Source organism: Saccostrea echinata, unplaced genomic scaffold (genome assembly GCF_033153115.1).
Source record: "Saccostrea echinata isolate AGI-Se365-2 ecotype Australia unplaced genomic scaffold, CSIRO_AGI_Sech_v1 ptg000065l, whole genome shotgun sequence".
Taxonomy (NCBI): Eukaryota; Metazoa; Mollusca; class Bivalvia; order Ostreida; family Ostreidae; genus Saccostrea; species Saccostrea echinata.
The window spans coordinates 2,071,639-2,143,727 of NW_026889814.1; the positions used below are offsets into that span (position 1 = coordinate 2,071,639).

General features: G+C 32.6%; 1 protein-coding gene across 1 annotated transcript; it reads right to left on the reverse strand.

The window, feature by feature from the left end:
• Positions 1–7,856: 7,856 nt before the first annotated feature.
• LOC133176066 (von Willebrand factor D and EGF domain-containing protein-like) lies at positions 7,857–34,172 on the reverse strand. Its single transcript, XM_061311238.1, has 13 exons — positions 34,057–34,172; positions 33,867–33,930; positions 33,600–33,785; positions 19,703–19,941; positions 14,943–15,096; positions 14,708–14,866; positions 13,121–13,289; positions 11,224–11,414; positions 10,779–11,015; positions 10,505–10,619; positions 8,395–8,505; positions 8,141–8,251; positions 7,857–7,981 (listed from the first exon to the last, which is right to left on the reverse strand). Exons 1-13 carry the CDS (start codon positions 34,170–34,172, stop codon positions 7,857–7,859), a joined length of 1,977 nt encoding a protein of 658 aa, XP_061167222.1.
• Between the last annotated feature and the right edge of the window lie 37,917 nt (positions 34,173–72,089).

Genomic DNA, 72,089 nt, shown 5'->3' on the forward strand with positions numbered 1-72,089 from the left:
TATAACTTTTTCTGGAACTTATTATATTGGGGATACGGACTATACAGGGCTACGGACACCAATTATTCTTCTATAACTTCGTTTGGTGTTAGCGCAAAAGCTATTCATTACTGTTTTTTACTTTACTGGTAACTGAGAAAATATTAAACAAGACGCATGATTAATTTTACATTCTTTTGTTGAACACAGACTGTAATGAAATATGGGGCTAAGGACTATACAAAATATTAGACCAGTATTGAAAATAAAATACAAAATGCACACACATTTTACGACATAACCACTATATTTTTCTCATAGTACTTGTTTTCTTAAGTTAAATAAAAAAATCTAAACAAATTATATTTGCTCTTTTTTGATACAAATTATGCATTTATTCAAACATTGGTAAATCTTAAATTATATAACAAAGGTATATCTTCACACATTTATTTATAATTTCCACAATTTTTATCCTTTTTCTTTTCTGTAAAAAATAAACTTAACCAGAATGATTTCTCTATAATAAAGTACATTTATTTTGGAATGTTTCATTCAAAATAATTTTAATTAACCCTTATTTAAAATGCAAAAAATCAAGTGCAACAGCATAACGCTTCAAAAATTATGAATCTTTGACTTTATTCTGTTGTTTTTTCAAAAATGTAGATACTATATATACATGTATGATATTATATATCAATGGAAAGCTCTCATTCTGATCTTTGCAATGCAACAAAAGACATTTAGATTTGATGTAACTATAAAGAGTTACATCTATATAACATCATTTAGTTGGAAATGGGCACCTGATCTTGGCCAAGCCGATATATATATTGTGACTATCTTTGGCAAAAGGCGAGATGTACTGTATGGTATGCTATGAATAGAAAAGATCAAGTGGTTGAATCGCATGCTATAAGATAAGAATGCAATGCTAACATATTGTTTTTATTGTAATGGCTTAAGCTATTACTTGTTTTGGTGAAAAGATAGAACTTTTTAAATCAATGTTTTACTGCATGGAGTAAAAGTTTTTTATCCTCCATTATCTGAAATATGTGCAATCGTATTTACCTTGACGCAATGACCAGTTTTCTCTGTTGATTGTTGTGTTGCAATAAAAACAAGACTTGACATCGTTTTCCTGGCCATTAGCTACACAAAGATCGTCAATATAACAGAATGCTAAAGAAGAAAAACCAAAAAATTAGCAACAGATGAACATTTCATTCTCAATACAGGATACATTGTCTTATGTCTATATTTCCAGACTATAAAAATTATTTTTAAATTACTACATTTCTCCGGTCGACAGGGAGTGCTTTGACACCTGACTTTACCTGTTTTATGTTTTATGCCCTGAACAGCATTGTTTTTAATTTTGTTTTTATAGATCGATCATAGTTCATTATCTTCACCTATTTCACTACAGCACAGCAATACACTAAGCTTTAACTTAGTATTACTTTGAAAATGATGAAATGTGTTAGGGTTTAAGAGCTTGTATCAATTAAAATGTTCTAAATACTTTCTGATATACAGATTAACTCTACTAACAACTGTATATAGGATTAAATATTAATTTTATTCTTCAAATTCCTTTTATTTGCTGCTTAATACTTCAACTTGAGTATTCAGTTCACAATTCGTTGACAGTCAATTGACCAACATATTCCCAAAAAAATGAACTTTTGCAAATTAAAGAAAAGCTCTTTATTTACATAAAGAGAACGAAAATATTCAGTTGACTTCTGTTGAATGTACCTATATTTACTGTGCAGTTGACTACTTTAAAACGCCTCTATATTTTTAATTCAGTTGACAACTATCGAATTTTCATTAGCCAGTATCTTTATAAAAAAAAAAAAATCAGGGTCTTTGAAAACCTGAGGCAGGCAGTGAACTTTGAAAAAGTTGCTATTGCTCTAGTCATTAAAGAGTATAGGGGGTGTTAAAAAAGAGGGAGTCCTGTACTATAGTGTTATATATATTTTATCAAAATGCAATAAAGCAGAAAACAATCAGATTAATTTTACGAAGGTGTATTGAACTTAATTATATTATTCACAGCATATGTGTATTACCAGTTATACATCAAGAAACACGACAAGACTCTTTACAGTAGGTCTAGCTTGTAAGTCCATATATTGAGTTTAAAATAAATAGATTTATTTTGTTTTTATATTTTTTTTCTAAAAATATTGTAAAAACAATTCCATGTAATATAGTATGTGTAGGTATGTAGTGTTTCGTATTTCTCAGTATGGTATTTAACCAACACTCATACTTACCAGGATTTGGAGACAAGGAGTACATGTTTGCTGATGTTTTACACATAAAACATTGGTTTGTTTTGTCTTGTTCTCCGTCATGCATACAGGTATCATTGATAAAGCAGAACCCTACAATTAATAAAAAAAAAAAGCAAGAGAGGGGTAATGTATGAAAGAGAAATTCACTTTTTCATACTTCAATTTTAATGTTTTTATTGAATTATGTCACTTTTGACTGTACATAAATATGACATTCGATGGAAACATTCAGTATGTTAAAATACATTCGTATATAGAAAGATGAGTGAAATGAATTTAAAATACCCTCATATAGCTTATTACTCTGGTAATGATATCAGTAATTTCAGATATTAACATATCTCAGTTAATTTTAAGGTAAAACTGATAGATTACAGATAGTTAAGGTAGCTAAGGACACCTGACCCAAAAAAACTTCCCAATAGATTTTGCTGAAATTTTGACATGGTGCAAAGGAATGTGTAATGAACATTTAGTGGAAATATGAACATGGCATTGAGGGTAAATTACGGAACCAGGGGCTAATGAGTTACCTCCCCTTTCCAATCACTCCAAAAATTATCAATACAACATATATATTACCCATAAAAAAATTTATTATGCAATATGCATTCAATATTTAAAATTATTTTTTAAACAATGTTGATACTAACTTACTTTAACAAGGGATTGTCTGAACAGAGATAAATTAAGAGAATAGTGCTTATAAAACGTTTGAAAATCAACAAATTTGACTATTTTCATGCACACAAGTTTGACACTTTTTAAATTCTAAAAAAAATTCTGTCCAATAGAATTTTATTTTTTATCATTATATGAAAGATTTGTCAAATACAATTCTTCACTCAAAAAATCTTGGTCACATTGAGGGCTAATAAAGGTACCAAATGGTTCACAACTAACCCCCCCCCCCCCCTTTGTTTTCCCGTCGTGAAATAAGAATAATGATCGTAGTGCTATTAAAAAAGAATTGCAAAATAAATAGTAAATTAAAAAAAAAAAAAAAAAAAAAAAAAAAAAAAAAAAAAAAAAAACAATTGAAGAAATAAATCAGAAGTACAAAACAATTACTAATAAATGATTAATGAAAATATTTATATGACATTAGGAGAAATCATAGAGTAATGATATGATGAGTTACCTCCCCTCTCCTCTCACTATAAAACTCATAATTTATCCAATATTGAAATAATCCATAAAAAATTAGTTGTTAGATATGTGCTTTATTTTTAAAATTATTCCAAAACAAAATTAAAATATGAATTTATATTTCAACAATAGAATACTTGAATGGAAATGTAATTTAAAAAGAAAACACATACAAAAACTCTTCAACCTTAACAATTTTCATTTCTTTCATGCAAACAAATTCTATATTTTCTTACATAAAATCTATAAAAAAAAATCTTCTCAAATAGATCTTTTTAATAATATTATTATGTGAAAATTTTGGCCAATACTATTCCCCACTCAAAAATTTTGCCACATTGAAGGCTAATTAACTAAAGGTACCAAATGGTCCAACCCCCCCCCCCCCTTTTCCAGAATTGAAAATAAGAATCAAATTTGGTGTGCTTCTAAAAAAAAATGCAAAACAAGAATGTGACTCTATAAGATATTTACTTGGTACTACAAAAACCTTATTTTATGTCAATTTTAAATTATATTCCACTTGAATAGAAGTAGGGATTGAATAAAAGTATTTCAGTTCTCCCAATCAAACAAATATGACTATTTTAATGAACTTAAAACTCCCATATTATATGCATTTAATTTTTTTTTTCATTGCATTGTCAAAAACACCCTAATTACATGTACTAACATGTCAAATATATGCACCTTTGTTGGAAAAAAAAAACATCTTGGCCATGCATAATGAGACCAAAAAAAAATACATTTGACATAGCACTGCACAATACACATAATTCTTTTGCATAGAATAAAAGAATATCATTGAAAAAATATGATCAGCAATCTTTCAAATTGAACAAAAGTAATTTCATTCAGCCAAACATATACGAGCAGGTAGAATAATAACATTAGGCTAAGGAAAATATATTGTAACAGGGACCTTGATCTGAGACATACATAAATTGTGTATAAAAATTATAAAACAAAATAACAATATAAGAACAGCCCATTACTGCACTTGATTTAAAACTTCATGCAGAACATTTTATATGTTAAATGAAAATGAAGAGTCTACATGAATATGTGGAGCAGCTCATTAACAAACATGACACTGACTCACAAAGTAGATTATGTATAATAAAGAATAGGTTATTGTTGAGCGGCCTTTTACCGAACCCAGCATAACACTTGCACAGTAGATTATGCATAAATGTTTTGAAAAAGAATAGTCTGCAGCAGCCTATTACCACATCTGACATACATGTAACGCTCACAAAGTACATTATACATGAACAATTTAAAAAAAAGTCTACATGTGGAGCAGTCTATTACCAGTCACCAACCATAACACTCACAGAGTAGATTATACATGAAAAATGAATAAATGTTTATATGTGGAGTGGTCTGTTACCACTTTAGATGTAACACTCAAACAAGAGATAGTATGAAATTGACAAGAAAAGTAGTATGTTAGTTCAGTTTCATCAAGTGATTCTTGTCCTGCCTTTTTGGAAGAGATGGAAAGCATTCTTTGGTAGAGCTGCAGTAGTTGAATCATTATCTGCATGAATGGTCTTGATAAAATTATCTGAAATATAGAATTTAACATTATTATCTGGAGTCCACATCAAAATATATCCCCAAAAATGTTTATATCCTATATATAGAATTTCAGTGAACAAGTATATATACATGTATAACTTGCAGAAGTTTACACCCCATAAATTGCCAATTTTCAACACTTATCAAATTTGGCATGATAATTTTCAAATGATGACTTTACCAGTATCACTATAATACTAACAGCAAGACCCCTTGGTCTGCTATCCAGCATCAAAACTACATTCCAACTGGTCTGGTTTAGCATTCTTCGTCTCTAGCTATCCAACAAGATTCCTTGGCCTGGTTGCACAATAGAGGCCGACATCTCTTTTTTTTCGATGTGGTGACACCATAGGTGGAGTGTTAAAGTTGCTGAGAAAATTTACTACATGGGATGGTCCCATACCAGAATGTACCATCAAGTTGGCTGAAAAAAAATTAGATCAAATAGATCTGTACTGACATAAACAAAATTTAATTATGGTTGATTGGAAAATCAGTTTTTAACCAGAAAATCATACACAGAAACTGGACTTAACAAGAGAAATGCCCACGCTGCCTGACCAATATTCTAACTATGCAGCAGTAGTAAAATAAAGGATTGAGTTTTATCAGACCAGCAAACAACATGCAAACAGTTTCAATATGCACCATCTTGTTAAACTTTTTTCCATTGAAGAAAAACAAAAATAATCTGTCCCCAATCATCTTGGAAATAAAAATAAATAATCTGTCCTTCACTGGCATGTTAATAAATAATCTGACATCCATAACCCCCCTCAACAAAAAAAAAAAAAAAAAAAAAAAAAAAAAAATCAAATGGCAGTTCCTTACATGCACTGAGTTTACTAAAGATAAGTTTAATATTCATGCTGAAGTACAATTATAACAGAAGTTTAAAATGGAATGTACATTATGTTGATATTTATTTGACTTACCAAGAGCTACTTTTGAGTTGATATCAAAGGCCTCTCTATCGTATTCCTTTCCCGTGGAAAAGGTGTTGGCAAATCCACAAACAGTACAATACCATCAGTCACATTTAGGCCCAATGTATTTATCATGTTTATACAATAAAGTACCGAGTCAACAACGATTTTAAAGTTGTAAAAAATGCAAATGAATGCCTTCATCTTGTGGCTGTAAGCATATGAACTAGACTGCCAAGTTCTTCAGCTCAACAACTCTTCGTCCTTCATTCCATTTGATGTCATTATATGATCTACATCAGCCGTGTCGTCTGCTTTGGAGTAGGGGGTGCAAGTCGTTTGCGACATGTGTATACGAATATTCCATTTCATAAAAAAGATTTATAATTGTTGTCCTGTTTGTTGACATGTTCTATCTCTCATTCACTCTAATTAACATGATCTACCTTTACTGCTGAGCTTTCCTGTAACTATTCCTGTAGTAACTATTCCAGTGAACTTTTGTCGTAGCACATTGTTTACAACTGCAGTCCGCCATATTGAAATAGGCGCATTTCCGGAATAAGCGGACCGAAAAATTCTTAATTTAGAATTCACATGTAATGTCACGTGATCACTATCCGTAGCTACGTTAAGTAAATTTGAATGGAAAATTAAAGTAAAAATATTGCCTTTTTAAAAGGGAATCTGAACATTTACATTCCTCTTTTGTATTTTCTTGTCCGGATTGAAAAAAAAAATATTTATAAAGAATATATTTTTGATATTTTTCAATCTGCTAATGCCATTAAACTGGGTATTTAAAAGAACATGAATTATTCCTTTGCTTTGAAACATAATAAAAGGAATTTATTAAAAAAAAAATCATTTCAATTATTTTATTAAGTAGATCCTTTTCAACAACTAGTTTCAAAGAGCAACAGAACAACGTTTCTTGTTATCACACGCCTAATAAAATATCTTGTAATTGTTTTAGTCAAAAAGAAAACAACTTTTACTTCCTGTATGTACATTTTGAAATTTTCAGTTCTAAATACAGTTTTCAGCTATTTGCTAATGTAGATATATTTGACTATAGATTGTACATTTTGGTAAATAATATTCACCTGGAACTAATGACCAGCTTTCCCTGTCAATTGACGTGTTGCAATATAAACAAGATTCATCGTCGTTCTTTAATGTATGAGCCACACAAAGACCATTGATATCACAGTAAGCTTAAAAGTGAAAAAAGTGAAGAAAATGAAATTTTTTATAGGAGGCAGCAGGATATATACAAAAACATACGTGGATAACTGCTTTGAAGAATTCATCACACAATACATTTTGTTCCAATCTTTGATAAAAAGTTCGCGGTTATACATCCAATTAAATTAATTTTCAGTATAATTTTTGACGGATATAGAAAAAATTATAATATTTAATATTTTACATATTTAAATGAGTAAAGTAAATGAATAATTCGTTTCATAAATCCTCTAAATATTTTTTTTTCAACAATTCCTTTCATTTATAGTATCGTGAAAGGAAGAACAAATATGTAAATAAGAGTGAATGATGACCTTGAATTCTAATTGTAGAAACTGAATTTTACCAGTATTTTGAACTAAAGAGTCCTTGCTGATGGAGATGTTGCACATCATACAGGGATTATTTTCTTTCCACTCCCCGTCTTTTATACAAGAATCGTTGACAAAACAATATTCTACAATTGAAAAAAAAATGAAATGCATTTGTTGTTCCTTCTTTAATACATAATGATTTGAGATTGATAGATTTTTAAAAGTTTTACTGTAAACAAGGTAAGTTGATATATGTAAGCGATCATTTTTAGCCTGTAATATAAATAATGATCTTGCAATAATGTATGCTCTACAAGGTAGACTACAATAAATATAATTCAAATCATTTTACCAGTATTCAGGGTCCAGTTATTTCTGTTGTGATCAGGATCACACGTCATACATTTGGTTTTTTGATGACTTTCTCCCGCTTTATAGCATTGGTCATCAATAAAACAATGACCTAGTTTAATACATTTAACACATTATATATATTTAATGTTTTTAACTCAAATGAAAAAATAAGTATATAAGGAACCTAAAGAAAATGTGTGTGAAAATTTTTTTACAGTCATTACTGTTTTTATATTAAGAAATTTGGATAAATATAGAGAAATTCTACCTTCATTGAATGTCCATTCTGTTCTATTCCGGGTATAATTACATTTATAACAATCATTGTTCAATTGAAACTGGTCGTCAAAGTAGCAAATGCCATCAATGTAACAGTATCCTAAATAAAACTTAATCTTAGATAAAAACATATAAACAAATATAAGTGATAAAAAGAGAGAGTTAAGTTAAAACAAAAAATGCATAATTGAACTGTACTTATATAAATATTATTTGTTAATATTTGTTATTTTACTGAAATACCTGGGTTATTTGACCAGTTCCACTTGTCCATAGACGGAAGACATGCGCTACATGGATTTGTCCCCATTATTTCTCCGTTCACATAACACTCTCCATTTATTAAACAGTGATCTAAAATATGAGAATATATTTGTTTCTTATTAGTAATGTAGATTTCTGAGACATTACTGTTATGTATCGTCATGCATTTTTTACAGAGTAATTAACACTCATATAAGTTGATTAATTGCTTACGATGTAGCATCAAAACATCATTTTGATTTCTACTAGATATTTGTATTTGTTACCATAGCATCTAAAAAATACCGACCGACCTACCATTGTATAGACGTAATCAACTAGATATGTTTGAAAAAAAATTAAACTCATTCCTAAGCAGATTTCACCAAAATAATAACTTCTCCAAGTTCTTAAAGCAAATTTATTTTACATATAAGTGTTTATGCCTTCCATATGATAAAAATGAAATTTGAAAACATACTGTTTCCAGCAACTCCATTATTTTTCAGTAAGATTACAGAACCAAGCCTGAGTATAGTTGTGAATATACATTTATTGATGACACATGAAATTTGGTAGATCCTATGTTTCTCTACAATTTGTTTATACACTTGATTTCGAATCTCCAAATACTCAAAACTGCAGCATGACAATAATAAAAAAAATACAAATTTGGAGCAGAGCAAAGACACACATCCAGGGTTCTCCATCATTTGAAATTTCACTGTGTTGCAGACTTTACGTTAACCACTAAATTAAATATTCAGGGTATTTTCGCGATCAAATTTGCAACCGAACCACTATTCATTATAATTACAAAAGCAAGCACACACACCCTCACACACACACACTCTCTCTCTCACACACACACAACTTTTTTAAATCACCAATTCGTTATTCAAATGCATGGTCGTACATATTTATAAAAAATAGATTAATGGAATGGATATATAAAACAATTAGAATCTTTCCATACAATAATGTAAATACAATGTACTATAAGACAAACAAAATGTACACCTCATCCCCCACAACAGAACACACAACTTAAAAAAAAATAAGTATGATATAGAGAAATTAAATAATATACTTGCATCACTGTCTACAAGTTGTACGTGTATATCAAACCTTGATTAAACCTTGGTATTTTAATATATGCAATGTATATTTAACTTCATATTTTACACATGCTCTGAAGAGCAGAGGAAATTCTGGCCTAAAATCGATCAACTTCCCACTTTTAAAGTAAAATTGCCGTGATATTTGTCATTTGATCGAATTTACGAATTAAAAAAAGAAACTTTAAGAATAGTAAAATACTTTAAGGGGGGGGGGATTTAAATTTTTCAACAATACATTTACATCAATGAAATGATTACGGTACGATGTTTGACTCACAGTGCCACTCATAATTGGAGAAGTGGTTCTGAAGAATTTTTAATTTTTGAATAATATCTTAAAAATGCAACTAGCAATTATATGGTTACAATGAAGTGTGAAAACAAATTATTTGACTTTGTTCTTACATGCGTAAAGTCCAGCGAGGGTGTAGGAGATAATTGATTATGAAAGGTGAAGCAAGAACAGTGCCCTATAATTAAGAGATAATTAAGTGTTCTGCCTTAAAAATTGAAAGACAGTATATTTGTTTGATTAAAGTTTCAGTTAGAGAGAATTTATGTTCTGTTTTTTTTTTCCTGATTATCACCAATCTTACTTTGTCGCAAAATTTTTAACTTTGTCGCACGTATAAAATTTGAATCGTTACTTTGTCGGGGAAAACTTTACTGTGTCGGGGCCGACACAGTAAAACAGCTCATGGAGAACCCTGCACATCTAAAATCCTCAAAAATGAGATCATGTGCCATGGCGTAATAGCATTCTCTGTCAACTTTTCACACCCGCTGTGTGCTCCTTGTCATGATTGGGTTTCCAGTGGAAAAATCCATGGGAAATAATGGATTAACAATTTATGAAAAACGTCAGTCAACATCAGCTTAACTACAGAATATATTTGCAAACAAGGTCATTGCATCGACCTAAAAACCCTTACTTATATCAGTATATTAAGTGAGATGTGCCTTTATACTCTATTTTTTTTCTCATTTACCTGGATTGAATGACCAGCTATAACTGTCCAGAGTGACATTACATAAATCACATTGGTTGTCACGATTCGTGCCTCCATCAATATAACATCTTCCATTGATGAAACAGTAGCCACTCTAAAACATGGAAATATTAAGACGTTTTGAATACGAAATTAATTTTCAGAAAGCATTAAAAAAAATCAAAACTATAGTAAGTGCATTTCAGTATTATGTGCAATAATAAGGTCAATGTATGAAAACAATTTATTGGAATCCTTATCTGTTAAAACATACCTTTAGAGTAAAACTGATGTTTCCACTGATATTTTTAAATTCCTGACAGTCTGATTGATATGTATACACATTAAAAGTATCTGTGAATCTAATTCCATCGTTCGACACATTGAAAGTAAATTCTGTCACCCAATGGGACTCCGTACTGTATGACAGAGGGCAATATCCTTCAAATAATGTTCTTGGCTCCAAACCGCTTTGAAAGAATTCTTTGGAATGTGTTCCATCTTGCTGAAACTAAAATATATTATAAATATCAAGTTAAATCAAAATAAATACAATGACATATTCATGTATATTGATCTTAGAAACAACAGAGAGAATTTGATTTATTAATCCCTTAAAACCTTAAAAATATTTAAGGAATAAAATTACGGAAAAGTATGTTATCGATATTATTTTATAAAGAGCAGTTAAATCTAATCGCTTCAAAGTGAATCTTTACCGTTTTTCTTGTTATGAAGCAATCTGTCTTCATTTTTTCTAAAAATAGTTCTCCATACAGGGTTATTTCGTCACATTCTTCATACGACTTGTCACAGAAACCAAAGTCTGAAATGTGTCTTATGTTTGGAGGCCCAAGTATATCAAAAGAACAATCACTTCCAGCAAAGTTTTCGCCGCATGTACAATTTCCTGAAAATGATGAATGCATAATCGAAATGAAAATATGATTCAGGTGTAAATTTTTAAGTGGTTTTACGATTTTAAAATTGCTTAAAATGCCTAACCACGGCAAACATTTAATTTAGGATGCCACTTTGATCTTAAGATGAGATTAAAAAAATAAGCAGAAGAATATTGTAAAATAACAGAATCACATATTTTCTTAAACAACATTAATTAAAGGTAAAAAGTGACCCAAATGCTTTTTTTAATGGATTCAAAAAAAAAAATTCTTTGACAATAAATATAAGTTGTGTACAACAGAAAGGCCTTTATGTATTGAAGATATAATATAGAAAATACATGAATAGAGAGTTATGAACAGGAATTATCGGTGTTTGCATCTTGTATGTAAATAATTTACTGAAAAATTATTTCAAAATTATTTACCTAAACTATACTTTTATCGTATCTGTTGTAAACATTCCTACAAAACATATCTTTCTATCGAGAACAAAGTTTACTTAATGAAAGATTTTGCATAAATCGATCACTAGCAATGTCATGCATCAGTTTGATCCTAGGATTCCTTTTTTTGGAGAAATTGTGGAGCATCATTAACAAGTATTATACCGCACACACATTCATTTAAATTTCCTTTCTCTGCAAGGTTGGCTACCCCTACGATTTTGCGATACGATTTGATAATAAACTAAAATTAATTTTGAGAAATGAAAGAACCAAGGGTCATGATTAAAACAAACCTGAATCTATACTACCTGATCATGAGGATACTTCTGTATTAAAATGACTAACAATGGCTTACCTGTTCTTGTGAAGAATTTTTTTAAAAAGATATTTCCTATATATTCCTATGGTAAACTTTGACCCCCCCCCCCCCCTTGTTGTGGCCCTATCCCCTGGGGCCATGATTGGAACAAACTTGAATCTACACTAACTGAGGATACTTCTGTTATAATATGACTAATTATGGCTTTGCCGTTCCCGAGAAGATTTTAAAAGACATGTCCTATATATTCCTATGTTAAATGTCGACCCCCTCTTCTGGCTCCGCCCTAACCCCGGAGGTTATGATATGAACAAACGTAAATCTAGAGTATGTAATGAAGCTTTCAAATAAGTTTCATCTTCTCTTGCCCAGTGGTTCTTGAGAAGAAGATTTTTGAAATATGCCACCAATTTTTTCGAATCCTTAATCATCTCCCCTTGAAAGAGGGCGCGATACTTCCTGTGAACAAATTTAAATCCCTTTCACACAAGTATGCTTTGTGGTAAGTTTGGTTGAAATTGTCCCAGTGGTTCTTGAGAAGAAGTCGAAAATGTAAAAAGTTTAAAAACGACAGACGACGAACAACAGACAGACACTTTTTGATCAAAAAAGCTCACTTGAGCCTTCGGCCCAGGTGAGCTACAAACATTATAAAAAAACACAACTATTTTCTCGTAATTTACTGAATTCATAAATAACAATATTTTATGTATTTCTTTTTAATCATTAAAATCATAAAATTATCAAAACGTAATGATACATGTACTTACAGGATTTTTCTTCTCAATGTAATTTATCAAATTTAAATTACTTTTTACGGGAAAAAAATGGTTGATTTGGAAATATTTATTATTGCACAGTAGAATACAATTGTTTACAGCTGATTACGGTAACTGATTACGATTAACCTTTCCCTAACATCCTGGTTATTTATATTTTGTATTACCTTCATTACATTCACCATTCCCACTACAATTATTTGGACAGAGTGATTCGATGAGGTGTGTTACGTCAGGCTGTTCTTCTTGAAAGGTTGAATTAAACAGAACAAGACTGGAACATTGCTGTAGAGTTGCTTCAATGTGTATCTTTGTTATGTTGTTGTCACCAGTCATCTAAGGATATATATAGAGGATATTGAATGTTTTGAAGATGAATATGGAATTTATTTCACGAGTGGGACAGGATGTTTTGATATTTTCACGATTGCGAAGCAGGACTGAAAATTTCAAAAAAAATCCTGTCTCACGAGTGATATAAATTCCATATTCATCTACAAAACATTGAATTTTCTGTTTATTACATTTCCTTAGATTTTCCCTTTGCCTCTGTCTTTTCGAAACACAATGTCATAGGCTGTGATGTCATAGTTGAGCGGTTGAGACGTCACAGCTAAGCGATTGCTAGACTGAAAAACGTTGTAAACATGGATTTTTAACGACATATTTGGAAAGAACTTTGGCAGTATTACTGTAAGTCTCTGTCAGGATGGCTCATTAACTCTATCTTATAACAGGCCAAGGATAAAAAAAAAACACTCTTCGTGAAGGGAAGGAAAATCGTAAGTTTTGCCGCACTTCTGATATTCTCACACTGTGAGAATACCATTTTGATGCCCTTTCACACTGTGTCAGAATATCACTTTTATTCAGTAAATAGATAACAATGTTTCACTGTTGAAAATGCAATAAATAGAAAATGCAATACTGTTGAAAATGCAATAAATAGATATTCAATGTTTTGTAGTTAGATATGGAATATATTTCACGAGTGGAACATGATTTTTTGATATTTTCACCCGTTCTCCACACTCGTGAAAATATAAAAAAAATCCTGTCTCACGAATGAAATCAATTCCATATTATCTAACTACAAAACATCGAATTTTCTGTTTATTACATTTTGTTTGATTTTACCTTTCCCTCTCTCTTTTCTTGACACAGTACCATAGGCAGTGACGTCATAGTTGAGCAGTAGAGACTGCATAGCTTAGCAAACATTGTTAGATGGACTTTAACAAGATATTTGGGAAGAAATTGACAGTTTTAGTCTCTATCAAGACGACGGTAAAGTTACTATCTCTCTCTCATTACAGGCAAGAAATTAATTTTTACTTACTTTGATATCCTTTCACACTGTGAGAGAATATCACTTTGGTATCCTTTCACACTGTGAGAGAATATCACTTTTATTCAATAAATAAATCACAGTATCTCACTGTTGAAAATGTAATAAAACAACATTTCATATGAAATATATTTAAATCATTTCAGTGTATATTAAAAAAAAGTTTCAGATTAATTTCATGTAGAAATGATTTAGAGAGAGGACAAATTTAATCTTAAGAACTTGTGCCCAATTCCATTGTAAATATTTATTGTAATAATTAAAGAAAATTATTTTTTGTTAATTGATTTGTATATTTTTTTTGTATCATATATATATATATATATATATATATATATATATATATATATATATATATATATATATATATATATATATATATATATATATATATATATATATATACCATCACATCCGAAATACAGTTGTGAACAGCAGTTTTACTTATATCAGAGTCATATTGTCGACAGGTAGTAATCGCGTCGGTTTCCTCGAAAGCTTTGATGCACACTTCTTCAGCTTCTTTTTCTGTTCTTACATCGTAAATTTGTCTTTTGCTCCTCTCCTAAAATTAACAAAATATATCTAGTCATGGGAATTGAAAAAGTCTGGCTCAACTAAAAAAAAAAACATGTTATTACCGAGAAGTTGATTTGGTTTTCGTCTCCGGCAGCAAATTCCATGATTCTTGTGAGATGCGACAAATCCCGTTTCCGTCTTTTGGACCCATCAGGGTATACAAAGCACTGAAACGGCTTCCCTGTTTTGAATTTACAGCTCTCAACTGTACCATAACTACAATCAATCCTAGCTTCCGTCTTATCATATAAACCACATGATGTGACCTTTCCTTCCATTACTTTACATGTGCAAGCTTCAGTTAACGTATTCGAAATAGAGAGGAAGTTTTTAGACTTGATATTTCTATTGTTGAACAAATCCTCATTGCCAAGTACTCTGTAAGCATAAAAAAAATTTCGGCGTTGTAGTAGTACATTTGTTATCCATGCACAAATTTTCGCTTAGGACATTATGTGCAGAATTGCGCTCCACATTTTGTATCATCCGCACATATTGTCGCATATTATGTTGTCCTGATCTGCAGGTGATAATGGAGGTAGTATTTGAAACAATTTTTAAAATGTGTCGATGAATTAATGAAAGAATTAAGTGACCAATTAATTGTAAATGCCGAATCTCAATAATATTAACCTTCTGAAAACTTAACAAATCTAAAAGAAAAAAAACACGACTTGTACGAGGGTTTTCCGGTAAACCGTTGACAAAGTTGTTTTAATGAAAAATAATTGGCGGAATTTTCAGCAAGTGTGTATCTGTCATATTTTAGTACACCTAATCTTTTTTGACAAAATATAGACAAAAATAAGATTATTATTATATTTGATTGAGCGCAGGGTATTGTCTTACGGCACACGATCATAAAATCAGTGTTCATCAGAGAATACGCAAGTTCGAAATAAATTAGGTTGCAGTAAAAAATATATAGAAATTCACTATGTACTATGTCGTCATTTTGAGAAGTTCAAAGAATTTGCGTAATTTGACAATTTCCCGAGCTGTTGATATGAAGTAGATGTAAGAACAACGGACGAAAACTGGCGACTTTTGATGACGTTACGGTGCACTGGAGAGCAGTTCAACTGTATAAAGATTTAGGACTGATGCCTCTACAGACGTTATAATGATAAGACAAAAAATATACGAAAATCACTTGATCTTTAATATCAAAATGACATGGGCGACTTTCTAAGCGGAACTTTTGATTTACTGTTTCATGATAGACAAAAACATATATGAATAAATAGCAATTGGAAGTAATGAAAGACGCCTTCAAGGCAAAATGTCAGAAAACTCTTTGCAAGATTGCCTGTTTAGTCCTGTTTAGTTGAATATTGTAAGTGTACCTCGATAACACACTAATGCAAAACTTTAGGAAGTCTATGTGTGAGAGATTATTCCTTCGTCTGCGTAAGAATTGAGAACACTGAATCGAAGCAGGTTGATCCGACTTTTTCCCATCAAATTATAAATACAAATAAAACATGACGTAAACGTTCCAAATACATAATAGCGTTATCATCAGTGCGCCGTAAGACAATACTATGCATAACATAAAATGCTAAATTTTGCTTTTTTGTGCATGTATCTATATGAAATACGCTATGTAAATTGAAGAATAAATTTTAGAGGGTAGCGTTGATTATTTTTCACTCTAGACAACTTGTCTTCGATTCCCTAACAGAAAAATACTATAGTTAACTAGTCAAGGTGTCAAAGTGATCACTTTAATAAATCAAAGCTTTCAAAGTGATCACTATAGTGTCATAGTTTTCACTATGGTAAATCGAAGTTTTTCAAAGTTATCACTATAGTAAACCAAAGTTTTCACCATAGTAAATCAAAGTTTTTATAGTGATCACTATAGTAAATCAATGTTTTCATAGTGATCACTTTAGTAAATCAAAGTTTTCATAGTGATCACTTTAGTAAATCAAAGTATCAAAGTTATCACTATTGTAAAAAAAAAGTGTCAAAGTTATCACTATAGTAAATCAAATTTTTTATAGTGTCAAAGTTTTCACTATAGTTAACTATAGTATTTTTTTTGTTAGGGTTATACTGGACAACCCTGGTATGAACATTCCTAATTATTGTGCAATTTGCTATCAAGTGGTTGAGAAATGAAATACAGTATTATAATATTATGAATTATTATACATGTAAGTAATATTCAACTTTTTCTTTGTGCATAGAAGTGATGAAAAAATATAAATATAAATGTACTGATACATTTTGAAAAAAAAAAAAATGAAACACATAATAAAAATTTAACCAATATCCATCCTGACGTGAAAAAGAAACATATTCCACTTTCAAATTATTAATTATTAATAAATGTTGTATCATTGAAAAAAATGAAATTTTATATTATACAATGCAAATAGAAACCGTTCACGGTAGCTCAGTAAGTAGAGCGCTCGCTCCGTGATCGGGAGATCTTGAGTTCGAATCTCGGCCGAGACAGACATAAGTCGATTAAAAAAATGGGTATCAACTGTTCCTTCGCCATGCGCTCGGCACTTTGAAGTGAAAGTTGCGGGTCCTCCGGATGAGACCTTTAAAAATTAACCGAGGCCCCGTGTTACGGCAGGCGTTGGCACGATAAAGATCTCTCACTACTCAATGGCCCTGAGTGCCGAGAAAAGGTCAAAATTTGAAGCCCTTCACCGGTATATGGTGACGTCTCTATATGAGTGAAAAATTCTCGAATGGGACGTAAAACAACAATCAATCAATCACTCCATCATTAAAACAAATAGAAACTTTAAAATATAGATAATAATATTTAGAATACAAATAGAAAATATGGAATACAACAAAAATATACATTACATATAAAATCTATACAATGCAAATAAAAAATAAACAATACGAGGGTTGTCCGGTGGATAAAGCGTTTTTATCGAAAATAAAGGGCACACTAAGCTGAAGTTTTCAGCAAATGTTTATTTATAATATCTAAGTGCATCTTAATTTTTTTTGGATATAATATAGACAAAAATAAAGATTTTATTATACTTGAATGTGCACAGGATATGGTCCTACGGCGCAGGATAAAAAAAAACGGGTTTCATTAGAGAATACACGACTATTATTTCGAAATAAAAGTATAACATCGATAAGGTTGGGTAAAAATTATCATATTTTAATCCACTATCTATTATGTCGTTTTCTGGAAATTTTCAAGCCATTTTCTTAATGTTTAGCAGTTTCCGAGCATTTGAAAAGGAAAAGTGGTTAACATAATACACAAAAATGGCGACGTTTGGTGACGTAATGGCGCACCGGAGAGCAGTTCAGTTTGATTAGATGTAGTGATGACGCCCTAATAGATTTTAAATGACTACAGAAGAAAAAAAATATAAAATATCACTAGATTTTTAGTACATGTATACACGTGAAATGGAAGTTTTCTAAGCGGAAGCTTTTTGATCGAGTCCCTGGGTACACGTGGAACAAAGCATAAGGACAAACAGCTACTGGGAATTGCGAAAGATGCTGTCACTGTAGACCGTAGATATAAGATAGCCTATTTAGTTGAATGATGGTGAGTGTACTGTCCATAACTTAGTAGTAAATCTTCCGAAGAGCCCGTGTGCCTGCAAGATTGGTTCTTCGACTGTTTATGGAGAAATAAAGAGAAACTCAAGTACGTACATCAATGAAAATACCGAATTTAATTGGGGCTTATCCAACGTTTTTTTTAAGGAAAGAGGAAACGTGACGCTGCTTTAGACACTTTGACGTTCGCGTAAGGCGATACCACACATAACATGAAATCTCATACTTTGTTTAATTATTTGAGCATATATCTATTTGAAATTTGCTATGTATGCTGATGAAAAATTTAGTATAGAGTAGTGAAAATTTTAGAACGCTGTGATGATTATTTTTCATTCTAGACAACTTGTCCGCGATTTTTCCGGACAACCCTCGTATAAAGTGTGAAATATAAACCATAAATGGAAATTGTGCACTACAAATAGAAAATTATAGAAATAAAAAATAATTATAGAAAACAAATGGTGAAATATGTAAATTGAAAATTATAGAAAACAAATGGAAATGACTAATTCAATATTGCTAATTTTTACATTTACTGAACTTATTCATATATATTTTGAAGACTTGATGAAATACAATTCATTCTTGATGAAATACAATTCATTTTTTTTTTTTTTTTGCATCTTTAAATTATTTTATTTGACATGCAACATTTTAAAGTGCTAATTATAATTGTAGAATTGCAAAATTGAAAAAAAAAAATTATGTAAATGAGAATTTTATATTGATGACCTTTGATCTCGGAAATGGCAAGGTCAATTTTGAAAGCAATTTATTTATTCTAAGATCACCAGAATATCATGATCAACAATGAACTAAACTTTATCATGGAATGCATTCATGTGTCTAGAATGAACCATATCAAAGTATAAATATTCGGAACTTTCTAAAGTTACATTATCCATTGTTAAAAAGAATTAGCAAAGTGATTAAAGTATCTAAAAAGATGATTATTGTTTACAATTATTTAACTTTGGCCATTATCTGTTACGTTATTAGGTTAGTGTGGAGTCTTCTTGTCATGAAATATCATTATAAAAAGTCTCTACCAATTTTCACACATTATACCTTTTATATTTTTTTTTTAAATGAAAAAGTTAGATGTTGCTTAATAATGATATGTCTAAAGGTCTATGACGCTTAAATGTACCAGTGGAATAGGAGTTACATAATCTATAGAATTAAATATAAAGATCGATTAAAAAAAACTGTATTCTAGTTTGTATTCTTTAATTGCGTAAACGTATGTACTTACAGCCAAGACCTAAAGAAGACACGCGGAGGTGAGTGGTATCGAAAATTTTTGGGATTATCTACAGTTCCATCTCTCCTTGTTAAATCGTTGTGCTGCGTACCATCCAAAACTCCACACAAACCGTTCGTATTACCAACGTCTGGAGGTGAGGGAAATATTTTGACATTTATTTGAAAGACAGTGCTGTAAGGCCACGCAACAATCAAAATTTCCACTAGAGTCCCAGTTGGGAATAGGACCTACAAATATAAAAGGGGGTTCTTCAAAATAATAAAAGCACGAATGAATAAAAGAGACCAAGGGCTTACACGCCCCTGAGTATGAAACAACCTTGTAAAGGATCGATGACATGGCCATGGGATAATTAAACAAAAAAAAAAATAATTGATAGATGATAGATATGCTGCTCAAAAAACAAGAAAATATGACAACCAGGTATAAACAGAATTATTAGACTCATAAATAGCAACAACTCAGGAAAGATTCATTTACTTGTCTGTATGATTGTGTTTTTACACTCTACCACTATGACTAAAATTCATATCAGATTATTGGGTGATCATAATATACAGTACACAAAACGTTGTTGAAATTAGTTCAGCGGTTTATGAGAAAAAGCTGGAAATGTCTTAAAATCTAAGACCGACACACAACGACGGACAAGAACAGATCGCAACAAGTCTCCTTTGGGTTTCGGGAAAACTATAAAATAGTAAGTCTGCATCGAAAAAAATTAACAGTAACCTGAGCATAAATAAAGTGTACAATACTGTAAAGGATCCAAAGTAAACAATAAAAAGGTATATGTGAAGATACGTTGCCTCAAATGGGATGATCAGGGATCCACAATAGTTTGGTACTCAGTAGCAAATCGTAAAGTAGATCTATTTATTGTCTGAACTTGTAAGTTCTAAAATACTCCCATTTGTCACCATCACCATACAGAGTAAACAAACCAATAGCGCTTGGATTGACCCAGGGGTCAGAAATTCCTCTAATTTGGACGAGACACCCTTGCTTATCATAATTATGCACTTTATTATCTGCTAAATGTCCAAGAGCAGAGATGATTCTCAAGGAAATAATGTATTTTCACGATATAAATTATATGCCTAATAATGCTAGATAAATAAATAGCTGACCACCGTAGATTTATTTTTATCCTAAATGCTGCTTAAAGCAGGGGACATGGTTATTCCTTTCTTGGAAAACTTTAGCTATAAGTTATGTGTAACAGAGAACAGATAGGAAAAGATGCCTATGTTCATTGCCTAAACTTTTCACCGCATGGCCTTTGAAAACTTAAAATAAACAGATGCATGAATCTGGTATAAATGTAATTTCGTTATCTTCTGTTTGTACAATCTTTTTCCGTGCACAGGTGGTCTTGAAAGGGCTTAAAACAGCACCATGCGACTTTTCACACAAACGAGAGTTTAAATTGACATGGTGATCTACAGACATATTATTAGAACAGGGACCTGTATACAAATATATGAACAAGTATTACCTTTCCTAAAAAGCTTGTCTGACGTGAGAAAATTTATTAAACGCCAAGAATCCAGAAAGTTAAATCCAGTGTATCAACATGACTCTGAGTCCAGAAATATTTTTTTTTAAGAAACAAGAGAAAAATTTAATTCAGTGGCAGCAACATAAAATAAAACTTGGACATGAATTTATACTGTATACACTATTTCATTTGTAAAGTCTTTCTTTCATAGCCGTGGGGTGAAAGAGGGTGGGGTTGCCGATTTATGCAAGGCTACTTTATGCTGGTTTTTCAATCAAGTAAATAATAATGTCTGATAACTTTTTTTTTCTTAAAAGACATTTTTCTTCGATAGTGCACACCTTAAACACCCTAAATATTTTGGTTGTGCACCCCATTTTTCTTTGATAGTGCACACCCTAAGCTGAAAATTTTTGGTTGTGAATCTCGCTTCGGGGGTGGGGGGTGGGGTGCCGATCTATGCATAGCTACTTATGCTGGTGTCTCAATCATGTAAATAATAACGTCTGATTACTTTTTTCTGCATGAAAAGGCATTTTTCCTTGATAGTGCACACCTTAAACTGAACATTTTTGGTTGTGCACCCTTCATGAAATTTCTTCCAACGGGCCTGTTATGCCTTTGAAATGATTAAATAATTAAAGAAAAAAAATAAACGTGTTACAAATGAGCTAACAACTTAAGTTTGCATTTTAGCAAAAGAATGTCCATCATCTATCTTTCATTTTGATATTTTTTAACTATGAATAAATCAAACGTGTGCAAGTTATGGATATGTGTAGACTTTATAAAAATTCTAAAGGTAGAGAGACTTGGTATGTATTGAAATAAACATCCATTAGTTTATCTGATGAAATATGCGACAAGTCAGAGTTGAGCTGACCAACTTCATTAATTCCTGTAATTTTGCTGGACATGAATGATGCATTCGAGAGTGGCCAAATGTTATGTAATCTGTAATGTATAATGTGATAAAAAGGACATTAGGTCAAATGCTCTGTTTACCATGTTTCCATTACTCCTCATTCCCCCTAGTTAAGATAGTATGAAGTTTCCAAGATCAAGTTTCAAAAAAATTCTATTGAACAACTTGACCAGCAAGTCTTGGCTAAATCTAATACTGTCAGACGCCATGACGTCATACAATAAAGGTCTCTTTAAACGAAAATGAGTAAATAAGAAAAAAGGTGGACAAAATTGAAAAGTAAATTTCTGGCCAAAGAATCTTGGTTCGGATGCTTGTTGATTAAGAGACATCGTTAATGAACTGAATCTTATTTTTGTAAATCTTTTGTAACAAAGTAAACAAGTGAGAATTCCACAAATTACTTGCAGTTCCAGAGAAAAAAAAGTGCTGTGTGGAGATATCTATTCGTCATGCTCCTATTGATCATCAGCGATTTGCCCATCAACGACCGGTGTAAAGACGAATAATTACCCCCATAGAATAATGACCGGGGATCATTTTTCGACGTCGAATAATGACCCCCGGTCATTATTCAACGGCGAAAAATGACCCCAGGTCATTTATTCGACGTTGAAAAATGACCCTTTTGTCCTTAGAAAAAGTGTCATCACCCTAAAAACATGCATACTCCACGTGAAGAAAAATGACCCCGTAGAATAATGACCCCTTGTGAATTAAAGCGGATTAAAGTTGAAACTCTTAGGGGGCAAAATAAAAATAATATAAATCAAGAGACATGTTGGCCAAAATGCTCACTTGAGCTTCATTGGGAATAAATCGATGATATATTGATCTCATTACACTATACAATAATTGCTGTTTTTAAGGTCAATTCAATGATTCAGAAACTAGTGGAGTTAAAGATTTATCGAGTCCAAAGGGCGAGGAGATCATTGTTTTTCTATGGTGGAAAATTACTGATCGTCCTGACAGAAAAAAACAGCAATAATTATTTTATTATAAGATTCAACGATTAAATTGATACAAACTGATTAAGCAAACATGTCAAGTTTCTTGTTTACATTTGCTCAAGTCCTAACCAAACACAGTGAAAGAATAGGAGTTAACATAAACATAACCAGTATTAATTTTGCATTTGAAATCTAGTTTTGGTGCAATGTAGAAAAAAATAAATGTCAGGCAAAGCATCGAAAGGGGAAATACCTCCCTCTTCTCCGATTCTTTGTGCTTGAATATTATGTTCACTTTAGTAGAATTCAGATGCTGGTGAAATAACTTTTAAGAATTGTTTTCAATCTATATTTAGTTCAATGTAGGAAAAATAAATTCTTATATATGTATTCACCTTGAAGGTCAATAAAATAGTCTGTCTTTAATTATAAATTGAAAACATTAATCTACTTCAATATACACTGTATTGAAAATGTTTCCATATTGATTTGACAAACGTATCACTGTTTTAAAGTGGATTAAAAAATATTCCTCTTACATGTATGTATCCTATTCTCAGATGACCATGTTAACAGACTTGAATGTACATTATACTGGGATTCTCCTGTACTACTTCTTTATACTTGAAAAGAAATTCCCATAGAATAGACCAGTGTTTATAAATAAAATTGAATGCGCATTATAAGATTGTATATAATTCAGACATGCAGAAAGTTTATGTCCTGCTTATGTTTATCACGTCTGCTTCATATTTGGACGTTCTACTGACTATAAACGATAAAGACCAACTAACAACTAAATTGTCTGACAAACGGGATGACTTCAGCCTTTTCTATTGTCAATTTTCCTTATTTATGAAGTAATATTCTGCAATCATTTGCATATAATGTTTACGTCTACCAACTTACTTATTCGATACCCAAGAGCACGATTAATTTTTAAATCGAGGCAGGCTACTGACAGATACATGTAAGTTGATGTTACAGGGGTTTCAACAACCTCGTTTAAAGTCAGTATTTCGTAGATTCAATGGTCGTATCAATGACCCTGTCAACAAATATAACCTATAATTGGGTCAATTGTTTGGCCCTTGTTTTTATACTAAATTCGACAACGGAATGTTCCGTTCACCTGATTTAGGAGATGCTTACTCTTTCTAGGCACCTGATCCCACCTCTGCAATTTTCGGGGGACCTTTTTATGCCCTGTTAACAAAACTGTACTGCTTGTGGATATTTTAAAATCATCACTGTTCGTTATCTTCACCATTTTTTCATTAAGAAATATATATATCCACAGTATGTCGTTCGCACGAGTTATTACGTCATTTTCGATACATTCTACCTCATTTGCACGACTTTTTTTATGTCATTCAAAATATACATGTATATTACATTGCATAACTTTCCGTATTTATTTCTGAAAACTTATCTCATTCTTTTTTTTTCCTTCATTTTTTTAAAAAAAAAAATTACTTTGGGAGACATGTTTACCAATGAAAAGCCAGAACATCCCGCTTGTCTGTCATTTAGTACTGAATGTCTATAATCAGTCAAATATCCAAATATGAAACAAATGGAAGACAGTCATAAAGGGAAATTACGTTAACAGTTGTAACCAATAGTAGCCATTTTGCGATTTTCAATATATGCTGAGAACATAATAGGCTTAAATGATAGAAATATGCAGGTAAATGTAATGCGGTTTTATTACATTTTAATTGCGCGTTCGACCAATGTTGGTCAAAAAGGGCATAAAGAAGAATATCAAACATTGAGGTTCAAACCTTGGCATCAATCACCCGTTATAAATTTTGTATCATGCACTCTGTTGGAAAGGGGGTCATTTTTCAACGGGGGTCAATTTTTTATAGGACGCACACATAAAATAATGACCCCTAGGTCTCTTTTTTACAAAAAAATATGTTTTTCTACGGCTGGGGGTCATATTTTGTCGCTGAAATATGACCCCCTAGTCATTATTCTATGGGGGTCATTATTCGTCTTTACACCGGCACAATTTTTTTTTGGCCGTCCTACTTTTCCGCGATTTATTTTCAGCCCCTGTCTGCTTTTCCGCGACTACTTCTACTGCTTATTCCGTGATTCGTTTCAACTATAAGTTATCTGCTATCTCTTTTATTCATTATCTCCTTTTACGCGATTTTGAAATGGTCACAGTTAGTGCTTGGTATCAAGTGGTTGCTGATATTTACCTGTATTTCCCTGTTTTCCTCATAGAGTTCTAGTCAGTAGTACTTAGAATGAACTCACGGATTGGAGCAATAAAAATTGCATGAATTTCGCAGTTCACATTCGTCGGTGATAGGTTTCTGGAGCCATGGAAATTATTCAGACTGAAACAAATCATTGCAAAAAAATGTAAAATATAAGATGGATACACCCATAGAAAAGTCAGTTTAAATAGTGGCGAGGCTTCTTAACAGACGCAGCAAAGGAAAAGTATGCAAAGCCACAATTACAACAGATGCAAAAGGAGTTGTTACGTTAAGATTTTCACCAGGCTAGCAGAAGAGATACATGTTAAAATAAGTCGCGGAAAAGCAAAAATATAATCGTGGAATTGCAGTATAAGTCGCGGAAAAGCAGTGTCGAATAGCGGAAAAATGAAACTGCGCTTTCTGTCTCTCAAGAGGGAAGTGCAACCCACGTAGTATAAAAACAATTAATTATTCAAGTCATTAGAAAGTAGGTGTTAATTGTAACGTATCTTGTAATGTCTTTATTGTATCGTCCATTAATTTTTTTCCATTTATTCCAATCACATCACCCATCGTCACTCGTGCTATACTTAGAACTGTTTGTTTTTACCCTGTCACTCATCAGGAGTGATGGCCGTTTGTTTATACCCTATCAATCATTAGGAGTGATGGTCATTTGTGACGGTACATATTGTCGTTTTGTACATATTGTCGTCGGCGACAATATGTACCCACCCTCACTGCACGTATTGTCGTCCATCGGTACATATTGTCGCCGGCTGAAAAGTTACACATGTACATATTGTCGCTGGCGACATTATGTGCCTCACCCTCACTGTACATATTGTCGCCCAACAAATATTGTTGCTTCAAGATTTATTTTGTTGTTTTTTGGTAGTTTTGTGGATGTAACTGGAGTGCTAATAACACCGACGTGTCTCGTATGCTATTTCAAAGAGCGTGATTGTGACGGTACATTTTGTCGTCCTGTTCATATTGTCGCCGGCAACAATGTGTACCTACCCTTTCTGCACATATTGTCGTCCACCAGAACATGTCGCATGACAATGCACGGCAATGCTCCATATAAATATAGCCAGAGATACCAAAAACTTCAAAAATGGTCATATACACTTAATTTGATCGCCGAAATATGGCTGAAATATTGCCGACTAGGCGTTAAACAATCATAATCAATCAATCAATCCATTTAAATATGACTAATCGTTGCTTTGATGTGTTTTTAGAAGATAATTTTTAAAGAATTTTCCATATATTCATATGTAAAACTTTGATCGCCCATTGTGGCTCCACCCTAAGCCCGGTTTGCTTTGAAGAAACTTTAATCTGCGCTACCTGAGGATACCTCCATATAAACATCACTAATCACGGGCCTACTGCTGTTCTCAGTGGTGGACCCAGACATTTCAGAAGGGGGGGGGGGAGGGGGATGCAAGCGGTTCAGATTTTTTTTTTTGACAAGCAAAAAAATCTAAAGTCATTTGTATGTAAAGGTGTGTTACTATATATGTTAAGTAAATTATTTAATTATAAAATTTTACCTGTTGACTAAATTGAGAGTATATTCAAGTTAAACAAACTTAATTTACCAAAGCAGAACAAAATATTAAACCACCGGGAAGGGGGGGGGGGGGCGCCGGTGCTACATCTTTCTGGTTTTTTGAGATTTTTAAAGATTTTCTGTATATATTCCTATGTAAAACTTTGATCACCCATTTTGGCCCCACCCTACCCCTGGGGTCATGATTTGAACAAAATTGGTTTTGTTTGTTTGTTTGTTGTTATAATGTCCATCTCGAGAATTTTTCATTCGTATGTAGACGTCACCACTTGTCGTTGGAGGGCTGCAAATTTAGACCTATACTTGGCACTCAGGGTCATTGAGCAGTGAGGGATCTTTATCGTGCCAGCACCTCAAAATTGAACGCTATGTAACAAAGCATTCACATTAGTATCATCTCTTCTGAACAAGTATTTCTTGAAAAAGATAAATCGAAAGAATTTTTTCTAGATATTCTATGAAAAACTTTGATTACCTTTGAGGTACATGATCTGAATAAAACTGAATCTACACTTCATTATGAAGCTTTCACATAAGTTTCAACTTTTCTGACACGGTGGTTCTTGAGAAGATTTTAAAAGATGTCACTAAATTTTCACTAATTCTTAACTACTTCCCTTGAAAGAGGGCATGGCCCTTCATTTGAACAAACGTCAATCCCCTTTATCCACGGATGCTTTGTGTCAAGTTTACAGACAGAGGGACGGTCATACAAAATGTGATCAGAAAAGCTCATACAAAATGTGATCAGAAAAGCTCACTTAAACTTCCAGTTCAGGTGATCTAAAAATGCCAACCCCAACACCAATTATATTAGCACATGGTTGTATTTAAGAATAACGCAATAATTTTCAAATAATCATTACTACTGAATAAAAATATAGTACATGCATTCAATCTCCACGTATATATTACAAGAAAAAATAATAAGCTGATATATCAGATATCTCAAGAATTACGGTATCTTGACAAATCATAGTAATGTACATCAATCCCGGTCACCGGTATATAATAAAACAAATAAAATGAATATACAATATTGATATATATAAGTGGATTCCTGATGATGGCGGACTTATATAACTAATTATGATTAGTATAGAATATCTATTTATTGCTTGGCCTGTTATCACACCGCCGAAACACTAAATTAGTGTCGGATTTAAGTGAAAACGGGGTTCCTGGCTTGATGGGAGTCACTTTTTTACTACATAAAAAGAACATACCGGTATATAATAAAACAAATAAAATGAATATACAATATTGATATATATAAGTGGATTCCTGATGATGGCGGACTTATATAACTAATTATAATTAGTATAGAATATCTATTTATTGCTTGACCTGTTATCACACCGCCGAAACACTAAATTAGTGTCGGATTTAAGTGAAAACGGGGTTCCTGGATTGATGGGAGTCACTTTTTTACTACATTTGATCTAATCTAATTGATTTGTTTCGGCAAGAACTCGAAATTCACACCCTTTTGCCGTTCTGACCACCCAAAAGTTGGTCATTATCACTCTGATTTCATCATGAACAGATTGTCACTCTCTAAAAAACAAAACATCAAAATGGATGTTGACGATTTACCTAGTAATCAAGAACAATTTGCAAAAATGCAAAATGAACTTGAAGATCAGTTCGATTATGGATTGAGTCTAACAGATTTTGATTCACCCGATGTCAAATCGGACAATTTCTCTACTACTGTGTCCATTGCCTGTGATAATTTCACTGAAAAACTGGGAACACGACACCAACTGGCCTGTGCCCGAGAGGGAATTTATTTTTCAATGAAAAATAATACGTTACCATCATTCATGAAATGGAATATCAGCTGCATTCCCAATCTTGGAGATAAGGACATTGACAATTTGTTCCAATCTCTTTGGAAGGAAAAGGCTGATTCTTTGAAAAAGGAATTTATGCAAGAATCCATCAAATTCTTGGAGGATAAAATTGAAGAAACTAATAATAAATTAAAAGAAATCAGACATGAGGCTCTCCAAAAAATCGGAACAGCCACTTCCACCTCAGGATTAGCCCGAAACGAGCTTAATACCCGTATGAATGCCAGCAAGGAAAAATTTGATAAGGAACTGTTGCAATTTTGCACAGCAATAAGAACCAAACCTAAACAGGCGGCTGGAAAAAACAAATCCACTACCGGTAACTCATATAGAGGAGGCAAAGGCAAAGGACATAAAGGGCGAAAATTTTCACCTTACTAAGACTTTAATGTCCATTTATAAAAACTTGAGTGTATCACTCATGCGCAACTGAACTGATTCGCTATACTAAAGTGACTCTATTGTCCGATTATTATATTTGAGTGTATCACTCTTAACTCTAACGAACTTATCCCTATGGGAATTAGTCATTTCTTTAAAGTATCATTCGCTATTGATTACATACTGTGACAAATTATGTTCTGTGAATGATCAATGAATAAAATATTCATTTCCTTTGGAATTTTGCTATCTTATTGATATGCCTTTTGGTAAGGAAATTGTATTTTTAATTTTCTAATTGGTTAGTTCAAACATGATTACCTCTGGATTGTTCAATAATTACATACAGGATTTGTACGCATGCGCTAGCGGCATTTTTTACCACGTGCGAAGGTTTGCTCACATTTTCACATACACAGCTAACAGAATGGCACGTCGTTTCGATCGAAACATCAAAAGAAGAAAACGATCTATTAGGGCAATGAAATACAAAGCCCGCAGAAATAGAAAGTTCTACTCCAATGTTCTTTTTGCAAGAGAACATGTATTCAATTTGACCAAAAACAAGTTAACAGATAGTGAATACTTATTGTTAGCAAAAGGGCTGAAATTCATCCCAACACCTTCGACAAAAGTCGCAAAAAACGACTTACTCAAAGATTTTGATGAACTTGCACGTAAAATGAAATGTAAGTTCTATTTCAAGACTAATAACGATGAGATTCATCCTTTCTACACAAAGAGTGGATATGAACCACCTAAGATGATTGGTGCACTTGGAACCTACATCGATAAGACCAAACTTGAACTTTCCTCAATTCAAATAAAAAAATGCTCTGATAATTTATCTCAACTTGAGAGAAGAGCACTTAACCAATTACGATATCGCCACGATATTGTAATTAAAAAGGCAGACAAAAACAACATATGTGTTGTTATGAACAAACACGATTATATTAAGGAGGGCGATCGCCAATTGAACACTAAATATTACGAAATAATTGACGATTTTGATTTATCAGTGCTCCAAAGGAATATTGAAAATAAAATCAATGAACTTAAGGCAAATGGGTATCTAGATAAAGTTACATATAGATTTTTAATGGATATTACGTATCCACGAATAGGTAGATTATACTTACTACCTAAACTTCACAAATTAGATCAGACGATGTTTGATCTTATCAAAGAACAGGGCCACTACAATCAAGAAATCATTTGCCCGGCACGACCTATTATCTCGCAATGCGGGTCGGCGACGGAACGAATCAGCCAATATGTTGATTACTTCCTAATACCAATAGTCAAAACACAATCCACTCACATCAGAGATAGCTCTGATTTCATAATAAAAATAGAAAAACTTAGACCTCAAGCAGAATGCATAATGGTCAGTTATGATGTAACATCCCTGTATACAAATATGCAGTTCAACGAATTACTCACAGCTGTCAGTGAAGCATACTCTAAATTCAACAAAGGAGAATTTAAAATCCCTTCGCCACCTACAGAAGATCTTCTGTGGTTGTTACAAACAATATTAGAAAATAATGTCTTTGAATTTAATTCTAAGAAATATAAACAAATTATAGGCTGCGCAATGGGCTCAAAATGCAGTCCTGAAGTGTGCGATATCAGAATGCATGAAGTCACTTCGGAAATTCTAAACAAATTTCCATTTCAACATAATATTGTTTATCACGGTCGATATCGAGATGATGGATTTATAATCTATCATGGGGAAATTCATAAATTTTTCCAAATAGCAAATTCACATCATCCTCTTTTAAAACTCACATATGAAATTTCTGACAAAGAAATGAACTTCCTTGACATCGAAAGGTTTGAATTAGAAGGAATTGTTGATGTCAAAACTTTCATAAAACCCACTAATACTTTCCAGTATCTGGAACGCAATAGTGCACATAGCCCTTCTGTTTTCAAGGGAATCATTAAAGGCGAAATCATTCGTCATTTACGCAATACTAGCGATTCTAATATTTTTCACAATGCGATCGAGAAGTTCAAATTTTCTCTGTTGAAAAGAGGATATAATGAAAATGAGATTAACAGTTCAATGAACAATGTTCTAGAAAACTACAAAAGAGACCATTTAAATCAAAAAAAGAAAGTTGACAGTAATTCTGATATACCATTGGTCATGGTTACAAAATACAACCCAGCCATTAGCAATATCAAAAAGAAATTGCTAAAATACTGGCACACTCTATCAAGAGAGCCCGAACTCAAAGATATATTCAAAGACAAACCAATTATAGCATATAAAAAACACAGGAGTTTAGGAGATCTCCTAACAAGTTCAAAACTTTAATAAAAGTTAGTAAAGCCTCACTTACTGGTCAATTACAATGTAATCAACCATATCATTTACTGACATATCTCAGTCAGAGACAGTTAACAAATTATCGCTTTCTTGCATATTTATTTACACAAACAACTTTCATCTGTGTTTATTATTTAAACATTACGTGACCTTGGGAAATTCCCTTACCGGTTCTACTATTTAAAAAGAACATACCGGTATATAATAACACAAATAAAATGAATATACAATATTGATATATATAAGTGGATTCCTGATGATGGCGGACTTATATAACTAATTATAATTAGTATAGAATATCTATTTATTGCTTGACCTGTTATCACACCGCCGAAACACTAAATTAGTGTCGGATTTAAGTGAAAACGGGGTTCGTGGCTTGATGGGAGTCACTTTTTTACTACGTTTTACCGGGTGTATTCAATTTGTTAAGTCTGCACACATTATTGACTGACAATACTGGTTAGTTAGTTAGTTTGCTTTTTTGTATTTCTACTCTGAAATTTCTGGATTAAAATTTTCATATTTTTCATTAATACCCAACAAAATTTCTACTTTTCATAAGTATTGTGGATAAAGTTTACTTTGTGAAAATGTGAGAATATGTGTCACTCAAACACGCCCCGAAAATCGTACTTTTAACAATATCCTGATGAAAGAATTTTCTTAACACGCTTTTAATATACTTGGTTTGAAATGCTCTAGAAACATATGTCATGATATTATTTAGAGACTTTTAGAAAATATGAGCTTTAATTCTGTGTCCGAGCCCCTTTAGTCACCTGGACTGAGCGTTTTACAATTACTTGCTACATGCGAGAAAATGGAATAATTAATTAATCTGATAATTGCCCGGACGTTACAAAATACTGAAATGCACTTAAAAAATAAATAATGGCCGCCGCAGATTTCAACCATGGCGCACATAAATTTAACCTTTCCAGGCCGTCATGGTAAAACCCCTTGTGGAGAACCCTGTATCAATGAGACCCCTCTCCCATAACAACAGAACCCCTGACTCAGGGATAATGAATTTCAATATTTTTGGAAGATGCACCCTTGCTCATCATAACCATGCACATAGATTGTGTGCTAAATACCCAGCATCAGACAAGATTTTCAATGAAACAATGCACTTTCTCAATATAATCATTTAGCCCTCCCTCCACCTCCGATCAGCGATCCAGGGGCCATAAAATTCAAAATTTTGGAAGAGGCACCCTTGCACATCATAATCATGCTCTAATGTTTTTTTTTTTTTTTTTTTTTTTTTTTCTGCTTAATACCCAGAATAAAAGATCTTCAAAGAAATATTGATTTTTTTTTAGATTTAATTTTTAAGTCCTGTTCTAACACTAGAATCCCTGACCATGAATTTCATAATTTTGAAAAAGGCATTCTTGCTCTTCGCACATCATACATGCAATTAGTTTGTCAATATATACCCAAAAGCAGAGAAGAAAGATTTCTAAGGAATTCATGCATTTTCACCGTATGATCAATAAAGCCCCGTCTTGACCAGGGGCCAGGAATTTCACAATTTTGGAGGAGGCGCCCTTGCTTATTATTGCCGTGCACTTAGTTTATGTGCTTTATAGCCAGGAGCGGAGGAGAAGATTTTCAAAGACATAATACATTTTCACAGGTTTTGTTTCAGGGGGTATGATTAATTATAGATGCTTTATTAATTCATTCCAGTGATCAAGAACAAATAAATTCAATTACTGGCCTGGTAATTTATTTTGACATTTTTTTGACTTTATTCAACATTTCGCCCCACGTGCGCCAGCGGTTTTGCTTGATTTTGTTCTTCAGACACATCAAGCAGGTTGTTGTCAGTAAGCAAACTGTACCAGTACCTGTTGTTTCCCATTGATAATTCCTTTGAAAACACGTTTGTCTCTATACTTTATGGCAACTCTCATATTTTATTATCTATTTGTGCAGAATATAAAACTGTGTTGGCCCAAAAACCAGAATTCCGAGCTACACTTAGCTTTGTTCATACTTGTTAAATAGGTCAAAAGATTTGATCTATTTAATGTTTAGGTTTTTTCGATAGTTTATAACTTATCACAATGAGGAATTCAATATGTTTATTTTATTTTCGTTTTTATATACCTGGTAATATTTGTCATTCTTCCTCATCACTTTAAAAGCTCTATCCTCGCAGAGAGGGAAGTTAATAAATGTTTGGCCGTAACAGATATTTACAGTGAAGATATCCCCTCCAGATCTTGCGGCTACTGCGCATGTGCATCTGGGATATGAGTAATGTGGATGACACCTATGATGTTTCACTTGTACCTTGAAAAACAAAAAATGTATTTTGTAAGCTATTTTAATCGACATGGAACTAAAAATCCAGATTCAACGATTTCAAATTACCTCTTGATTAAATTTTGCATTTTTATACAAAATATACGTTCCTTCCTCTTGACACTCATACTTACTGGAAAAAAAAGATTGAGAATATGTATATATAATCACAAAAAAAAAAAAAAAAAAAAAAAAAAAAAAACACTTTTAAAAGCACACAGTGAAAATTATATTAAGGCAAGTAAAAACAGAAACTTACTATCCATCAAACGTTAACATATGAGGATCAGTATAGGACCCACAATGTTTCTCTTTCCACACAGAATTAGGTTCCCTTATGTCCACCTTAATGTATACATTTTCATGTTTAAACATTTTATGTTAAAAACATAGCCTATTTTGGATAAAAATCATCCTAAACACATTCAAACTCCTAGCTAGATAGCTATAGCTAGAAATACATACATACATTTAAATACATACACCTAGATGAATACCAGATAAACAAAAATAGATAGATAGGTTTACATAATTGATTTGAAAAATATCTAAAACATGATAAACGAATAAATGACAGCGAAGAGATTGAATTAATAAAATGGACCACAATGCTCATCTATGTCTTTTTTTTTGTCAGTTTAAGAATTAGTAGTGCAATTGCTTTAGTATAATTGTATCATACGAGGGAGTAACTTTTTTCCGGATTTTTTTACTTCATTTTCCCTGAGTTGGTTATTATTTTACTACACTGAACAAAAACATGTCTTTTTAAAAAATGATTTTGAGATGATGTTATTTTAATAGCTTGATAATCGATGAAGTAAAAAGGAATTATTTGCCAAATACATGCATCATGTATCAGTAGTTACATGTACTTTGAAATTAAGTCCATTAAGTTACAAGTTAGGTATAAGTCGAATTAAGGCCTTAGAACTAGTGCCCTACCCCATTGCTTAATTGAAAAAGAGCAAAAATATTCCAAATCAAAGTACAATAAACATTGAATTTAAATGTAAACGAGTAAATTAAGGATTAGGCGATTTCAGTTAAATTTATTTGATTCAATCAATGATTTATAAGTAAGAAATACATTCATAACTACACCAAAGCTCCTTGCAAACGCGTACATGTATGTCTTCCATGGGACCACGGGCAGCGATGGTAATATGCTAAAAAAGATGACATTGTCTTTGTAAAAAAAAAGTAATTCCTAGGAATTATATTTTAAAAGGAGACTTTATCAACAACTTCTGGTTTGAATTGAAAAGTTTTCTGGTCCATTCAGACATAACTTCCGATTGAAACCGGAAATGACAAAGGCTAGAAGAAGAAAAAAAAACCCTTAAATTGTATTTACAAATCATTTTATACATGTACCATTCTTAATATTTCAGCGATAAAGCTTCTTTTTTCGAATGCTTCGAATCAATACCGGTTAATACCAAAGGTAAACTGTACTTCCAGTGGGATTGTTTTGAGAAATCGCATTATACTATGAAAGGGGAAGTATAATGATAAAAGGAAACAGAATGGAAGTAAAAATGACTTACGTCCTCCGAAGAAGTTGGAAATACTTAATTACTTTATTGCTTGATTTTGATACATTTTTGTTTCTTTAAATGCTTTGACTAAAATATAATGAATGTATGATTAGAAATAGGAATAAATGTGGTCCTTATGTTCTTGAGAAATAAAACAACAACAACGACAAATAAATGGAATGGATAGAGTTCTTTTAGCTCTTAAAACTTAAAGAAGCAACATTTCGATCAAAACTTGGACAGATATAAACTTGAATATACAAACTACTTGTATTATACTTGTATAAAATTATTAGTTTTACCAGCCACAGAACTGAAGCTCTCTGATTGAGAAAATTCGGACTCTCAGACTTAAAAACCAGAGAGCATTAGATTCAAGCATAAAAACACAGTCGATGTACGCTGCGGCTTTCTTTTCGCTCGCTTCGGGTATTATAATTGTATTATATGCGTTCCCCCGCCAAAAGCATGATATCCATTAAATAACCATCTGATCACCTTTACACACTGTAGGAATAATTAGGCGAAATATGATAAATCGAGAACAAAGTGAAATAAAAAAACAGCATATTTTCCAAATTTGTAGTATTTCTACGTATACGAGGAACATTTTATGGATTTTTAACCTTAGTAATTTTTTGTATCTATTCATACCTCATTCCTTGTTGGTTCTGGAAATTGAAAAATTAATGTAAAACAAAAATACAGACGGTAATAAAATCAAAACATAGAACCCTTGGCTCAGGTGCAAAAAAGCATAACAGCCAAACAAAAAAAGGATACCTACTTTCAACACATGTACTTACGACTTATAACATATGCACTGCTGTTCTTTAGGAGTGTTTTTAACGGTTCCTTTTTTCTCTTTATTCCAAAGAAAATCATTGATCCCCTTTTGTGACCCCAGCCTACCAACGAGGCCTATATATATATATATATATTGAAGACAAATTTTTTGGCTTGCTTAGATGGCCGAGCGGTCTAGCGCGCTGTTCTTGTACTGCTAGGAGACAGATTCTGTAGGTCGAGAGTTCAACCCCGGGCTGAAGCGGAAGTTGGTACATTTGTATTCTTACAAAAGTGAATTTCTTTGTGCTTTATATATATATATATATATATATATATATATATATATATATATATATATATATATATATATATATATATATATATATATATATAACACTTAAGTGTAGAGTTCCAAAGACCTTACATGTCATCTGAGTATAACACAACACAGCAAAGGATAAATAGATGTCTATACATGTAATAAAATAAAATGAACTTAGAGATGGAGATATGTTGTTCCAAAGCAAGAAAAATAGGATCGTCAGAGATCAACAAAATATTTTGTCTATTACGTACTCGGTAATAAATCATAGAGTAGATCTACTTACTTGCCAGAACTAATACACTCCTATTGTAATCCATTTATATTCCCCTGGTCTTTGAATAATATATCAAGTACAAAGGTGTAACGTATTTTGTCTCATTGTTTAGTTATCTATTATTTTGACAAATCCACATGATCATTAATTATTAAAGTACTTTGTTTTGCATTTAACATTAAAAATTATTGTTTAATTCCTTTATTCAATTTCACCTACCAATTACATTATTTACAGTCATTTATTATCATAGGTGAATAGCAAAGGGGAATAACTTATCTTAGTAGAGGAGAAATTTACTAAGACAAGGTCAATAGAGCTCTGACCAGCACAAGAACACTTGACCCAGTAGTCTCTTTCACAAACTGGTAAAAACACCCTTGCTCATTACAACTGTGTTTACCTCCTAGATGCCGAAGAGTAGAGAAGAAGACTTAATGTTCACTATATTATCAATAGAGCTCCTTCATAACAGCAAAACACTAACCCAAAGGCTATAGGAAGAAATCCTTGCTCATCATTAGTATACATTTAGATTGTTTGCTAAATACCCAGAAGAATATTTGTTACTTAAACAAATAATGCATTTTTACTATCTGATCAACAGAACCCCGCCCTTCACCAAAGCGCCTGACCAATTTTGCAATTTTGTAAGAGGTCCCCTTACTTATCATAACAATGCATTTAATTTGTTTGCTTATTACCCAGGAGCATAGAAGAAGATTGACCAAGAATTAATGTCAAAAGAGCCCCGCCCTTACACCAGAATGACTGACCAGTGCCGTAAATTTCACAAATTGGAAGAGGTATCCTTAATTATCATAATCATGCTTTTACTTATCTGCTTAATTGGAGATTTTCAAAGAATAAATGCATTTTCACTTTATTATAATCAATAGACCCCCCGTCACATTTAAATCTTCATAATCAAACACGCAAGCAATTTGTATTCACCTGTGGGAGGCCTCCATTTTTCATCGGGTTCATGTTACCCCGTTGTATACCTAAAATCACTGGACCGTTAAAATATATGTAAGTCCGTGCTTCAGTTTGGACACGACAGTCCGGGGAGAAGGAAGTTTTCAAAACTTATCAAGATATGTTTGATTTATCTTATACACATGACAGACCACTGAGGGTTTAACTTAATATTTAGAATTTTGTTGTGTGGTCCTGCGTCTCTGAGGTACAGTGTAAGTCTATTTGAGTTTATTTTTAATATTTTATAAAGTTGTTAAGCTATTCGCTATTTGATGTTTTATGTTCTGTTCTTTATAATTACTCGAAAATGATCGAGTCTTAATTGTACGGTGGATTGTTTTGCCTTTATTTGTCGGTTCTACGTTCTGTAACAACTGTTGTGTAGTAAAGCATTTATTGCATTGTACATATTGCACTCACGGAATAAGTTGTATGTCTATATTATTCTGTGTATGATATTTAACAGGTCTCGTTCCCGTATAGTAGTGTAGAGATGGCGGTCGGCACCAGTCACATCTCATAGTCTTGAATGCAAGACGGACGTGTAACCTTTGACAATGGGGCTACAAACTTCGCAATTTTGGAAGAGGCATCCTTGCTCATCGTAACCATAAACGTTTATCTGCTAAGTATACACAGGAAGAGAAAATTTTTAAAGAATTTTATGCATCTTCACTATATGATCATTAGAGCCCTACCCTAACTCAAGAAAACTAGGTAATAGTCTAAGGCCATGAATTTCACAATTTTGGCAGTGTCCTCAATGCTTATTACTATCATGCCAACAGTTGAACTGTTTGCAATTGATGTCCAGGAGAAAAGAAGAATATTTCAAATAGTGCATTAATTTTGATAGTTTAGCTCCCCCCCCCCCCCCATGCTCCTGAGGGGTGCGAAACATAAAATTCACAATTCTTGTTCCCCTTCATATGGTTCAGCGGCGGTTCCAGAGAAGAAGCTGAAAAGGTACTAAACGCACGACGACAGACGAATAGCAATAGGTCGCCTGAGTGACTCAGGACTCGGACTTAATATGAAAAGTTTACAGATGGCACACAGCACACGAAGACGACAGAAAAAAAACGTAAATGGGACACCGGACAAAATGAGATCAGAAAAGCTCACTTGAGACTATGGCTTAATCAGGTGAACATATCTTAGGTGAGCAAATAAAAACGGCTACAATGTATATATTAAAACCACTATCTAAGAAGTCATAAAATAACTATCATATTAATATAAATGAAATATAAAAAATAATATCTCGCCTGAATATCTGGTAAAAATATTTTGTCAAATAGCTTGTTTGTCTTCCTATTGGCATTTCCAGTCTGAAGTCGCAATGTCACCTGCTTGTTTACATTTTTGTAGTCTAAATCGTTTGTATTATAAATTTTCATGATGTGGATTCCTCTCCAGTCATCTGTAGCATACTTTGCACGCTCTTTATACGAGTACGATTTTATTTCAATACCACATTGTTGTCTATCTTTACTTTCGCAGGAAGTTAACTTGCCACTAGCAAGGGCAAGACTGATGTCCAAACATTGAGGAGGAGAATCAATAATTTTGTTCAAGTTCGTGATTATTTCAGCGAAAGGTACGGTAAGTTGCAATTGAATATCTGCAGTGCCGCCTCTCTTTATTTTGATATGTGTTGTCAAAACCTAAAGCAAATGACATTAAGAAAATATTTGAAACGAGTTAAAAAAATATCAAATTACCTCTGTCATTTAATTGATAATATATTCCGCTCCTTCACCAAATTTAGTTTTTATTAACTAAACTATGTTCATTGTAATTTATCTTTCTGTAATATACTATTATTTTATAGATCTGTGTATAATCGATGTTTTCTTTCAAGATTAAAACTACAAGGTGTGACATATAATTATCCGTATTGATAAGCCCTGCAGCACTTCAGGATTTGTATATCAGCCTTGGAAGCTGATACAGAAGCTGCTTATGCAAAACCCCTTGTATTTATTACAAAGTACATGTATGTATCCAGTACATGCAGGCGCGGATCCAGAAATTATTTCCAGGGGTTGGGGGGCAATTATTAACATCCCGCCTAAGTTTATTTAGAACATGTTGACGAATCTCCATAGTCACTATCAATATCATTAAAAATAAAATCAAATTCATGCGCTGATGTAAAAAAAAAAAGGGGGGGTCTGGACCCTCCTGGAATTTGCATATTTATTAAAAGTATATGCAGGAGTAAATAAAAAATGATTTTGGACCCTCCTCCTGAAAACAACGTGGACCCCACCATTACCACAATGAAATAGGTTTTTTCACGTTTGGGAAATTAATTTTTTTTTTGTTTTTGTTTGTTTTGTTTTGTTTTTGTTTTTGTTTTTTGCTTGTCAAGATATTTCTGGTTTGGAATTTTTTTTTACTTGGAACCCCCCGCCCCCCCCCCCCCCCCCCCGGGTCCGCACCTGAAATTTGTAAGTTTTTACGCACTTTCCGTGACAACAGGAATTGACAAAACAGAAAATGTTATTTTCCACACATTTACAAGATTAGTTCCCTCAAAGCTAACGCTTGAAGATCTTCCAGGAGATATGCTTATTTTGTTCATTGTTATGCTGCTATGCTATCAGTGCACGCAGCCCTCTTAAGAAATCTCTTTAAGTTATTTTTTTTTCATTTATATAATGGGAAAAAAATCACTAATTAGAATAAAATATTTGCGAAGAGAAAAAATAAAATAAAGAAGAAATGAGAAATTGTGTACACTTAACCAATCCTCTCTGCATGGAAAATGTGTTACCTTTATGCCAGCAAAGAATACTGGGCTACTCTTAGTTCTACAGGCTAATCCATCTTCCTTATATTTGGCTCCAACAAGGCAATAAATCTTAAAACAAAACAATGGCGACACCAGAAACAAGTAAGAATGCGAAAAGAAAAAAAAACTCTGGTTTAGAATAGGGATATATATATATATATATATATATATATATATATATATATATATATATATATATATATATATATATATATATATATATATATATATTAGGGATGGCAATCGAATATAGAATTGCCAATCGGTTAACCGCAAGACGTTCCGACCGATTAATCGGTTAATCGTATCAAAAATTCTAAATATATTTCAGCATTGTAAGCTCTATTCAAATAAACAAGACTATGAAGATATTATCTTTAGTAATATTTTGTTTATATTTTATCAGATATATACTTTATTTCAATTTTAATGGGGAAGAAATTAAGAAACCCAGGAAACATGCCTGAAGTATCAGTTATATGAAAAATATATGTCAGAAAACAGTGATGATATGCAAGTCCATTCTGCATTGTCACCACAATCAAAACTTAGTATGAACTATCACTTAATTTACAATGTTTGTTTAATAATATAATTCGAAAGGTAACTGCAAGGGATAGAAGAGATAAGATACACATTATAATCCGTTTAGAGTACTCAACGATCATTCAATTAAAATCATTAAAGAAGCACAGAAGGGGTTGAGTAACGACGTGGGGGTTTAAACATCAATTAACATCTCGAAAACTGACCAATTACCCCCGCTTTGTCAATCCGTAGAGCCTTAATTATCTCCAAATCAGCTTAAATAGATAGGTTAAAATGCTAACATTTAAGATATTTCAATTTGTATTTTTTAAATTAAAATTTCAGAAAAAAGTGTTTAAGTTTACGCATATATTATTTTTTCTCCGACTAACCGATTACAGATTTTTCTAACCGATTACCATCGTTCCGACCGAGTAACCGGTTAACCGATTACAAATTGCCATCCCTAATATATATATATATATATATATATATATATATATATATATATATATATATATATATATATATATATATATATAGATAGATAGATAGATAGATAGATAGATAGATAGATAGATAGATAGTTTTACCTACCAGAGAGCCGCCGGCTCTTTTCTGTTTATTTGTTATATCTTTTGATGAGAGAAGGGCTTTTTCCAGTGAGTCGTACTCCAGTGTTTGTTTATTGACTAATTCATTTCCCTCATACCAAGAAATGTCATAATATAACGTCTTGTCAGGAATAGGTTTAAAGCTACATTTCAAATTAAAACTAGGTGTGTATTCTGTCATTGTTCCCCTTATGTCTTCTTCCCAGGATACATTGTGATAGGAAACAAGGGGATCTGAAGGAACTGCATCTACGCCTTAAGATATTAAACAAATATTTTCCATTATTTAAAAATGAAAACAGTTGGATATTATACGTTTTAATAATTGTTAAAGAAGACTTTAATTTCAAATCATCAATGATATATTTCCTAGAATGAACGAAAATGAAATACTTACATTTTTTGTTCAACTCTGAAAAAAAAAATTAAAACATAAAAACAATAAAAACAACTTAAACAAGGATCTATATATATATATATATATATATTAGAGAGAGAGAGATAGAGAGAGATATCAGTGTTTGGTGATTGATAAAAAAATATTTAAAATATTAAAACACATATAATGAGTAAAACATCAGCGCTTTCATTTCTTTTTCATATGTAGATTGAATCATGTACCAATATTCCTGACTGTATCACGACAGATATGTTTATAAATGTGATACAAGTATTAGATTTCTAAAAAAGCTTTTCTGACGTGAGCAAAATTATTATTATGCGAAGAATTAAGAAAAGTTAAATTCAGCGTAATCAACATAACTCTGAGTCCAGAAATAAATTATTTTGCTAAGAAACAAGTGACGTTCAATCCAGTGGCATCAGCATGAAATAAACTCGGACTTGAATTTATTTTTTATACACTGTATTACTTGTAATTTCTTTTTTTTTTCATGGCCGTAGTAACCGGGGAGAGGAGGAGGACTCGAGGACCCCCCCCCCTCCCAAATATTTTGCGAATATATAATATGCTATAGAAAACAAATTAGTTACTTTAAGTTCGTGTCGTGTCCCCTAAATCATGTAAATGATTACGTATGATAACTTTTTTTTTACTTGATGAGGAATTTTTCCTTGATAATACCTCTACTGAAATTTTTGATTTTGCACCCCCTCCCCGTGAAATTTCTTGCAACTGCCTTGTACCTTGATTCATTAATATAATCGGTGCTTTTGAAAGAACTAGTTCCAACACAAAACAATCTAGACATCAATTGGCGAACAGTTTTGGATTATAATAACTACTATTTTTATTAAAATAATAAACTAGCTTGTTATAATTTAGCTAGCATCTTTGCATATACATGTATTAGCAAAATATTTAATCTTCTATCTTTCACTTGGATATTTCTTTAACTATGAATAAATCAAATGTCTGCAAAGTTAGGAATATATGCCATTGTAGACTTTAAAAAAATGTAGAGAGACTTTGTATGCATTGAAAATAAACATCTATTAGTTAATCTGATAAGGATATTTGACAAGTGTTGATCTTACCAGCTTTATTCCTGTTGTTTTGCTGGGTATACATGTACATAAATGATGCATATGAGAATAGACAAATGATATGTAACGTGTAATATAATTTGTTAATAATTAGGTCCAATGCTTTGGCTTGTTAAGGTTTTTTTTGCATGTTTCCATTAATTCCTGTGCTAAGATAAATTGACGTTTGAAGATCGAGTAATGGCAAGAATTCCCATTGAACGACTTGATCAAAAAGCCTTGGCTAAATCTAGTACTGTCTGACGCCATGACGGGGTAGTGATTAGCGCTGAAAGGCGACTCCCACCTCAATGGGCATTATTTAGTCGTTTTAGTTCATTTGAAAACGTGAATGTTTTTATATTTGTCCTGATTTTTTTGGCATTGGGAGTATGTATGTTTTAACAGGATTGCGATAATTCATTTCTAAGTTTGTGCTTATTAAACTATGAAAGAGCTCGACCCACAATGTGCCATTTTTGGCCTAGCAAATTTGAAAAATTAAAACAAAGCTTTAGAATACGTTTGTGGGAATATTTCTAATTTATAACATTTACCAAATTAATTTATGCAATAGTCCCCTCCCACCGGATATTTATAACTACACACTAATTGCCCAAACCCTATGCAGTTTCGGGTTTTCCGGAAAAATCTCGCTGTTTTACCCACTTCGATCTTAAAATTCACATAGAGCACATTCGTTACGGTTCAAATTTATTTCAAATTATTAAAATACATCATCAAATAAATATTTCTGATAAAAAATATTTAACCGTAAACAATGTGACCAGGTCGAAAAAAAAAAAATAAATAGAATATGCGCGGCAACTTCAAAAGTATCGTCTGGAAGCTGTATTCCAGGAAAATAATCATGTAATACTCAGAAACATATAAACCCTTCGAAGCAGTTGATATTACTAAAGATATACTACAGAAAGGTGAGTGTTTTATGTTTTTCAAATTTATGAATCAATTGTTTAAAAAAATATTAAGGAAATTAATTAGAAAGAATTGGAAAATTCTGTATGTGATTCTGTTACGTTCAAGCTACAGTACATGTAAAGCTACGTTGTCCATGTAATGTTATAAAATAAGTATAGACAGAAAATCAATATCAATTTTCATTACAATTAAACTAAGACAAAAAAGCCTAATTGTCTTAATATATTTACCTAGAATCTGCCTGTGTTAAAACAATTGGATTAAAATATACAGATCTCTACATAGCGCAAAGCGCAGAGAGATCTGCCAACGACCCATTGAGTCGACCCTACGACTCTGCGCTTTGCGCTATGTAGAGATCTGTATTTTAATCAGATTGGTGTTAAAATATCTTTTAGGCCTATATGGTTTCCCGAAGCTAGTCTACATTTTGTCGAGTGTATCTGCTTATGTTTGCGCAACATTCTTTGTTAGTATTCACACCTATGCACTACAGTTATCATATTTGCATAACTCAAAAAAAAGAAAATATTACACACAAATACACGACTTTCACACCACATTTTTGATACACAACATGATTGATCTAATGCCACGACATCGCAACACTTTTCTAATTATATTTTTTAAGGATAAATAGTTGATGGGTGCTGTATAAGTAAATAATTAAATTTACAACAAAGTTATGCGATATAATAATTTTAGTTGAATATATCTACGGTAAAATGAATACAAATATATCTTGTTTGATAATACATGTAATAGAATAACTTTATAAAATATGGCCAAAAATGTCTTCTTGTTAATTTTTTTTAAATTCGTAAAGGGCAATAACTTAGATTAGCTCAGCTGGCATCAAAAAACACACATTGACACAATCAAAAGGAATAGGAAATTCCTTCTAATTAAAATATATTTGCATAAATATTTTTTTGTTTTGGTATGAGTCAATTAATAAATGTAATAAAATTAAGGAAAAAAATCAAAAAAAAAAAAAAGTGTATTAATTGTTTTATAGTAAATAGTATTTTAAAAACACGTACATACACAAAAAATATATATGAGAAATTCTTTTTAAACCATTAAATGTACATATTTGTTTTTTTTTTTTTTTTTTTTTTTTTTTTTTTTTTTTAGAGAGAGAAATTAATTAATTACATGTAATATAAATTATTAAATCTAATTGACCAAATTAAAAAAAAAAAAAAAAGAAACCAAATAATTCTGATACTTGATTACTAGTATCTTATTTTTTTTATCATCAGGACCACATAAAATTCACTCAGTAACCATAGCTTTGTACATATATCTACAAATTAAATGTATAGGAATTTTTTCCCACAACTTTACAGTGTACCATGTTTTAGAGATAGATACTTAGGTCATAAAAGAGCATTCTTTATAATTATATATCATATAATTCGTTTGATATATACTATTCATACACTCATTTCAATTGCAGTTTTTATTAAAACAAATATGTGCTATATAAGATAAACTCAAATTATTAATAAATAATCAAATCAATATTTCAAATATGCCTGGTTCAGGTCCGAAAAACTATGGCTGTTTCAACTGCCCAAAAAGAGTAAGACAGAAAGACAGGCATAGTATATCGTCCAAAAATAGATCCATCATCGCCAAACTAACAGGGAGGACACCATCTGATAGTGATTTTCTGTGCAACAAATGTCGATGTATGTGCCATTATCATGCAAAACAGAAGAAAAAATCTAAGTCAGTCAGGGCACAGATTCAAAGCAGGCCAACACCAGAATCCACATCAGAAGTTAAGGCACCTCCATTCAGCCCCCCATCCATCTTACTTCCTTTTCCCAGCACTTCAAGAGGTCACGCTTCATGCTGCATCTGCAAGCGCCCAGGTCCAAAGTTAGTTGTAGTCCCAGTAGAAGTAAGACATCAAATCTTTATTTCAAAGGAGACCATCATCCCTTCTGGAGCTCGCTGCTGTCCAAACCATCTACAACAAAAGATAGAACTTAATCCTGTCTTATTCATCTTATTAAATTTTTGCGGACTGAAGTTCTAAAAAAAGAGAAAACTAGACTAGATTTTGACAGTAGTGGGAGTCTTGGTACAAATGAGTATCAAAGTCTGCTGGGAATATCAAAAGCTGCCTTTGAGGACTTACTGACACATGTTGAGGGAAAAATTAAGTTGACTCCAGTTAGAACAGTCAGGACCATTGGCTATTTTCTTGATGAAATTAAAAGGAGGGGAATCTAACCGCATTCTGTCAACATTGTTCAACATTTCTAAATCTAGCGTACACAGAGCAGTAAAGTCAGTACGGACAGCACTGATGAATGGAGGATTCGTCACAGAAAATCTTGGATTTGGACATGTCACCAGAAAACAGATTATTCAAGAACACACTAGACCTCTGGCCCAAACTATTCTTGGTGATGCTGTGTCCCAACAGGCAATACTTGTCTTTGATGGAACTTATATCTATATTAACAAAAGTGGAAATTTCAGGTTCCAGAGACAATCTTTTAGTCTCCACAAGGGAAGGCCGCTCGTGAAACCAATGATTATTGTATCCACAACAGGTTACTTTGTTTCAGTGTTAGGCCCCTACATCGCTAGGAACAATGACGCCATGATATTGACTCACATTATGCGCTGTAACATTGAAGATATTCAAAGTTGGGTACAGGAGGAGGATATATTTGTGGTCGATCGTGGGTTTAGGGATTCTCTGGAGTACCTAGAAGAGATGGGGATCAAGGCCAAAATGCCATCATTCCTAGCCAAAGGAGACAAACAAATGTCATCAGAGAATGCCAACACCAGTCGACTGGTGACAAAGGTACATGTATTGCCTGATTTATCATCTCTTTCAATTTGTATATACATATAATGCATTCCATGTACATAATTTGTGCTAATCTTAATATAATCTCTTATTTTATTCTAAAGTTACTAGGAAATAAATATGATATCTAAGACTACTGTATATCATTCCACAGATACGGTGGGTTGTCGAGTCAGCCAATGCCAGGATCAAGCAATGGCATTATCTAGGGCACATTCTACCCTCTAGCGAAATACCTTATATAGGAGACTTTGTCAGGATTTTATGTGCCATTTGCAATAAGTAAGAAGTTACTTATATCATATGCAGATGTATAGCAATTCACAGTATATAACAAGAAATCTGTGAGCCAATGCTCACTAATAATACCCCCACTCTGATGTGAATTTAATATGGACAGATGCACGGAAACACAGGAAGTTGATATCGGATAAGTACAAAAATAAATCCCACCCTATGGCCTAAACATCATGCCTCTTATACTTCTTAATTCATCAAATGGATATTAAAATTTTGCACTATTTTTTTTCAGTTTTCAATTTTAAAAAATAGATTGAAGCAATGTTGCCAATTTAATTATAGTTTCTTAATGTATTCACAGTGTATTGAATGTATTTGGTTACTTTCAGATACCTTAAGCCTCTTGCTTGTGGTAACACTGAGGAGGACCAGGCACTTGGTGCAAAAATGGTTTTTCTATCAAAGCAGGTCAATACCCTACAACACCATGTTGAGGACAACCATCTTGACCGACACTCCGTTTGCTGGATGGAAATAAATAACCTGCCAGACTTCCCCCACCTGGATGAGGATCGACTCAGATCCCTCACATGTGGAATATACCAACTTCGTCTGTCACCATCTTATGCTAAGGAGCACATTGAAGGCGACTGTAGTATCCAAGTACACAGAGAGGAGCCAGGCCTTCTACGAGTCAAAATACAAAGTAGACATGTGTCAGCAAGGTGCTACTTATTGTGGGTCCAGTATGATGCCTGTGGCATCAAAGCTTGGTACTGTAAATGCAAGGCTGGTGCTCGTGTCGTAGGCATGTGCTCACATGTTGCTGTAATCCTGTGGTACTTAGGATATGCTCGCCATCACAAGGATGAGAGACTGGGTGTGCGAGACTGGGGGGAGTTTGTCGAGGATGCCACATTGGTTGATGTCTCCGATAGTTCTAGCGACAGTGATGAAAATGAACCAGAGAAGTAAAAGTGTACCAAGTATGTCCTTTGTTGTTCGTATATGTACCCCCCTGTTCTCTCACTTTATAATGCTCTAGTAAGAAAAAAGCCTGAATTTAATTGCAGAAACTTTATAAAGGGGATCACTTATTTTTCTTAAAAGGATTTCATGTACATTCTTGTTTTTTGAGAGAGTGAGAAAAAGAGCATAACAGGTATTGACATGTTGAAATAACAATATGCTTGCAGTACATTATATATATTTTACTATAGCTTAGAATAAAACAATGTGGTTTGTAAAATAGGTGAATTATTGATTTGATTCTAGATAGGATGCACATGTTTTCAAGTTTTAGTACTTATAGCTTCATAAAACCGTATTTACATCCTTACATGATCTGCATGTAAATATGAGTATCAATACCACTGGTTGAAATAATACTATTGTTGTAGGCATTTGATAGTCAGTCCATTACAATTTTAAATAAAATATAGTTTTTATAAAGAAAATAATTGAACACTTCTGTTTGTTTACTAGTATACATTTATTGACTCGGTTCAAGGGGCAACATGCGTTTTGTCGCATCCAAGAACCAAACTGTTTACCTGAGGCCGTTAGGCCGAAGACAAACAGTTTGGTTCGAGGGTCAACAAAACGCATTTTGCCCAAGAACACAGTCAATAAATGTTTTGTTATACCTTTTACTTTATTTACATACAAGTATCTTATACTGGTTTCTATGATGTAAATTTCCTTTACCCGCACTACGGTTAAACTCGGTCCTGGCCACATTATCTCATTGTGCTCATCGACAGGTCCAATATCTCACTCATCGGTCAAACATAGATTTTCAATGGACTGCTCATTTTAACACTGGAAATGTCAGACTTTTCTTAGCATAGATTTATATAAGAAACAATTTTTAAAGGTATAACAATATTCATTATTGACTGCACTGCATGGTTATGCTGGTCCATAAACAGAATTCCTCATATCAAACAGAAAATAAATTTTAAATTCTGCCAAAAATTGCTTTGATTTTATCTAGAACTAAATAGCTTGTAAGTTGTTTTTCTTGTATTTTTAAAAGCAAACACATGTTGGGATTTTTTTTATTTCAAGATATAGAGTTTAATACTTTATTATTATGATTTGCATAGAAATCTTTTTACTGTAAAAAAAGTCCTATTTATCAGTAATGTATTTATTTATTGATTCAAAAATATTTAGATATGAATTAGTATAAGTATATGGTTAACAGTTATAGTTTTGATTTCATGGAGGCCAGTGTAAAACCCGTAATAACCAGTTATATATATTTATAGATCAAACTAGTATATATTTATAATTTTTTTTTATTTGCAAACACTTGAATCATGAGAAGGTTCTGGTTGAGAAGCAAGCAATATGTTGGATTTTTTGGTAGGTTAAAGTATATATAAGAAGATGAATTATGTACATTATAGGAAATATACATAATTTGTCATTGAGTGAATAACTATTAATTTAGTAAACAAAACATTAAATTGCCAAGAGCTTGAATTTGATTATTTTAAGCAAGAGAAGTACGGGTAAAACTGATTTTGTATTTACGTACAACATATCTGAGTCAAATGGTAATAAACTGAGTACGAACACTGCATTTGTTTTCTTGTTGTTTTTTTTTCTACAAAGTTAACATGGCACACCTGTGCAATCATCAGCTGATATGACAAATCACTTACAGGCAAATGATCGCACAACTGTGCAATGAGATCTAGATTTGGGATATATGAAAAAGATATATATAACAATTTAAATAAACAAAATACTTACACTTCTGGTACTGATAATGATAATTGCTGCAAATATTTTACATGTCATGCTTCCTTGCTTGTTCAACAAGTCACCTAGCTCAAGTGACGTGTAGCTCAGAGTAGATTATGAAGATGCGGTGTAATGTTAATCTGTACCATCGGTGTCGATTTATTTCGTTGCCGAGTATCAATATTCATCAGTAATACCAGTCCAATGTTCAGAAGTATAATGTTAATGAATTTTGTATTTTGTAAAATGACCCCTCAATATCTTTACATTATTAACTAATTTAGGAATCTTAAACAGTGGCATAACCCCAATGCTCCAGCTCGATCTTTCTACAAGTTAAGCTGATACACCGTAACGTACTAAGATCCTAGCCGGTTTCGATCCTGGTTGCAACATTTTTCAAACTTCAAATTTAAACTACTGATTTATGCATTCCATAGATAAAGCAGAGACTAAGCTAAAATAAAAATATTAAATATTCTTATTAAAATTGATTACCCCGTCCACAACAATAATGCACATAATAGCACATGTGTTATAAAACACATAAAGTTTTTAAAAATGTCAATTTTTAGAGTTCAAATGCATGAAAATTAACGACGTCGTACAAGAAAACTATGAAAGATATTTAAAAAAGAAAACCATTTCCAGAAAGCACAAATTGTTGAGAATATTTTCTGGTAAAATTACAGAAAAATGAAACTAAGCCACTTTTCATGGTTTGTGGGTCGAGCTCTTTCAAATGTAAGACATTCGATGGTCGTTTTCACTCTAGCAAAACTTTTCTTAACAAATCTGTTTCACAACGATAAACCACCCTGACGAATAAGGCGTGGATAAATGCAAGAAAATTATTTTTCCTTTGTAAACAAAACGGAATTGAAATCGATCAATCTACGACGTGACAAGTCGCCCGCGTTGCGCAGTACATGCAGTAATAGTAGTAAGAGTGTATGCGAAGTAAAGATTTCATCCTTACGTCGCAAGTTCGAATCCCACTGCGGGGCGTGGCGACCTGCCCTTCGGATGAGACCGTATAAACCGAGGTCCTGTGTTGTAGTAGGTGCTGGCATGAAACATATCCCTTACTGCTCAAAGGCCGTAAGTGCCAAGTACAGGTCTAAATTTGGAGCCTTCCATCGGTCAGTGGTGGCGTCTAAATATGAGTGAAAAATTTTCGAAGGGATGTTAAACAAACAAACAAACACAAAAACGACTTTACAGTTTTGTCGTTTGCACGATCAGAAGTGAACCGGGTATGGACTATTGTGAGTAGAAGGTAAGCAAAGTTTGTCAAGATGGTTGATATCAAAAGAAAGCAACCTACCCTTCCTTGTTAAGATTTCAGATAAATTCGAAGTTTTAATCTCAATGTGTTTCTACTGACTTAACTGCGGGTCGGCGAATAAGACGGACTCAATGTATGACTTTCTGGTTTCTAAAAATGTGGTTTTAATAGCATTAACCGAATCAAGGCTAGAAACTGACGGTAAAAAATGTGTTGTGAGTAACGTTCTATCAACTGTATATAAGTTATTCCATAGACCTATTAGGAATCAGGCAGAGGTGGCGGCGTATCTGTAATAGATAAAGGTCATATTGATGTGAAACACTTGTAGCTAGAGATGCAATTCATGCATTTTGAACACACGGAGTGTAAGAAAGTGTATAAAAAACCTCGCATCTATGCTTCTGTGTTATCACCCACCTCTGTCAAGAGAATATAAAGAATTTTCCTTGAGGAATGGAAAGAGTATATACTGTAGCTTGTGTTGTACTCCTCCCTTGTGGGATTTTTATAACTCTTTACCAGAAATTTCATCTTAAAAACATGAATGATTCAGATATTGCAGAGTTCCTTAGGACCTTTGACGAACATGAACTATCTCAAAGAATACAGAATCTAACATCTTCATGCACGCATACTTTAGATGTCGTAATATTAAGGGAGAATACTTCTTATTACATGATGAGCCCGTCGTTGTTGACCGATGTTTCCTTAAAAACAAAGATTGGCCTTCAGGGAAATATCTGGCGATTTGTTATCTTGTCATCTGCAAAACGGAAGATAGTGACTCATCATAACCTTCGCCAAATAAATGTTGGTGACTACATCGTTAAGATAAGCACTTCATTTGAACATTGCTAGACCTGATGATGAGCTAGTTGACACCTATGATGAAAAGTTATGAAACATTTTGGAGGCAGCAGCACCAGCGAAGGAAATAACGTTTCGCCTAAATAGCCCTTGCTATACAGAAGAACAACATGCTGCTAAACTTGAGTACAGAAAGGCGAAGAGACTCATGCGCAACTCAAAACCTCTAATTCATAAACAAATTTACAAAGGAAAATGTAGGATGCAGGTAAAAATTTACGTGCAAGAAAGATTACTTTTCTAACAAAATAGGAGAAACAAGTCGAAATCCAAGGCAGTGTCCCTTAGCACACCTGGACACTGCCATTCTTTTTATAATATTAGGGTTACCAATCTCTTATCCGCAACTCCTCCTATACCAATGAATAAACTTTAATGATACTTTCACACAATCTTTACGACATTGTGTCATTGTGCATCTCTTTTTATGTGTTCTACATAGCCAGATATTAAAGGTTTTCAATTGCAAAATACGGTCTTTCGCCATTTTACTCATATTGGAGCGGGGTATCATTTTGTGACCTTAGTGCTCAGAATACCTCTAGTTCTTCCTGATTAGGGAAGGTGTGCGACTTCAGAAATAAGCAGTTCACTGTCCGTCCTGAATAAGGCATTAACACAGTAACCGATGCTTTTGGGGTTGGATCACCTTTATTAGGCTAGGGCTTGTCTCTTTCATAGATTTTACTGCCTGAATAACGCATGCTTCTATCTAGAAGTAAATAAATTCATAATAAGTAAATGAGGCCTATTATACCAAGCTTTTTTTTTTATTAAGTAAGAGGAGGGCCAATTCTGTATATATTTAAAGTGCAATAGTTATATAGTCAAATCATATTAGAGAGGAAAATTATTAACTCAGTCATTTTGTTCATTCATTTATTTATTCGTTGAATAGTCCCAAATTCCAAGATCCTGAAAATCAAATGAGTACGAACCCCCTTGACACGTTACATGATGCACTAGTACTATAGCTAGTACTATATATATAAAAGCTGTCAAAAAATACGTTATTACTTTTACTTACATTTATGATCTTGTCATAATACATAAAATGAAAACATGCTCGAGCATGGAGGTTTAAATTCCTGCCAGTGATAAAAAAAGAATTTCAAAATCTCTGTATTTTTCTGACAGCAAGAAGATATATTTGTTCAAAATCTAACAGTTAAGTAGGATCAGAAGAAGATACACATCGTCCCCTTACACTTTTGTTTCATTTTTAGAAATTAACCTTATTGCTTTTCAAACCTTGTAATTAAGCCTTATATCTACATTTAAAATACAATCGGTAAGTATTGTATTTAGAAACTTTAAATTATTGATAAAAGCGGTGGTAAATGTAAAACATAGAATGTGGGTATGTGTGTTCCACTTTTTCTGCATAAAAATTGAGCATTGACACTTCTTCATTAATTGACATTTTGTCTTGCATGTTTGTTGTTTGTTGTTTAATGTCCCTCTCGAGATTTTTAAACTCATATGGAGACGCCACCACTTGCCGGAGGAGGGCTGCAAATTTAGACCTATACTCGGCACTCATGGCTATTGAGCACTGAGGTATCTTTTTCGTGCCAGCACCTATTGCAACACGGGACCTCGGTTTATACGGTCTCATCTGCAGTAGCGGTCTCCACGTCTGGCAGTGGGATTCGAACCCGCGATCAACTCCTTACACTATGTAAATTTGCTAGGAATATGAACAATAATTAGCGAGGAGCTCAATGAAACCAAAGATCAATATATCTCAATGAAATATGGAGATAACGAACAGTATTTAAGCTCATAGTCCGTTTAAACAATACAAATCGGGAGCAGAGCTAACACGGACCTCAGAAAACATCAGAGGAGGGATCAGGTGCCATAGAGGTGTAAGCATTCCCTGTCGACCGGTTAAACCTGCCGTGTGCTTCTTTGTCATGATCGGATAAAGAGAAAATCCGTAGAAATTTCAGTGTGTAAATGGCCAAACACTTAGTATAAGAAACGTCACTGAGCATTTGACCTAATGATAGATTGTATTTGCTGATAGGGTCATTGTATCGACCATAGAATTTGGGAAATGATACTTTCAAACGATACTGTTGATATCCTTGTTTCATCAGATTGTTGGTTAATAGCTTGCCTTGTTTTAAAAAGTTGATCGTACGTAGAGCATGTTCTTGCGTATCGAATCAACTTGGAGACATAAACCCCATTAGCAGATGATAAGGATATATTTCTTCATAAGTAAGGGAAGTTAACGATAGAAAATTTGAAGTTGACGATAGAAAAGTTGAAAATTTAAAGTCATCATGGTTATCATAAAGTTTTGTTGTTATGTTAACATTAACGTCTTTTTCTCGTAAAATGTCCAAATATAAACAGATGTGTCAGACTCTGTGGTGTCTTTATTTCACGTTCACTGGAATATATCGAATCGACATATGACTGGAAGTAGCAATTGTTCATTGAAAATACGTTTCGAGATATTTAAGGAGGTGAAGGACCTTGGGCTAAAAAAAATCCCGCCATTCAATTTTTTTCATATTTTGTATACTACTAATTAAGTATGCTCCACATATCTTAAAACAGTTAAATCATTAGGTTTCTTACCTTATTTTAGAGATATTGATTGACAAATACTATGTCTTGGAGTATCTAAGTGGAGTTTTAATTCTCCATGTTTTCGGGTCCATTACTCTGTCCATAATTGGATTTTTTAAGCATAGATAAAAAATATTTAAGGGGACATGTAGCTTTTAAAATATTTCAGAGTATGGATAGGGTTTAAAATTCGAAAAAGCAAATTTCTTCTGTCACACTGCATCTGGATAGGGAAAATTACGTAGTTTTTAAGACAACTTAAACAACAAAAAAACTAAATTTGCAAAAAATTCTATCATTCAATATTTTTAAATTTACGTTGAAATGCAAGTCCTTCACATTATTGATTAACTGTAAAAATTTTAAATGGTGAAGCTGACCTCAATATTGCACAGGACATCGTTAAAGAAGACATAAGCATGACAAAAACGTGTCATGTTTACATTTCTCGAGTACGGGAAAAACCAACTATGACGTCACACGTAAGCTGCCTAAGCAAAATTAGATATACCTACATAAGATTTCCGTCATCAGCCATGCAAAAATAATTTTTGTGTTCCCCGTTTCTCAAAATATTTCATCATATACTGATTATGATTATTTTTACATAATAATACCGCCCCTGTATTCACTGAGTATGATCTTGCTGTACTAACAGATCGTGCATGACGTCAGCGTCGTGTTGGACGCGCAGTTTAGAGAAACAGAGGAGAGGATCAAACTATTTCATAATTTGTTAATGTTTACAAGAATGTTATTATTTTTTTTCTATATAGGTTGGTAATTAAAGTAGAAACAATTTGTCAAAAATTTATACAAGAACTTATGGTTTACACGTTTTGCACTTATATAAACGGAGACTATGACGTAGTTAAACAGTCATGTGACCATGTGTCCTTCATCCCCTTAAATGTCGAGTAGAAGGCCCTCTTTTTATGTAGAAATTTTTGAATAAATTCTGCTTCATATGAATATAAAAACAGGTCTGCTTATAACGGGGCGCAATTGGTACCCATGGGAATTTCAACAGATTGTTGGAAGACCTGATCTCTAAGACTACATAGATAATGTCAATCAAAAACTCAAGCATCTTTTTAATATCAACTTCAGAGTACTTGTGTGTGTACAATCTGAATTAAAAAAAATAATTTGCAAATGACCAATGACAAGGTAAGTATATTTATGAGTTTCATTTTTTTTTTTTTTTTTTGAAAAAGCAGCTGTCTATGATGTCAAAAAGTCTGGACTTTAATTTATCGTAGAGATAAATGGTTGTATAAAATATTGAGAAATTGTAAGTTTTGATGCCATTGATTTTGGTAAAATTTTGTGATTTCAAATCTTTTAAAAGTTCCTGGGGTTTTAATTATCAACATCTGATTTACACCATTTCTGGAATAAACTGTTGTTCAGTACTCCTGAAGTTTCTCTTTCACTGTTGAAAATATTATAGTGAGGAGTAAGGAAAGAGGCTTGGTAGAACATTTACTGGAACCGACTATATATGTATCTTTGTTTGTAAGGATTTTTATGGAGTTTTGGAATCTTGTATAGGTATGGCAATTCAAAATCATTTTGATTATTAGAAATATTTAAAAAATTTAAAACTGACATACGGTTTTGAAGAGTTTCCTCCTTAGAAAGGGAGCTATGCGTATAAGTTGGATTACCCCTTGCAGAATTAAATCCTAGTTCATCTAAAATACTACTTCAAAATAGAGTTTACAAACAAAGACAATGTTGTTACCTACTTTGTCAGCTGGAACCAGTACATACTGATCTTGTAATCTATCTAATTCTTGTTTCACTTCTGCATTGTGGAAGACAGAAGGATAGATTGTTTTCATATAGCCGTTTTGCAACCACTATTGATACAACGTTCACTATTGAAATAATTATTTCAATAGTGGTTGAGAGTGCATTTCAAAAGACAACACAGGTTGCAACCACTATTGAAATAACATTCACTATTGAAATAATTATCTCAATAGTATATATTACTTCAATAGCGGTAATATTCATGCAACCACTATCGAAATATCGATCACTAATGAAATAATGATTTCAATAGCGGTTTTATATACGTCTGACTACTATTGAAATAACACACACACTTGTAATAATGCTTATACTAACTTCCCTTCACGTTTTGGTTTTTAATGTCTTTAACGAGTAGACGTTGGATTATTCATATTTGTAGTGTAGGAAAGCCCATGAATATTAGCGAAAATTTAGTTCTATTCTTTATTCTTTTCATTAAAACAATATTTTCATCAGATAGTTTGTTCACAGGGATATCAGTCTTCTTTGTTCTTTTTATTGTAGGTATTCTAATTTCTCAGCTATCGATATCTATGATCCTTTTCTTTCAAAATTATTGGCGAAGATGAACCTTTATAAAAAAAAAAATTACTTAAATCTTGCATAAAGTGATTGATTGCCTTTTGATTTTCACCGAAACTGCCAGATTTAGCGGAAGCTTGCATTTAACATTTGCAACTTTGTTTGAATTTAAGGTACGTCAGTTAAATCAAAGATGTCCAAGTACTAATGGTACATGTAATTTCTAGAAAAGAAAGGAAAACATAAATATACACATCATGTTTTAAACTCAGTAAATTAATTATTTCAATAGTGGTTGCTACTTGGTTTAGGTTTTGAAATGCATTTAAAACCTCTATTGAAATCATTGTTTCAATAGTGAATGTTATTTCACTAGTGGTTGCAACCTGTGTTTGGTTTTGAAATGCACTTTCAACCACTATTGAAATAATTATTTCAATAGTGAAAGTTATTTCAGTAGTGGTTACAACCTGTGTTTGGTTTTGAAATGCACTCTCAACCACTATTGAAATAATTATTTCAATAGTGGTCGTTATTTCAATAGTGGTTGCAACATAGCCCCTCAATTGCTTAATTCGAGAATTCAACATCCATTTGATACTTTTATTCCATTCTGACAAAGTGTCAAGGTTTTCTTTTTTATACTTGGCCCATCTGGCGTAATCTTCTACAGAATTCATAAATATTATGAAATTATGACACCTGTTGAAAGATTGGGGTAAACATATTTCACAAACCAACATTACCCTTAAATCTTAAAGCAATATGAGTTAATTTTTTGAGATTGTTTTTTCTGAATTTTTTTTTTTATAATATTAATAATAAATCTTCCAGTAACTTAAACCTAATGATAATTAGACCAAAACGAAGCAATATAAATTGCATTCAATTTTATTTAGAAAAAAAAATCTGTAAAATTGAATGAAAGGTAAAGTATACGAAATAAATAATTTACATGACAACAATAAAGTTTGCTTCATTCAATCCTGAAGAGTTATGTCACATTCCATATCAAAGTTTAAATTTATAAACAGCAAAACGCAGCCATAAAAAACCCATAAAGAATAGGCAGTCCAAACCAAGCAAGTCCGCTTAAATTCGAACAAAACAATACGCTTATGCGCTAAAACGCTCACATGTGTCACCTTTGCCCCTTTGTCCTTCAGAAAAGTACACTCTTCCTTACAGTCCACCCTACCATCAGGGTTTACTATTTGGACAAAAATGAATGTATACTACATGAGGATGCTTGCATATTAACATGACTAATCATGCCTATGTTGTTCATTACAAACTGTTCTTAACAGATTTTTTTTCATCCTCTTATGTGGCCCAACCCTATGGTTTGATTAAACTTCCTATATATTCCTTTGTAAAACTTTGATCCCTTATTATCTCCCCTCCTTATGCCTGGGTGGGGGTGTATAATTTTGAAAAAAAACTGAATCTACACTATCTCAGAATGCTTCTATTTCAACATGACTAATCATGGCTTTGCTGTACTTGAGAAGATTTTAAATATTTCCCCTCTGTATATTCCTATTTAAAAAATTAATCCCTTATTGTGGTCCAACCCAATCTCAGGAGGTCCTGATTTAAAAAAAAGGAAATCTGCAATATATAAAGAAGGTTTCACCTAAGTTTCAAATTTTCAGGCAGAAAGACAGACGGTCAAACAAACAGACACCGGACACTCTTCAATCAGAAAAGCTTAATTGAGCTTCAGCCCAAGTGAGCTTAAATACATATACATCATAACTTGTAAAGAATGCGACCAGTTTTGCATGAGATGAAATTTTGAAAGGCAGGATCCGTGTGCGTAAACAACATATTCAAGTCCAAAAGTGTCATACGATCAAGCTAAGTAAGCACATTGATAATTGAGAGGAAGAAGAATTTAAACTGTTTTCTTTTTATAAACTCTTTACAGACAATACAATTAATTGAAGAGAAAAACCTTTATTCAGAAATATTGCCTCAACGCTTTGATTTAAAAGCGTCATAATTATTTCGATTGTTTTATATTTTAACATATACTGCTGCATAATTTACGCGGTAAATTTATTCGTCTACATTACTAAAACGTCATTGTATTTTACGTCAAAGATACGTAATTGTCAATTTTGTTTGATTATCAATACGAGGGGTGATCAAAAAGTTCGCCAACTAATTGAATAACTCTAATAAAAATCAAATTGGGTTTTAGTGTTTATTATTTTATGAAATTAAACCATCCTGTTTTAATACACATATGCCACCGTTCTGCCCTTTAATGAAATACGTCGCCCAGGCCGTCATGTGACATGCTCAGCAGATTTTCACGGATCTTATATCGCTATTTTTATAACAAGAATATCCAATTCATCACAAAATGCCCGTTCATAGGATTGGTGAATTATGATTCCTTTTCCCAGTATGAGTATATGTCCATGACAACCCGAGTCGACTGTATTGGATGCGACATTGTGGAACAATTATGAGTGTTTTCTCTTTGTCATATCTGATAACAGCCTAACGTAACTGGAATTTTAGGACATTAAAAATTATTTTATTATTAAGATTTCCAATTATTTCTCTAACTGTGACGTGGCGATCTTTCCGTACAAATTGCTCACCTAAGGACACGTCTCTTTCCAAACTCACTTTCACTGGGCACCCAGAATAAACATAATTTTTAACCATCTCACTACCCTCAATAAAACAATACATCCAATTAATGATTTAACTTTTGACAAGTTTTTTTGTCGCCATAAACATTGTACAAGTCATTATTCATTACTGCAAAAGATTTTTCCAAGATTTACATAAAACATTACAGCTGTTTCTTGTACGAGTACGACTGAGTCAACAATTTTTGGTTATAAGTCCTCTAGGTATTGGCGTCATATTCACATTTTGGTGTCATAAACATGAAGCAAAATATTATGTAACAAAAGCTATTTATAGAAGATGGTAATGACTATATGTATATCGAATTTCATTCTGATCTGAATTGTGGTAAATGTAGATACAGAAGATAGTGAGTACTCTTTTTAATCACCCCTCGTATTAATTTGAATATTAATGAAAGCGCTAACATTTTCCTATTCTTCTTCATTATTTAACTTTCTTTATATATTTAAAGATATATATGTACATGTATACTTTCAATTTTATTTTATTCTCACTTTATTGATATATTCCTTAAAATCTCAAACCTACCAAAACAATACGCTGAGGCACATGAATCTACTCGTTTCAGTTGATAAACGATGAAAGTCTTGCAGTTTTTCACTTTGATGTTGAAAGTCTGTGTGCAATTATCTTTAAATCCCACTTTACATAATGTAGCTTCTTTCATTTCCCCTGTGGTTGGATGTGTACCTAAACAAAAAGAAAAAGAAAATCTATTTCGATATGACTTAGCTTAGTCTATTATTATTAAAATATAATTAATATCTTTGGTCCTTATTAGAATTCAAGCCTTGTCGCAATATTTAAGCAAATACAATGATGTGCATTAAAGTGGTAAGATTTTTAGAACATTTTGGTCTTTCGTCAACAATGTCAATTATTACATACTTACAAGCCCATTTCTAAAAAATGAAATATAGTGATAACCAATAGTAATCAAACTATAAAGTCCATTTAAACAATATACTTTTGATGCAGAGCAAATAAGGACCTCTAAAACTTCAAAGATCAGATGTCGTGGAGTAGGCATCCCCTGTCAACCGGTCACACCCGCCGTGTGCTCCTTGTTATGATCGGATAAGCGGAAAAATCCGTAGACATTCAGGGTGAAAAAAAAATGGCCTAACAATTTATATGAAAAAGGTCAGTCAACATTCAACTTAATGATAGATTGCATTTTCTGACAAGGTCATTGTATCGACCATAGAATTTGCGAAATTTTTACTTTAAACTAGACTTTTGATTTTCTTGTTTTATCGATTTATTTTCAATTGCTTGCCTTGTTTTAAAAATGATCGTTTTTTTTTCAACATGCTCTTGCCTATCGAATTCACTGGGAGACATAAACTCCATTTGCAGATGATAATGGTATATTGCAACATAAATTAAGAGGAGTTGACGATAAAATACTAGAAAGCAATGTTCGTCGCAACGTTTTAAGACACCCCATTTTGTGCGACTAGCCAAGCGAGTTTTGTTAAAATGGAGATTTTATGAAGTTAGGAGAGAGAGTAATAAGAGATGCCACGCTTCTGTAAAACGCAAGAATTGCAAGGATTATGGAAATATTTATTATGTTTATCGAAGTTATCACAACAGATATCGAACAGATATTTACCAAGTGTTTATGTATATTGCCAATCTTATCGGTTCCTGTATTTCTGAAATACCTGTTCTACAGTTATTTGAATGCATCATTTGAGAATATTTACGACATTCGAAATCTCTATCAATGCAGACTGCCAATTCTATGCCTAACCGCCCCTTCGTTGTCATCTTCTGTTATGGCTTATATAGGATTATTTGTCTCTATAGCCATAGAGATTTTCAAAGAAGATGAAGAGCACTTAAAAAATCTTATGTAACTTCATATATGTTATTTATTTCATAAATCATCAAATGTTTATTTGTCAATGAGTAAAAGAAATAAGAACAAAACCCGCTTTCTTCCTTCTGAAGAAATGGGTATGTCATCACTAAATGGGATATGCTGGTGTATCAATTCGAATTACTAAGTATAAATGAAAAAAAGTTAATTGGTCGTCGATATATCTTTATGTCGAACTGAAAGCCACATCAAGAGACTTCTTTTTTTTTTTTTATTAATTAGATTTGCAACCCCTGAAGACTTTTCGTGCACCTTGTGCAGCCAGGATCGGTAGTATTTACATGACAAATTATACTTTCAATCAACATAAAAACCTGTCCCAAAAAGCTTAAGCCACGAACCACTATATTTGGCCCTGTATTTTTCACAAAAATAAAGTTTCGATTCAAGAAGAGTACTATACGTTAAATGTTAGAGGACAACATACTTCTTTTCCATACATAACTCATTTCGTTATATAATACGCCATTAAGCACGTGCGACAGTTGGAAAATGCGACGGTTCATAAAAACGTTAAAAAATGCCGATTTTTCGACAGATTTTTCCAAAATTAGATGTTGCCACAGTCAAGAACAACTTATATACTTCCCATAGATACAGATATTGCCGATACAAATCTTCATGTTTATTATCGTTGTTGTTCGTGGCTGTGGCCAATATGAAATTTAATTTTATATTTAAATTTTGATGGATCAAATAATCAATAATTTGTGGATCAATCGTTTACATTCAATTCATGTAATAATAAAAAATTATAAATTTCACAAAATTTGCTAGAAAATCAGTCTATTGTTAATTTAAAACGCTAAATGTGAAAAAGAGTCAACTATATACATGTTCTGAAATAAATATCTGAAAAAAACTTGGTGGTTTTTACTATGACTAGATCATTATATTATATGGCGTTACTAGTAATACATCAGTTGTAACGTCATAAAGGCTGTAAATTATTTGGGATGTTGCTGAAAAGTTTTTTAAAAAAAAAAACGCTTTCAAATAATGAAATTAATATACTGTCCCTATTTACATGTATATGATTTAATTAAACCCAACTGGATGATACCATCAAAATATAAGTTATCAGAAATTGCAGCCACGGTGTTTTTCTTTACTACCCCTACCCCCCCCCCCCCTGAAATAATTCAAAATACTGTTGTTAACAGTGTTAACAGGCATGACTAAAATTGTAAACAAATTAATAGAGAGTGTAGCAAAGATATCACGCTAGACCTTTTTAAAAACAAGCGAAATAATAATGATATAGGTTGCTCTTCAAAGTGAAAATTAAATTATTTTAAAAAATGGGGAAAAAAGGAATTTAAAAAAATACGCATTAATATAATCATCTAATTTCGGCACCGAAATCCACCTTTTTTATGTACATGCAGAAGAATCATCTCAATGGATTTACAAAACTCAGTTATATCAATGGCTTATACATGCTAATACAAAATAATGTATAGTTATAGTATACAGTTATGTGTGCACCGATATCGGGTTTCGTCAAAACACTTGCACTTGACGAACCCGCGCCCGTGATCTAGAACAAAAGAACATACCGGTATATTTTTAATATGTCTGTATTTATTAAAATCAAAGTGAGGATAATGAAGCATGTATACATATAACATATAAGTGATCCTGTCATCATTTGTGAAACATAATTCAATTATACCTCCAGTGAGCAAAATTGCATTAAATGCATGTCGTATTCTTAGAAATCAGTATAAAACGTTCATGCATTCTTTTTTACTGTGCTTCAAATATTTCATTGTAACTAACACAATTTAATTAAGTAAAGTTATGCTTCAGATCGTCAGTCAGTTAAAGGGTAGTAATTATAAATCTATTTAGACAAAACATAAATTAAATAATAAGTACAATACATATAATTTACCCTAAACTTTTTATCTGTCATCATCTCTTCTTTTCGACTTTATTATTAATAGTATATAGTTTTGTTTTATGTAAGAATTCAGCGATGTGAAAACACGAGAGAGAGAGAGAGTGCTTAGAATGTGTTTTAAAAAACGAATCAATAAACCAGGAATATGAACTTTAAAACTTATGGTCGTAAGTTGTTTATAGCTAGTTTTTTTAAACCCAACGAGGTAGATTTTTTTGGATAATAATTTTTACTCTTTTTTTTTTAAATCTATTGTCAACTTATTCTGGTTAGTACACTTGTACCTCCTCCGTCAGTATAAACAATTAGGATCATGATATGTAGAATGGTAGATCCAAGACTTCCAGCTGAGATTGAAAAAAAGAGGGGGGTGTTACAAACTAATTGCAACAAAATTTGCATCTAATGTAGTTATTTTCAGCTTATTCTCATGAGGTGTCTTGAATTTAACTTTCATTATTGCTAATTAATAGAAATCAGTCTAGAAATTGAAAATAGTTAAAGACTTTCCTACTCCTCAATGAGAAGGGGGGGGGGAGGGGCTGGTGTGGCGGCGCCACTGTTCACGAAAAAAAATTCATAAAGAAAATTGAAAAAAAAATATGTACAGACAACTCTTATTGCTTCTCTGAGTAAAACATTTTTAAGCAAGCTTTTGTTGAATAAAATCAATTTTGCGCTGATTGTGAGACAATAAAACAAGGATAAATGAACACCTGTACATGTATTTCAATTATGATAGTGACCCACATATCAGCAATATCAATACAGCTCTACTCTTTTTATAAACCATAAAAACCATAATGTGCAAATGAAATCAAAAGTGTGGATTTTACACAATGGTTACGTATAATAATAACGACGAATTCCTCATGCTTAATTTTTTGGTACATTTACATGGAAAATAATCATAGAATTTTCGCAGACTTCTATCTTTACAAATTCCTTGCAGATAAGGTATTTGGGAGAAAAGTATTCGAATATTTTAAAAATGGGGTGGGGGGGGGGGTCCAGCAAATACCGTTAAATATATAATAATGGACAGTGACAAGTGATTTTTAACAAATTATTTTTTCTTAAGGATATTTTTTTAAATGTACTCTACTGTATTCCATATTACTATATTTCAAGATCATTTCAGGTATGTTGTCAATTATTTTTTCCTGACTGCCCCCTTCCCAACGTTGAAAACGATACTACGATCCTGGACGCACATGCCAAAGATCAGCTTTATATCTACAGGCCTGTAGGGAAAAATCCGGAAAACAAAGTTAGACTATCGGCATTTGAAGCATGTCATATATTGTTAATGATGATCAATACTCAATACTTAACTAGAAGCGAAGCATCGCTCAAAAATGTGTTGAAGGGATATAAATAGAATGTTCCTTTTTTAATATTATCATAGGAACCAGATAGAATGAAAATATTCCTAGACAGTCACACATATTATTATACTCCCGCTTGAAAAGTGGGGATATATATTGATGGGGGTGTCCGTCCGTCTGTACGTCCGTCCATTACGCTTTGGGGTACACATCTCTTATCCGCAACTCCTCCTATACAACTCAATAAAATTTAATGATACTTTCGCAGAATCTTTGTTACATAGTGCCATTGTGACCTCCTATTTCACTTTTTGATCGGACGCATATTTCGGGTTTCCAATAGCAAAACATAGACACTGCCATTCTTTAAAGAATATTTAGGGGTACCCATCTCTTATCCGCTACTCCTCTTATACGCCTGAATAAACTAAAGATTTAATGATACTTTCACAGAATCTTTTTTACATAGTGCCATTGTGCACCTCCTATTTCACTTTTGATCAGACACATATTTCGGGTCTCCCGTAGCAAAACATGGACTTTACCATTATAAACATATGATTGGCGGGGTATCGTTTTGTGAGCTCAGTGCTCACTGTACCTCTAGTTTTTACTACATGTACATGTATCTATATAATTCAATCAGTTAAACACGAGGTTACCATAAAGACGGCAATGTAGAATCAAGTTCCAAGTGCTTTTAATTGTCTTAAATTAATTATGATGTTTATTTTATTATTAATACTAGTTTTTATTCAAAGTCACATATTCATACATGCAAAATCGATCAAGGTAATTTTTTTCGACCTACGGCATTACGTTACAGAAAATGACGTTCTACTAGCATTTTTCATTTAAAACACCACCATTCTTCAAACTCTCTTTTTCAAAAAAAATATAATCGATATCGAAAAAAGAAAAACGACAAAGCAAAGCTAAGGGTCTTCACTATCAATTGACAAAAACCCGTTAATTTTCGAAACAGGGCCGTTTTTGATGGTTCGTGGCTCTTGCTCTTTAAGACAAGTCCTTGTTTTTTTGTGTGTGTGTTCCATTTTCACTGATAAATTATACATGTACTTCTTCATTTGAAGTATTCCCTGTCGAAAATGAACAAACTGTAAAAGATAAGAATATCAACAATCTCGTCTAAAGTCAACATTTTGCAAGTTCTATGGTTGATACAATGGTATTTTCAGCAAATACAATCTATCATTAAGTTGAATTCTGACTGACTTTTTTTATACTAATTGTTAGGCCATTTCTTACACACTGAATTGTCTACGGATTCATTTTTCCATTTGAACGATCATGACAAGCAGCAAACGGCGGGTGTGATCGGTCGACAGGGGATGCATACTCCTCCATGGCACCTGATCCCACCTCTGATGTTTCAGAGGTCGTGTTTGCTCGGCCCCCGATATGTTTTGTTTCAATGAACTTTTGAGCTTGATTACTGTTCGTTATCTCCATAGTTCAATGCAAATTTAGAATAAACAAGTGGATTTTTTATCACTCTGAATCTTTATTTGCTTGGATGAACGAAGAGTGTAAGAAAGCAGTCATTTTCAGTGCTTTGACTACCTTATATTCTAAGATTGCTTTCTAGAGCAGACCCACATCAGTACAAGAGCTGTCTAAATATTGTTTAGAAAGTAATCGCATATTTTGAATAGAAAAAGCAATCACAGGGCGGTCCGAGGGGCTTCTTGGGTATCAATTTGGGTCTGTTTGGCACTTAGGTCAAATTTTGTATTGAACTTCGACTACTGCTATTTCTGAATCCCAAGTGATACGATATTTTGATAGATTTTCCCCGCCCAGGAAATTAATTATTTAACAGAATTTGCTCTCCTTTTCCGAAAATATCAACAAATTAATATCGACATAGGTACTTAAGAAATTTTTTAGCATCTCAAAACTCCAAATATGATTAAATCTCATAATTAAATAAAGATTTTAGAATTAGAAGTTTGTTAAGTCGATGTAATTAATATCAATAAAATTAATGAAATAAAAGGTTCTTTACATTATATTAAAAAAACTACCAAGATGCAATACAAAGTATGTGTAGATATATGAAGTTCAATTCATATATCCGTATATCTAGAAGAAAATTAAATCAATGTACACGTCATAACACAACAATTGTAGACACCTATATGCTTCAGTATATACTTTAATTATGGAAATGTTTGCATGATGACAATGTTTTCGAATTTTGCGTTGAGTAAAGTTTCGCAATAATTATCAACACGTAAACGTTTTAGAAAAAAAGAAACTATACTATAAAACTAACCAACATAAATGCACATTCTTTTACTTCTAGTATAATACTCCCATTGCAAATGCTTTGTTATATATTTTTTCCCGGGCCTTAAAATACCCTTGCTTACAGTATACTTCTTGCGCGACTGATATGCTGTTTTGCGAAGTTTATAAATGTTTGTGTATTGATCGACCTCATAGAAGGGTTTTATTTTTATAACAATGTATATATTTTTATTTGAAACACTAACCCTTTAACCAGACGGGATAAAGAGTTCCACATGTGCCAAGGGAAGGCGGGGAAGTTGGTATTTTATAATGTTCAGCTCCATACCACCCTGAAGAGAGATGGTAGTCACAGAGAGGTACAGCAATCATGAAGAAAGATGGACTTCTTTTTGGTAGATCTCTTATGGTACGGTATACTGTATCAGAGCAGGGGTCTGGATCATCTGAAGAAAACAATAAGTCTGTATGAATGTATGTATTAAATATATATTAGATGATGAAAAAAAAAGATTAGGATACCTGAGGGACTCAAGACCCACATAATTTACCTTTGCTTGGTGTTTAAAAGACTTTTTTCACTTTATATTCCAATTATTATTTTTGACCCAATATTGTGGCATCACATACATGTATTTCCAGGGATTTATAACATAGACTTATGTCAACACTACATTAGAATTTTATAAATGTCAATATTACTACCACTAGACATTGCTGGGTAGTTTTATTTAGTACACGAACTTTGAAAATCACTGCTGACCAGTTGTTAAAACAAGAAGTTAGAAATAGACCGAAAATTGTGTATTGAAAATCGAAAGTGTTGAAGAATTCGGAAGTGGACAACTTTTGTGATGAGAAACATATGATGTGATACATTGCAAAAGTCGATGAATATAGAAGAAAACAGTCCTATCATGAATGTGGATCATATTGTTCAGTTAAATTTTCGCATTATTTAAGATACACTTGTATACAAATATGCTAATATAATATATAACTCGATGTTAATTTACACCGTACATCCAAATATTTTGCAAATGTGATTTTAGCTTATATTTTCTGTCAGATGTTTACTTCCTTAGTTGTATTGTAGAGAGCCAGTCCAAGTGCTGTAGGGGGTCTTTTAATTTTGGAACTGTGATTTGTTTATTCCATTACAGTAAATTTGCAAAAGTATTTATATCGATGATTGCTAAAACAACATTCTGATATTAAGTGAATTGTCACGTTAATGCAGACAATGATATCGGTGGTGCCTTCTCTCACAAAACTTCAGCATGGTTAGTTTGTGGTAATTTTGCCACATGATTTAAATGGATGAGTGGTATTTCTGTCTGATTACTGAACAATCATTTGTACGTGTACCATTTTTTTTTTTCACAACCCACAATTGTTGTTATTAAGGAGGCCCAATGTAGTTGGAAATAACTTAAACGGACGCAGCTATGTTAAGGCTTCCCGAAGTTTTAAATGCGCTCAAAACATAATATTGCATGGCGAGGTCGGTTTTGGTTTTAATATATAAGTATTGTACTTTAGTACTTCCAATTTATATAGAGGGTTCCATCGGCTTTATAATAACGTGTTTGTTATTATATCACATGACTTTGTTGATCACGTGAGGGTCATTTATAATTTGTTGAAGCGTTTCACATAAATCCCTTCGGCGCAGCCAATTAACACAATAATTATTAACATTTTGTTCTATAAATAACCTCATCGTATTCTTGTGTTCCCGAAATGTGCTTTGGAAAAGTCATAGTATTACTTGGGTACAAAATATTTCGTGAGAAATTCAACTTACCTACAAATTTGAGGGTATTTTCCACACAATATCGTAATATGCATTAAAATAAAGCCATCACACATTTTTCCCAAGTAAGATTAAGTTAGAAAACAACCTCTTCTTACAGATTTCCACAAGAAAAAAAAAACTCAGATAAATCCTAATTAATCACCTGCGCCAGACTCTTTTATACACACAAAATAAATTCTACCCCCAACCACGGGAATAAAACAGAGTACATTTCAAAAGTATATTTTTCGTAAGAATTTGGAACATGCTGAATTTATTTTAATCAAGGATACGTAAGCGATAAAGTTTTAAAATAATCGGACATATAAGACTTAAAAGAAAACATTTAACGACCCGTGAATTTTGCAATAGCTATCTAGCATTTTACATGCAGTTTGAAATAAAGTGTAAAGTTTTTGACACTCTTCCCGTCATAACACCTCAAGTTAGCAGTGACTTGACTTCATTTTCCATTATGACGTCATATTTTGATAGTTCAGAGAAGTGAAGGCACAGAGTGCACTGTATATTCTATGGGAAGCCTCAACCTACCTGCGGACCGATGAAAAATTTTAATTTTGGTTATATGGTAAGCTGGACTTTTGACCTTTGATATAACTCTCAACTGAATTAAAACATATTCTTTATAAAACTGAAGTGTAACAATGCAGTTTTCCACAAATGAGTAATAGGACTCTAAATGTTTAAGAATAAAACGTACAAAAGTCTTCCTCCGGAGTTGGTTTTTCTGCGTATTTTTCATAATATTTCAATTAAGTTCGGTGATCCAAAACTCAGTATTACTTTTGACTTTCGACTAAAAAAATAATTCTGAGTTTCATTGACATGTACAATCTTATTTATTTCCCCTTAATTAAAGCTTGCGAACATATCGAGTTACGGTTGGGTTACATCTACACTGGCGCCATTTTGGTTTTTGTGAGAAAATATGGGACACCTTTAGCTAATCCTCTCTTGAGCTTTAATCGTTCCCGCAAATTGATTAAAACACCTGACGAATTAATGCCAGAAAATTTTACAACACAGTCTACTATTCTCCTATGATTGTCATCTTTGTCATTTTCTCACAGCAATGTCTTTTTTACTCAGTATTTCACGTGAGTTTCGATAATGACACGCTATGTTAAACGCACTCTAAAACCACTTGAATATAACTCCATATAATTGATAGTCTTTGGGAAACATTCTCCCAATTGGCAATTTTGTCCATTACCGTGCGTCCAAGTAATGAACAAAAGTTGACTTAAAAATTTTACTTCGCTGAAATTGTGTCTTTTGTTACGTCATTTTTATGGTCTGTATGCTAAACATACGGAATTCTGATGTCAGTTTCGGTGTTATTTCATTATAAAAATTACAAAATGACGTCATAATGTGTATATTTTCCTTGTCTTTTCAATGGTACCAAGCTCCTCAACTTGCGTTCAACGGTTACTATTTTATCAAATTATAATCAGAACTTTTCAATGCCCCTCGTACTAAAACTACCTAATAAACAAATGAATTTAAAAATAAAAAAGAAAATAAAAAAGAAAATGGTGAAATGTTTTCCTTTTCACATATATTTTGCAATATGAATTCCATATTCAACAAGCTAATTCAGAGAATATGTATCCCCTCCTTAAGGAAAAAGAAGAACATGTGCAGTTCTAGGGGAATGGCCGGGGGGGGGGGGGGGGCGGATTTGCAGAGTTATTAAATGTATATACTGAAGCAAAAAATGCCAATATGGATGTATATATTTTCACATCCAATATTGTCAAAATTTTACACAACACATGATGTCTAATTTAGCCTTTACTAAACAGTTCTGATAGATTTAATTAGAATATAAAGTCCGCCGACAACATGTATTTTTTTCCTAAATACACCTATGTAAATCTTTGGCCGCCCATTGTTGCCCAACCCAACCCACGGGGTCATGATTTGAGCAAACTTGAACTTAAAATACTTGAGGATGTTTCTATAATACAATGATTAATCATGACTTTGCTGTTCCGGAGAAGAATATTTTTAAAGATATTTCCTATATATTCTTTAATCTTTACCCTTTGTTGTGACCCTGCACTATCCCCAGGGGTCATAATTGGAATAAACTTGAATCTTCATTACCTGAGGATGCTTTCATAATAATATGACTAACCATGGCTTTGCTGTTCTTCTGAAGAAAATTTTTAAAGACATTTCTTTTATATTTCAATGTAAAACTTTGACCCCCTGTTGTGGCCCCGCCCTATCCCCGGGGATCATGACTTGAAAAAAAATGAATCTACACTACCTGAGGATACTTCTATACTAATATGACTTATTTTAGGAATGACTCTAATTCTTGGCCAAATTATTCGAGTATAACCTGGTTTGGGTCAGTTTACGCTTTATAATCCGCGAAGCGCGAAGCGGATTATAAAACAGCGTAAACTGACCCAAACCAGGTTATACTCGAATAATTTGGCCAAGAATTAGAGTCATTCCTTATAATTTAATTTTAAAATCATTAAATAACTATGGGTGTAAAATTTCGTTGCTTTTTATTAGTTCAAATTTGCCGCTCAATAATACAACCTTAGTAACGGAAGTAACGGAAGTGATGGGAAGCAAGGGGAGGTAAAAACTGATACATAGGCCTAGCAGCCTTGTTGTTTGTTTACATGTGGTAAGATCGAATTATTGTTTGAAGTTAAAGGTACGTTTATTAAATCTGGAATTTTCCATGAATCTCGAGGACTGGAAATGAGAGGATTGTATGGATACAGATAATTCAGCTGGTTGTCAGGGGGGTGTGTCCCCATACCAAACCAGGCTATACAGAAATAATTTGTGATCCTTTTTGGATATTAACCAATCAGAGGCTAGAATACAAACAAAATTAAATTATAATAGTATAGCTGTTCTTGAGAAGAAGATTTTTAAAGCCATTTCCTATATTTTCCTTTGTAAAACTTTGACCCCCTGTTGTGGCCCTGCCCTACTCTCTTGGGTCATGATTTGAACAAACTTGTATCTACATTACCTGTGGTTTCTATAATAATTTGACTAGTCATGGTTTTTATCTCCTTTACCCAAGGATACTCTTTGCCAAGTTTAGTTGAAATTTGCACAGTGGTTGTGGAGAATAAGATTAGAATGTAAAAGTTAACGACGACGACATTGACAACAATAATGACAACAAGGACAGACAATGGATAAATTTTGAATTTATTGATTA

Coding starts and splice junctions, on each gene's coding strand:
- LOC133176066 (XM_061311238.1), bottom strand. CDS start 34,172: ATGTTTAAACATGAAAATGTATACATTAAGGTGGACATAAGGGAACCT. Junction 19,942..33,599: donor AGAATGACAAATATTACCAG/GTATATAAAAAC, acceptor TTATATTTGTAG/GTCCTATTCCCAACTGGGAC. Junction 11,016..11,223: donor GCTTCATAACAAGAAAAACG/GTAAAGATTCAC, acceptor AATATATTTTAG/TTTCAGCAAGATGGAACACA.